This window comes from Oncorhynchus nerka, linkage group LG4, assembly GCF_034236695.1.
Source record: "Oncorhynchus nerka isolate Pitt River linkage group LG4, Oner_Uvic_2.0, whole genome shotgun sequence".
In the NCBI taxonomy this organism is placed as follows: Eukaryota; Metazoa; Chordata; class Actinopteri; order Salmoniformes; family Salmonidae; genus Oncorhynchus; species Oncorhynchus nerka.
Window position 1 is genome coordinate 69,838,751 of NC_088399.1, and position 69,962 is coordinate 69,908,712.

A 69,962-nucleotide genomic window follows, 5' to 3' on the forward strand; every position below is an offset into this window, starting at 1 on the left:
AATAAGACACAACACAACTAGGAAGGAGGTCCTAATGTTTGGTATACTCAGTGTATATGTATAATCCCAATAAGACACAACACAACTAGGAAGGAGGTCCTAATGTTTGGTATACTCAGTGTATATGTATAATCCCAATAAGACACAACACAACTAGGAAGGAGGTCCTAATGTTTGGTATAGTCAGTGTATATGTATAATCCCAATAAGACACAACTAGGAAGGAGGTCCTAATGTTTGGTATACTCAGTGTATATGTTTAATCCCAATAAGACACAACTAGGAAGGAGGTCCTAATGTTTGGTATACTCAGTGTATATGTATAATCCCAATAAAACACAACTAGGAAGGAGGTCCTAATGTTTGGTATACTCAGTGTATATGTATAATCCCAATAAGACACAACACAACTAGGAAGGAGGTCCTATTGTTTGGTATACTCAGTGTATATGTATAATCCCAATAAAACACAACTAGGAAGGAGGTCCTAATGTTTGGTATACTCAGTGTATATGTATAATCCCAATAAGACACAACTAGGAAGGAGGTCCTAATGTTTGGTATACTCAGTGTATATGTATAATCCCAATAAAACACAACACAACTAGGAAGGAGGTCCTAATGTTTGGTATACTCAGTGTATATGTATAACCCCAATAAGACACAACACAACTAGGAAGGAGGTCCTATTGTTTGGTATAGTCAGTGTATATGTATAATCCCAATAAGACACAACTAGGAAGGAGGTCCTAATGTTTGGTATACTCAGTGTATATGTATAATCCCAATAAGACACAACACAACTAGGAAGGAGGTCCTATTGTTTGGTATACTCAGTGTATATGTATAATCCCAATAAGACACAACTAGGAAGGAGGTCCTAATGTTTGGTATACTCAGTGTATATGTATAATCCCAATAAGACACAACTAGGAAGGAGGTCCTAATGTTTGGTATACTCAGTGTATATGTATAACCCCAATAAGACACAACACAACTAGGAAGGAGGTCCTATTGTTTGGTATACTCAGTGTATATGTATAATCCCAATAAGACACAACACAACTAGGAAGGAGGTCCTAATGTTTGGTATACTCAGTGTATATGTATAATCCCAATAAGACACAACACAACTAGGAAGGAGGTCCTAATGTTTGGTATACTCAGTGTATATGTATAATCCCAATAAGACACAACTAGGAAGGAGGTCCTAATGTTTGGTATACTCAGTGTATATGTATAATCCCAATAAGACACAACACAACTAGGAAGGAGGTCCTAATGTTTGGTATACTCAGTGTATATCTATAATCCCAATAAGACACAACTAGGAAGGAGGTCCTAATGTTTGGTATACTCAGTGTATATGTATAATCCCAATAAGACACAACACAACTAGGAAGGAGGTCCTAATGTTTGGTATACTCAGTGTACATGTATAATCCCAATAAGACACAACTAGGAAGGAGGTCCTAATGTTTGGTATACTCAGTGTATATGTATAATCCCAATAAGACACAACACAACTAGGAAGGAGGTCCTAATGTTTGGTATACTCAGTGTATATCTATAATCCCAATAAGACACAACTAGGAAGGAGGTCCTAATGTTTGGTATACTCAGTGTATATGTATAATCCCAATAAGACACAACACAACTAGGAAGGAGGTCCTAATGTTTGGTATACTCAGTGTATATGTATAATCCCAATAAGACACAACTAGGAAAGAGGTCCTAATGTTTGGTATACTCAGTGTATATGTATAATCCCAATAAGACACAACACAACTAGGAAGGAGGTCCTAATGTTTGGTATACTCAGTGTATATGTATAATCCCAATAAGACACAACACAACTAGGAAGGAGGTCCTAATGTTTGGTATACTCAGTGTATATGTATAATCCCAATAAGACACAACTAGGAAGGAGGTCCTAATGTTTGGTATACTCAGTGTATATGTATAACCCCAATAAGACACAACACAACTAGGAAGGAGGTCCTATTGTTTGGTATAGTCAGTGTATATGTATAATCCCAATAAGACACAACTAGGAAGGAGGTCCTAATGTTTGGTATACTCAGTGTATATGTATAATCCCAATAAGACACAACACAACTAGGAAGGAGGTCCTATTGTTTGGTATACTCAGTGTATATGTATAATCCCAATAAGACACAACTAGGAAGGAGGTCCTAATGTTTGGTATACTCAGTGTATATGTATAATCCCAATAAAACACAACTAGGAAGGAGGTCCTAATGTTTGGTATACTCAGTGTATATGTATAACCCCAATAAGACACAACACAACTAGGAAGGAGGTCCTATTGTTTGGTATACTCAGTGTATATGTATAATCCCAATAAAACACAACTAGGAAGGAGGTCCTAATGTTTGGTATACTCAGTGTATATGTATAATCCCAATAAAACACAACACAACTAGGAAGGAGGTCCTAATGTTTGGTATACTCAGTGTATATGTATAATCCCAATAAGACACAACACAACTAGGAAGGAGGTCCTAATGTTTGGTATACTCAGTGTATATGTATAATCCCAATAAGACACAACTAGGAAGGAGGTCCTAATGTTTGGTATACTCAGTGTATATGTATAATCCCAATAAGACACAACACAACTAGGAAGGAGGTCCTAATGTTTGGTATACTCAGTGTATATGTATAATCCCAATAAGACACAACACAACTAGGAAGGAGGTCCTAATGTTTGGTATACTCAGTGTATATGTATAATCCCAATAAGACACAACACAACTAGGAAGGAGGTCCTAATGTTTGGTATAGTCAGTGTATATGTATAATCCCAATAAGACACAACTAGGAAGGAGGTCCTAATGTTTGGTATACTCAGTGTATATGTTTAATCCCAATAAGACACAACTAGGAAGGAGGTCCTAATGTTTGGTATACTCAGTGTATATGTATAATCCCAATAAAACACAACTAGGAAGGAGGTCCTAATGTTTGGTATACTCAGTGTATATGTATAATCCCAATAAGACACAACACAACTAGGAAGGAGGTCCTATTGTTTGGTATACTCAGTGTATATGTATAATCCCAATAAAACACAACTAGGAAGGAGGTCCTAATGTTTGGTATACTCAGTGTATATGTATAATCCCAATAAGACACAACTAGGAAGGAGGTCCTAATGTTTGGTATACTCAGTGTATATGTATAATCCCAATAAAACACAACACAACTAGGAAGGAGGTCCTAATGTTTGGTATACTCAGTGTATATGTATAACCCCAATAAGACACAACACAACTAGGAAGGAGGTCCTATTGTTTGGTATAGTCAGTGTATATGTATAATCCCAATAAGACACAACTAGGAAGGAGGTCCTAATGTTTGGTATACTCAGTGTATATGTATAATCCCAATAAGACACAACACAACTAGGAAGGAGGTCCTATTGTTTGGTATACTCAGTGTATATGTATAATCCCAATAAGACACAACTAGGAAGGAGGTCCTAATGTTTGGTATACTCAGTGTATATGTATAATCCCAATAAGACACAACTAGGAAGGAGGTCCTAATGTTTGGTATACTCAGTGTATATGTATAACCCCAATAAGACACAACACAACTAGGAAGGAGGTCCTATTGTTTGGTATACTCAGTGTATATGTATAATCCCAATAAGACACAACACAACTAGGAAGGAGGTCCTAATGTTTGGTATACTCAGTGTATATGTATAATCCCAATAAGACACAACACAACTAGGAAGGAGGTCCTAATGTTTGGTATACTCAGTGTATATGTATAATCCCAATAAGACACAACTAGGAAGGAGGTCCTAATGTTTGGTATACTCAGTGTATATGTATAATCCCAATAAGACACAACACAACTAGGAAGGAGGTCCTAATGTTTGGTATACTCAGTGTATATCTATAATCCCAATAAGACACAACTAGGAAGGAGGTCCTAATGTTTGGTATACTCAGTGTATATGTATAATCCCAATAAGACACAACACAACTAGGAAGGAGGTCCTAATGTTTGGTATACTCAGTGTACATGTATAATCCCAATAAGACACAACTAGGAAGGAGGTCCTAATGTTTGGTATACTCAGTGTATATGTATAATCCCAATAAGACACAACACAACTAGGAAGGAGGTCCTAATGTTTGGTATACTCAGTGTATATCTATAATCCCAATAAGACACAACTAGGAAGGAGGTCCTAATGTTTGGTATACTCAGTGTATATGTATAATCCCAATAAGACACAACACAACTAGGAAGGAGGTCCTAATGTTTGGTATACTCAGTGTATATGTATAATCCCAATAAGACACAACTAGGAAAGAGGTCCTAATGTTTGGTATACTCAGTGTATATGTATAATCCCAATAAGACACAACACAACTAGGAAGGAGGTCCTAATGTTTGGTATACTCAGTGTATATGTATAATCCCAATAAGACACAACACAACTAGGAAGGAGGTCCTAATGTTTGGTATACTCAGTGTATATGTATAATCCCAATAAGACACAACTAGGAAGGAGGTCCTAATGTTTGGTATACTCAGTGTATATGTATAACCCCAATAAGACACAACACAACTAGGAAGGAGGTCCTATTGTTTGGTATAGTCAGTGTATATGTATAATCCCAATAAGACACAACTAGGAAGGAGGTCCTAATGTTTGGTATACTCAGTGTATATGTATAATCCCAATAAGACACAACACAACTAGGAAGGAGGTCCTATTGTTTGGTATACTCAGTGTATATGTATAATCCCAATAAGACACAACTAGGAAGGAGGTCCTAATGTTTGGTATACTCAGTGTATATGTATAATCCCAATAAAACACAACTAGGAAGGAGGTCCTAATGTTTGGTATACTCAGTGTATATGTATAACCCCAATAAGACACAACACAACTAGGAAGGAGGTCCTATTGTTTGGTATACTCAGTGTATATGTATAATCCCAATAAAACACAACTAGGAAGGAGGTCCTAATGTTTGGTATACTCAGTGTATATGTATAATCCCAATAAAACACAACACAACTAGGAAGGAGGTCCTAATGTTTGGTATACTCAGTGTATATGTATAATCCCAATAAGACACAACACAACTAGGAAGGAGGTCCTAATGTTTGGTATACTCAGTGTATATGTATAATCCCAATAAGACACAACTAGGAAGGAGGTCCTAATGTTTGGTATACTCAGTGTATATGTATAATCCCAATAAGACACAACACAACTAGGAAGGAGGTCCTAATGTTTGGTATACTCAGTGTATATGTATAATCCCAATAAGACACAACACAACTAGGAAGGAGGTCCTAATGTTTGGTATACTCAGTGTATATGTATAATCCCAATAAGACACAACACAACTAGGAAGGAGGTCCTAATGTTTGGTATAGTCAGTGTATATGTATAATCCCAATAAGACACAACTAGGAAGGAGGTCCTAATGTTTGGTATACTCAGTGTATATGTTTAATCCCAATAAGACACAACTAGGAAGGAGGTCCTAATGTTTGGTATACTCAGTGTATATGTATAATCCCAATAAAACACAACTAGGAAGGAGGTCCTAATGTTTGGTATACTCAGTGTATATGTATAATCCCAATAAGACACAACACAACTAGGAAGGAGGTCCTATTGTTTGGTATACTCAGTGTATATGTATAATCCCAATAAAACACAACTAGGAAGGAGGTCCTAATGTTTGGTATACTCAGTGTATATGTATAATCCCAATAAGACACAACTAGGAAGGAGGTCCTAATGTTTGGTATACTCAGTGTATATGTATAATCCCAATAAAACACAACACAACTAGGAAGGAGGTCCTAATGTTTGGTATACTCAGTGTATATGTATAACCCCAATAAGACACAACACAACTAGGAAGGAGGTCCTATTGTTTGGTATAGTCAGTGTATATGTATAATCCCAATAAGACACAACTAGGAAGGAGGTCCTAATGTTTGGTATACTCAGTGTATATGTATAATCCCAATAAGACACAACACAACTAGGAAGGAGGTCCTATTGTTTGGTATACTCAGTGTATATGTATAATCCCAATAAGACACAACTAGGAAGGAGGTCCTAATGTTTGGTATACTCAGTGTATATGTATAATCCCAATAAGACACAACTAGGAAGGAGGTCCTAATGTTTGGTATACTCAGTGTATATGTATAACCCCAATAAGACACAACACAACTAGGAAGGAGGTCCTATTGTTTGGTATACTCAGTGTATATGTATAATCCCAATAAGACACAACACAACTAGGAAGGAGGTCCTAATGTTTGGTATACTCAGTGTATATGTATAATCCCAATAAGACACAACACAACTAGGAAGGAGGTCCTAATGTTTGGTATACTCAGTGTATATGTATAATCCCAATAAGACACAACTAGGAAGGAGGTCCTAATGTTTGGTATACTCAGTGTATATGTATAATCCCAATAAGACACAACACAACTAGGAAGGAGGTCCTAATGTTTGGTATACTCAGTGTATATCTATAATCCCAATAAGACACAACTAGGAAGGAGGTCCTAATGTTTGGTATACTCAGTGTATATGTATAATCCCAATAAGACACAACACAACTAGGAAGGAGGTCCTAATGTTTGGTATACTCAGTGTACATGTATAATCCCAATAAGACACAACTAGGAAGGAGGTCCTAATGTTTGGTATACTCAGTGTATATGTATAATCCCAATAAGACACAACACAACTAGGAAGGAGGTCCTAATGTTTGGTATACTCAGTGTATATCTATAATCCCAATAAGACACAACTAGGAAGGAGGTCCTAATGTTTGGTATACTCAGTGTATATGTATAATCCCAATAAGACACAACACAACTAGGAAGGAGGTCCTAATGTTTGGTATACTCAGTGTACATGTATAATCCCAATAAGACACAACTAGGAAGGAGGTCCTAATGTTTGGTATACCTCTCCTATTCTCGCTATACACCAAGTCACTTGGCTCTGTCATAACCTCACATGGTCTCTCCTATCATTGCTATGCAGACGACACACAATTAATCTTCTCCTTTCCCCCTTCTGACGACCAGGTGGCGAATCGCATCTCTGCATGTCTGGCAGACATATCAGTGTGGATGACGGATCATCACCTCAAGCTGAACCTCGGCAAGACGGAGCTGCTCTTCCTCCCGGGGAAGGACTGCCCGTTCCATGATCTCGCCATCACGGTTGACAACTCCATTGTATCCTCGTCCCAGAGCGCTAAGAACCTTGGCGTGATCCTGGACAACACCCTGTCGTTCTCAAATAACATCAAGGCGGTGGCCCGTTCCTGTAGGTTCATGCTCTACAACATCCGCAGAGTACGACCCTGCCTCACACAGGAAGCGGCGCAGGTCCTAATCCAGGCACTTGTCATCTCCCGTCTGGATTACTGCAACTCGCTGTTGGCTGGGCTCCCTGCCTGTGCCATTAAACCCCTACAACTCATCCAGAACGCCGCAGCCCGTCTGGTGTTCAACCTTCCCAAGTTCTCTCACGTCACCCCGCTCCTCCGCTCTCTCCACTGGCTTCCAGTTGAAGCTCGCATCCGCTACAAGACCATGGTGCTTGCCCACGGAGCTGTGAGGGGAACGGCACCTCACTACCTCCAGGCTCTGATCAGGCCCTACACCCAAACAAGGGCACTGCGTTCATCCACCTCTGGCCTGCTCGCCTCCCTACCACTGAGGAAGTACAGTTCCCGCTCAGCCCAGTCAAAACTGTTCGCTGCTCTGGCCCCCCAATGGTGGAACAAACTCCCTCACGACGCCAGGACAGCGGAGTCAATCACCACCTTCCGGAGACACCTGAAACCCCACCTCTTTAAGGAATACCTAGGATAGGATAAAGTAATCCTTCTCCCCCTCCCCCCTTAAAAGACCTAGATGCACTATTGTAAAGTGGCTGTTCCACTGGATGTCATAAGGTGAAAGCACCAATTTGTAAGTCGCTCTGGATAAGAGCGTCTGCTAAATGACTTAAATGTAAATGTAATGTAAATGTGTATATGTATAATCCCAATAAGACACAACACAACTAGGAAGGAGGTCCTATTGTTTGGTATAATCAGTGTATATGTATAATCCCAATAAGACACAACTAGGAAGGAGGTCCTATTGTTTGGTATACTCAGTGTATATGTATAATCCCAATAAAACACAACTAGGAAGGAGGTCCTAATGTTTGGTATACTCAGTGTATATGTATAATCCCAATAAGACACAACTAGGAATGACGAAGTGATGATGATGATATACTATACTATCTATAATACTCACAGGTTTGACAAATTCCTCTAGCTTGAATTTTTTCCCGAATAATTTCTTCCCTGAGAGAGCCCAGGAGGAAAGGCTGTTGTTGTTGTTGTTGTTGTTGTTTTCACTTTCCGTGCTATGTCCAGCACTGGGCTGAAAGCAGGGGTTGGGATAACACTACAGTAAAAGGCAGGGCACGTAGCTAGGTTTTAGTTGCTTGCTGACTGGCTATAAGAACATTAGGAGGATTAGGGTCAGCGGGCAACAGGGTCATCTGTAATGATCCCAAATCCGGCTCAGGGACACCTGGAGAGAACCATGAAGGTAGTGGTTTTATACAGAGTCAGGGTGATGGTACTAGACAGCAGCTTGCAATCCAGCCTGGGGACTGGTACTGGTTTGATCGTTGATAACAGTTAGTCAACATGTAGCAGATCAGGGTAGTGTGCCAATGGCTCCTCATGCAGGGTAGTTTATCAAGTACAGTTTTCACTCTTTAATGATCTATTGATTAAAGCCTATTGATTAGAACAAGACATGAGATCTTATGGCATTTTGTTCAAATCAAATGCATTTAGGAGTGAATCATAATGAATGGGGGATGTTAGTGTGGTGTTATCACCACTAGATGTTGCCAGAGGCTACTGAAGTCTATCGGAATTGTGGATCTCTCTGTGTGATTTATCTCACTGTTCCACTGGATAGAAGTGTAGTAGTGATTCCAGAGGTATGGGTTTGGAGAACTTCAGAGGAAACTCGGGACGTGTACCTGATGTAGTCTGTCATTATATAAAATATGCTAGCGCTGGATTCAATCTGTATCGATATAGTGCACTAAAAATGTGAAAGTCATTTCTCATTGAGCCGACATATGCAGAGCTTACCGTGAATGCAGTCTCTGCTAACACGGGAACATTGCCTTTACGTATCAATCACGCTGTAACGCAGAACTTCAGTGCAACGGATTGAATGGAGAATGAATTTCTATATAAACTGATAGAGGAAGATGAGTTTTCTCTCTGACAGCAGGCTACAGTGTATTGTATGTGTGCCACTATGCATGGGAGTATGGGAGTAATATAGGTGAGAATAGTGAAAGTGTCTGTGATCCTTGTTGTAATCGGTAGCCTTTTGCATATGGCATGCAGTTACCTACTCACACTCCTGTGTAAATCTATTTGGACAGGTTAGATTAGACGTGAGACTCTAGTGTGCTGCCTGCAGGAGTTCCTGTATCTCTACATCAGTCTCAAACAACAGCAAGTTTGTACATTATTTACCTGCAGTTCACCTAAATGTCACTTTTATTCATTGTCAACAAGGGGGTGGAGATCTTTGCAGGGGCGTGGTCCTGGGTGGGCGTAGACCCACCCAATCAGATTGGGCAAAAAATACACTTATGCTCTACTTGTCAGTGTTCCATACGGGGCAGGATTTGTCTTTTTACCTATGCACAGCACTTGACTTGGGCAGGAGCTCACAAGAACTGAGCACCGGCACCTAAAATGTTCTTCTGGTTGAGTTCCTGCACCTCTTACAGAATATTTGCTAAACAGTATTGAGCAGTTCCTGCATCTAAATATAAAAGGTACCGGCACCTCTGTCAGTCCAAGTCAAGCCCTGGCCTGAACATGCATACACCATCAGATAGAATTCATGTTAAGCAGTAGGGAGGGGGTGGGGAAACTAAAGGGATATACACTCAGCATACCAAACATTAGGAACACTTTCCTAATAAAAACAGGTTGTGGCACGTGTCACTTCGCTCTGATACCATGTGCAGTAAACCGTAGCTATCGCTGTGTAGACTAGACTACACTTTGTAGGCTACTCACCATTTGCTAACTAATGAGCGGTGAGTTAAGTGGACTCACTAGCCAACTTGGCTAGCAAAAACATGTAAAATGGCCAAATCATTTTTTCAAGAGACACTGTATAGAGGATGCTGGAGCATTTGCCAAGTTATTTGATATCAGTGAATTCGCCATGAAGGACCTCCAGTCCTTCAATCACTGATTGCATTGATCTAATCGGGGGCCTTAATAAAGACAGTTTCAGTACATTCAGATTCAATGAACAACACTACATTTTTATTCAGCACTTTTAGAAATCATGAAACGCGCTTCTCCACTTGACCATCAGTCCAGTGAAATTAATAAAGCTATTTCAATTTATGCTCCGACGTACCTCACAAGTAATAGACTACAACAACTGACCTCTGACCAGTCTTATCATATACACTATCGGTCAAAAGTTTTAGAACACCTGCTCAATCAAGGGTTTTCTTTATTTTTACTCTTTTCTACATTGCAGAATAATAGTGAATACATCAAAACTATGAAATAACACATATTGAATCATGTAGTAACCAAAAAAGTGTTAAACAAATCAAAATATATTTTAGATTTGAGATTCTTCAAATAGCCACCCTTTGCCTTGACAGCATTGCACACTCTTGGCATTCTCTCAACCAGCTTCACCTGGAATGCTTTTCTAACAGTCTTGAAGGAGTTCCCACATATGCTGAGCACTTGTTGGCTGCTTTTCCTTCACTCTGCGGACCGACTCATCACAAACCATCTCAATTTGGTTGAGGTCAGGGGATTGTGGAGGTCAGGTCACCTGATGCAGCACTCTATCACTCTTCTTCTCAGTAAAATAGCCCTTACACAGCCTGGAGGTGTGTTTTGGGTCATTGTCCTGTTGAAAAACAAATTATAGTCCCACTAATCTCAAATTTGGACTCGAGACCAAAGGACAGATTTCCACAGGTCTAATGTCCATTGCTCGTGCTTCTTGGCCAAAGCAAGTCTCTTCTTATTGGTGTCCTTTAGTAGTGGTTTCTTTGCAGCAATTCGATCATGAAGGCCTGATTCACACAGTCTCCTCTGAACAGCTGATGTTGAAATGTGTTTGTTACCTGAATTCTGAAGCGTTTATTTGGGCTGACATTTCTAAGGCTGGTAACTCTAATGAACTTATCCTCTGCAGCAGAGGTAACTCTGGGTCTTCCATTACGGTGGCGGTCCTCATGAGAGCCAGTTTCACCATAATGTCTTTAAATTTTCTGAATTGACTGACCTTCATGTCTTAAAGTAATGATGGACTATCGTTTCTCTTTGCTTATTTGAGCTGTTCTTGCCATAATATGGACTTGGTCCTTTAACAAATAGGGCTATCTTCTGGATACCTTGTCACAACATAACTTATTGGCTCGAATGCATTAAGAAGGAAAGACATTTCACAAATTAACTTTTAACAAGGCACACCTGTTAATTGAAATGCATTCCAGGTGACTACCTCATGAAGCTGGTTGAGAGAATGCCAAGAGTGTGCATCAAGACAAAGGGAAAGGGGATACCTAGTCAGTTGTACAACTGGATGCCTTCAACTGAAATGTGTCTTCCGCATTTATCCCAACCCCTCTGAATCAGAGAGGTGTGGGGGTGGCTGCCTTAATCGACATCCACGGCTTCGGCACCAGAGGAACAGTGGAAGGGTGGCTTTTTGAAGAATCTCAAATGTAAAATATATTTAGATTTGTTTAACTCTTTTTTTGATTACTACATGATTCCATATGTGTTATTTCATAGTTTTGATGTCTTCACTATTCTACAATGTAGAAAATAGTAAAAAAAAAAATAAGAAAAACCCTTGAACAAGTAAATGTTCTAAAACTTTTGACCGGTAGAATAGCCTAGCTTGAGAGTTTTGGAAATATATCTTTGCCCTGTGCTTCTCCACCCATTTGCTATAGTTAGGCCCTATAGACTATTGTTCATTGCACTCGGTTTGCATTTTGACTCATACAGTGATCTCGACCAAGAAAAGGTTGGTGACCACTGTTCTAGTCTTTATAGGCTACAGCTGCCAATTGTGATTAATACTGTTATCTCAGAGCATTATGTTCTAGTCTCATAATCTAGACATTATAGGCCTATGGGGTATTATGTGTAGGTCTATGTGAGTTGCATGTTTAATGCAAAAGTCATGAATTTACATACTGTCGGCCTACATGACTATTTGGTCTGTATTGCAAGGTCACACGTTAGTTGTGTGTGTGATCAATTACAGTAGGGTATAGAGTAGGCTTTTATGGTAATTTTATGAGTGCCCAAATGTTGTTCCACCAAGAGTTTTGCTGGCCCTGCCATCATTGTATGTCTGCCTACACCACAGAGTTTTGCTGGCCCTGCCATCATTGTATGTCTGCCTACGCCACAGAGTTTTGCTGGCCCTGCCATCATTGTATGTCTGCCTACACCACAGAGTTTTGCTGGCCCTGCCATCATTGTATGTCTGCCTACGCCACAGATTTTTGCTGGCCCTGCCATCATTGTATGTCTGCCTACACCACGGAGTTTTGCTGGCCCTGCCATCATTGTATGTCTGCCTACGCCACAGAGTTTTGCTGGCCCTGCCATCATTGTATGTCTGCCTACACCACAGTTTTGCTGGCCCTGCCATCATTGTATGTCTGCCTACGCCACAGATTTTTGCTGGCCCTGCCATCATTGTATGTCTGCCTACACCACAGAGTTTTGCTGGCCCTGCCATCATTGTATGTCTGCCTACACCACAGAGTTTTGCTGGCCCTGCCATCATTGTATGTCTGCCTACGCCACAGAGTTTTGCTGGCCCTGCCATCATTGTATGTTTGCCTACACCACATAGTTTTGCTGGCCCTGCCATCATTGTATGTCTGCCTACGACAGAGTTTTGCTGGCCCTGCCATCATTGTATGTCTGCCTACACCACAGAGTTTTGCTGGCCCTGCCATCATTGTATGTCTGCCTACGACACAGAGTTTTGCTGGCCCTGCCATCATTGTATGTCTGCCTACGCCACAGATTTTTGTTTTCATGAATTCTCACATTTCGGTGGTTTTCTGCCAGCTGGTTTTCTTTGAGGCAGTTTTGCTCCCAAACCTTGTCATTCACGCCCCACACACATCTTCCACCTCCCTGTTAGTCATTCATGTATTCACTAACTTCCCAAATAATCCTACATAAATGAACATTTGTCTCTGTTGCACCATCAGCACCTGCTTGCTGGTATATAAAAACCCCTCCTCCATTCAGAGGAAACGTGGCTCTGCTAAGATGATCATTTGAGCTGTGGTGAAATTACAGGCTTGATGGTGAACAGAGAGCATCACCACCGCCACCGCCCCACCAGGCTTTGACACTCCAACGCCCCTCCACCCAGGCTGTTCTTATTGTCCTCCTCCATCCATAACGTCCATGGCTCTGGCAGTGTAATTATCATGGTGTGGGATGAGGAGGAAGACACAATAAGAACAGGGGGCTGGATAAATAGGACTGCAGTGATCATCACGCTCTGCACTGCAGAGATCCCACCTGCTGAAAAAGGGCATGGGAACAACCAGTGGTAGAACACAGGCCTCTTCTTGAGCTCTGCTCATTTTTCTGTTTGTCAGCGTCCTCTTTCCGGCACCCCCTCCTGCATCTCAATGCCTAGACTTTGGCTTAGTGGGCTAATGTGCTCTTCTAGTGTATGGGAGACCTGGGTTTGAACCCCTTCTGTAAAAACCACACACAGAGAGCACAGTAAAACATTCATACGCATCTTCCCCAGACATTGACAGCTATTTCCAGATATAGACCTATAGTGCAATTTACAGCCTATATGTGTATGTCCCCGTCATTACACACACCTTGACTGAGGCAGGATGAGTTCTCAGTCTGTCTCTGTGGGTCATTTACATTTCACACCACGCTTCCGGAGCTTTGCTGCTGATTTCTTTCTGTGTAATAAGGTGACTTTCTCAGTACTTTTCCACCCATCTCCTCTGCACCCAGGCATTGTATTAGACAGGTATCGGCCTCCTGTGGCATTTCAGCACAACAGTTAATCTCTTTAGTGTTTGGTGTGAATTACAATAAATTCGATAGTTGTCTTGCGCTTTAATTACGAGCACACAGAGGTTTATTCCAGTTCCTCTTTATAATCACAGAAAGGATAGAGAGGAATGGAGGCTTAAGTCAGTGAGTAAGATCCCCAGTCACGTTTTATCCAGTCGAAATCAGATTCCTCTAGGTCATTCTGAATCTTATTTGGCTCAAAGTGTCTTGTATTTTGATCAGTGTAGACGTCTGGGGTCCATCTCTCCGGGCTAGAGATGTTCTAACTCTCTTCACAGCTCCATTAGCCAACACTAAAATTATGTTTTAAGCCCCACTACCTATCTGGAAGCCTTAAATAAATATGAGCTTCAGTTTGTTTTTGACCTTCAAATGAGATATCGATTCTATCTCTGCTGGAGGGTGATTTAAAAAAAATATAAATGCACAAGATGAATTCATTAATAACTTCTTCTTGGAGTAAAATGTAATTGCCCCAACAGGCAAGGTTGTGAACTCAAGTATTTTTACTAACATGTCTTGTTAAGGAATTAATTTGGAAATGTATGAGTTTGTAGACTGGTTCCTGTATAGTCTTGATACAGTGTAGTCTGTTATGTGGTGAATAGTAAATACTGTACCTTGGCTATGTCAGTGGGATGTGGCAACAGTGTTGGTGGTTGACATACTGTATACAGCAGTGTTGCAGTAGTGGTATGGTGGAGTTACAGTAGTGGTGGGTTTAGAGTCTTGTTGTGGTGGGTTTAGAGTCTTGTTGGGGTGGGGTTAGAGTAGTGTTGTGGTGGGGTTAGAGTAGTGTTGTGTTGTGGTTAGAGTCGTGTTGTGTTGGGGTTAGAGTAGTGTTGGGGTGGGGTGGGGTTAGAGTAGTGTTGTGGTGGGGTTAGAGTAGTGTTGGGGTGGGGTTAGAGTCATGTTGTGTTGGGGTTAGAGTAGTGTTGTGGTGGGGTTAGAGTAGTGTGTGGTGGGGTTAGAGTAGTGTTGTGGTGGGGTTAGGGTAGTGTTGTGGTGGGGTTAGAGTAGTGTTGTGTTGGGGTTATAGTAGTGTTGTGTTGGGGTTAGAGTCGTGTTGTGTTGGTGTTAGAGTAGTGGTGGGGCGGGGTGGGGTTAGAGTAGTATTGTGGTGGGGTTAGAGTAGTGTTGTGTTGGGGTTAGAGTAGTGTTGTGTTGGGGTTAGAGTCGTGTTGTGTTGGGGTTAGAGTAGTGTTGGCGTGGGGTTAGAGTAGTGTTGTGTTGTGTTGTTGTTGGAGTAGTGGTGGGGTGGGGTTAGAGTAGTGGTGTGGTGGGTTGGGGTTAGAGTAGTGATGGGGTGGGGTTAGAGCGGCATTGGGGTGGGGTGGGGTTAGAGTGGCTGTGTGGTGGGGTTAGAGTAGTGGTGTGGTGGGGTTAGAGTAGTGGTGGGGTGGGGTTAGAGTGGCTGTGTGGTAGGGTTAGAGTAGTGGTGGGGTGGGGTTAGAGTAGTGGTGGGGTGGGGTTAGAGCGGCAATGGGATGGGGTTAGAGTAGTGGTGGGGTGGGGTTAGAGTAGTGGTGGGGTTAGAGTAGTGGTGTGGTGGGGTTAGAGTGGTGGTGGGGTTAGAGCGGCATTGGGGTGGGGTTAGAGTAGTGGTGTGGTGGGGTTAGAGCGGCATTGGGGTGGGGTTAGAGTAGTGGTGTGGTGGGGTTAGAGTGGTGGTGGGGTTAGAGCGGCATTGGGGTGGGGTTAGAGTAGTGGTGTGGTGGGGTTAGAGTAGTGGTGGGGTTAGAGTAGTGGTGTGGTGGGGTTAGAGTGGTGGTGGGGTTAGAGCGGCATTGGGGTGGGGTTAGAGTAGTGGTGTGGTGGGGTTAGAGCGGCATTGGGGTGGGGTTAGAGTAGTGGTGTGGTGGGGTTAGAGTGGTGGTGGGGTTAGAGCGGCATTGGGGTGGGGTTAGAGTAGTGGTGTGGTGGGGTTAGAGCGGCATTGGGGTGGGGTTAGAGTAGTGGTGTGGTGGGGTTAGAGTGGTGGTGGGGTTAGAGCGGCATTGGGGTGGGGTTAGAGTAGTGGTGTGGTGGGGTTAGAGTAGTGGTGGGGTTAGAGTAGTGGTGTGGTGGGGTTAGAGTGGTGGTGGGGTTAGAGCGGCATTGGGGTGGGGTTAGAGTAGTGGTGTGGTGGGGTTAGAGCGGCATTGGGGTGGGGTTAGAGTAGTGGTGTGGTGGGGTTAGAGTGGTGGTGGGGTTAGAGCGGCATTGGGGTGGGGTTAGAGTAGTGGTGTGGTGGGGTTAGAGTAGTGGTGGGGTGGGGTTAGAGTTGTGTTGGGGTTAGAGCGGCATTGGGGTGGGGTTAGGGGGTTAATAGGATTAGAGAAAGAGAATCCCTACTGCGATTCTCTGCCTCTAACCCTTGGACAGGGGCTGAGTCACTGGCTTACTGGTGCTCTTTCATGCCGTCCCTAGGAGGGGTGCGTCACTTGAGTGGGTTGAGTTACTGACGTGATCTTCCTGTCTGGGTTGCCCCCCTCCTTGGGTTATGCCGTGGCGGAGATCTATGTGGGGTATACTCGGCCTTGTCTCAGGATGGTAAGTTGGTGGTTGAAGATATCCCTCTAGTGGTGTGGGGGCTGTGCTTTGGCAAAGTGGGTGGGGTTATATCCTGCCTGTTTGGCCCTGTCTGGGGGTATCATCGGATGGGGCCACAGTGTCTCCTGAACCCTCCAGGCTCAGCCTCCAGTAGTTATGCTGCAGTAATTTATGTGTCTGGGGGCTAGGGTCAGTCTGTTATATCTGGAGTACTTCTCCTGTCTTATCCGGTGTCCTGTGTGAATTTAAGTATGCTCTCTCTAATTCTCTCTTTCGGAGAGACTGGTGGGGTGGGGTTAGAGCGGCGTTGGGGTGGGTTTAGAGTGGTTGTGGGGTGGGGTTAGAGTGGTGGTGGGGTGGGATTAGAGTAGTGGTGTGGTGGGTATAGCTAACATTTACATTAGTGTTACAGTAGTAGTGTTGGAATAGATTTACAGTAGTGTATGACCAGACAGACCAGAGTCAAAGGGTTTGGGGCTTGTGAGAAGGAGGCTCATAGTTTTTATTCAAGTGGTGTCATTGCTTCACCCAGGTCACCTGACCAGGAAGTCACCACACCAAATCATGCACACACAAAAATGAAAACATGAACATAAATGGTTGTTTACTCTCTCAACAAGTTGCTCTTTCCCATTTATTGAAAAGAGAAAGCCCATATCGCTGCATGTATTGACATCAGGAGTGAAAATAGTTTTCCAAAACTGTGAAACAAAAATGTTAATTGGGTCAATTTGGTCATTTGTTGAACCAAATTGATATAACATTGTCCTTTGGAGATGGTATGCATTTAACATTTTCATCATTTTCAAATAAACATGGTACATGGCATTTGTTCGTCAGACCTAAAAAACATAATTATATTATATTGCAAAGGAAGGATCTTTTTTTTTATTAAAAGAAATTAGAGATATTAAGAAAAAGTAACATGGATTCATACAAATAACCCAACAGCCTTCTAGAGTTTATTATGACACAGATAGTTAGTTAGTTGTGCAATATGTGTGTCTTTGTCCCAGTGATAGGAGAACTTGGCACTGTGGACATCTGGACAGATAGAGATCTGGCCAGCACATGGAGATATCGGACACATTAAACCCCAGGCATCAGGAGGATATACAGAATCCAGAACGATCGACCAATAACCATCTCAATCCAGACCAGCCAAGTCATACAGGTACTATTTATGTGTCTGGCTACACAGCTTGGAGGTAAACATATCATTTCAAAAGAGCGGGGATAACTCAACAACTAATATAAAGGCTGGCACCAACAATCAATTAGTTTCGTACAATGTATTTGATATCGTTCTTAACAAACATTTATCTGTTGACTCACTCAGCATTAATCCATGCATGTTAATATGGCACATTTCATGGCAGTAACAATGATTGTTTTACTCTCTGGTAAATCATTGTACATCATTACCATGTTGGCATCACCTCACTATGGCATGATCAGTCATTCAAATGCTGGTATGCACTTTATACAAATACAATTATAGAGATGTATTGAATATATGCAATACTGACTCATAATTGCTAAAAATGGCTTTAACATGGACTCTCAACCCTTAATATCCATGTGCATGTCCACCAGCTACACCAAGAAAAGACTAATGTGGTATCTTCGCAAAAATTTAAAATAATGAATTTTCCAGCTATTCCAAATAATTTTCCTCAATAATTGGACAAACCTACGGCAGTTCTGCCAAAATAAATTATTTGGACATTGTACATCAGCTGGATTGTGTCTGTGTGGTTTGCCGAAAAAAACAAAACAATTTTTGCTTTGGTTATTCTATTTGTATGAAGCTACATGAATCCTTAGAGATGGATACATATTTTATAAGGAAAAAGGTTGGATTTATTTCTCAGATGTAAAATGTGCCTACAGGTATAGAAACATTGAAATAGCGTTTCTTAAAGGCACATATTCTAAAATGTGTACAAATAGTAACGCATCGGAGCTGTGGAAAGGCCGTTTTATTCCAAAGGATGAGAACGTACAATATATGAAATAAAGTACTGTATATTTACATGTGTATTCCTGGGGTCATCTGAACATTCTAGAACCTTGGATGTTAATGTTACAATAGTTTTCTTTATTCTCATTCAAGACAGACACAAGCTATGTTTCCATTAACCTGTCCAGGGATTTTTTTGTCGATATTTAGAAAGTTCGCATAGAAAATACCGTTTGTGCGACAGTTGTCTGCTCGGGTGCGTTTTCATTGAACTATCTTGTCGATAAAAACAGAAGGACGTAATGACGTCACATCAACAAACAAACAAAAACTACTTTTTTCGCATAACCCTAGTGTCGAATAAAAATGTAGTGGTTGAATTGTTTCCATTACCCTTTTAATCAATTTGCTTGTTAATACATTGACGACAGCCTGTATTCCCTCCCACCAATCTCTTTCATGTCTCAGGTAGCCTGTGAAAGCCAGCATGGATAGAATGCAGGAATTGACTAATACTTGCCATATTGTAATATTTCTCATGTGCCAACATATCGACCAAGGTCCTTGCCATGGTGAAACTCCTGTAGATCTGATATAATTGGATGGTGAAACTTGCCAGAAAAGCAAGGCGAAGCAATTCAGGCATTCTTGAAAGTCAGGACAGTCCTTTTCCTGAAAAGAAACCATTTTTTTATAGTTGAAAAAATACATTTAGCAAGCAGTTAGCATTTAGAATGAAATGTGAAGTAAAGCTTTATAGTTAACCTACGTGATGACAAAATTATTTGGCAGTTATCATTTATTCGTAAATCACCATTTCCGTCATCATTTGTCACAATGAAGAAAGTTTAGACAAAATAAAAATCCACCCCTGTAGAATGGATACAATTTTTGTCGATCTTTAGACAATTTCTCCAATATTTGCCGTTTCCATTACACGTCACAAATATTTGTTTTTCAACATTGCTTTTGATTACTAATAAACCTGGGTCAATGGAAATCTAATGGTATCCATGGCATTTATCACTTATCAATGTGGGTGACTTAAATGGCACATGTTGTTCTAAATGAATCAATGCCCAGTATTGCATTGTTCCTTCAGAAATCCATCTGGTCCCTTTTCACCCATTGATTGCCATTTGGCTGTCATTGAATTTAAATGACAGCCAGTGATAACATCACTGTATACATCTCAAATGCCTGTCATTGTGTTCGTAGGCTATAGGCGTGTATATATTCTCAGTGGCACAGTTGAAGTTTGGATTTACACCTGTCATCAACATTAATATCCTTACAGAATAGCAGTGGTTCCATGGCCTGCTCCTCTATGGCTTGATACAGTGTGTGTGTGTGTGTGTGTGTGTGTGTGCGTGTGCGCGTGTGTGTGTGTGTGTGCGTGCACACTGAACCCACGCTTCTCTATAGTACAGGAAGTTTCCCTTAGTAAGATGATGCATCTCAATATCCTTTTCCTGGAAAATGAGTACTATTTTTTTTAAATGAATTAATATGTATTGTTTTGTTTGGCAGGTGCATTCGCATTTATGGGATTTATTCTGTGATTTGATTCGGGGAGCAGAACCTGAAGAGGCTATCCATTCAAAACCTGAGACCAAAGGTTATTGTACAATTTTTCTGAATGAAAAAATGATGGAAAAGCGAATAAACTGTTCAGCCTACACTATACATCATTACTTTTAAGTGGCTAAATAAATAAAGTATATTTTAAATAATTATTATGATTATTTGCTATCAAAATTCATTCCAATTGCAAGGCTATTATTTTTCCCCATTCATCTATATGCATACCAGTTTCACAAAGTACATGCACATAGCAACTTTTTCGAACTGGAAAGCCTTCAAATCCGTGCTTATTCCTTTTCACATCCTCATATTTTACACTGACATTTTCTTGAATTATATAAAAAAGAAAAAATCTGAAATCCAGAAAGAAAACATCTACAGACACAAACCATAATAATACAAATCTGCTGTTTAAAAGAATGAACAAAAGAAATCAAATAATTATGGCACACTCATTTGATGACATCTAATGCACATGCTAAGATTGGCAACAATATGTTGGCATGATGTTCTGTGAACAAATCATTTACATTTTTTCCCTAGAATTGCTTATAGAAAATAATACCTGATGTCATTTCAAATTGTATCATCTCTGTCTGCAATGATGCAATGGAGAAAAAGCACTTAACTGCAATCATTTTAAGTTAAGGTGAAACAGGCATGCTCACATAATAAAAATACATATCCCCCTTATAATGCTAAGTGTGCATCATTTGGTACATTGTTACCAAGGTGCTATATTATCTTTGAGAGCCGGCAATAAGAAAATGTATAACAAGGTCTGTTGGTTCTGGTTAGTATTTCTCTGATGGGACAGTAAGTATCCATGCTTCATGCTTTGAATCTCTCACAAGAAATGAATGTAATAATTCATGTCCAACAAGTTTGCCATTTCTTTCCAACGCTCCTTCCTCTTCAATCAATCCCTGTGAATCGCTTCAATATATTATATCCTTAGACCAACCAAAAGAAACAAAACAAAAGTGCTAAAATGAGATTTGGTTTGGAGCAGCATTGCAGATGCATTGTACTTGTATATAAAAAAGGAAAGCTAGGAGTTGTCTGTGTAGATGAGCCAACCCAGTCTGATGATCTGTTCCAATTCAACGTTTTAGCATTTAGGCTAGAACATTGAAATCCAACATGTAGTTCAAAACATTATGTTGCGCTTGGCTCAGATAGATTTCCTTCTCTTCATGAGTCGGTGATTGTCTGTGAAGCTGTGGAGGCCTGGGGAGACTGAGCTAATGGGCGAGGGGAAGAAGCTGTTCTTTAGGGTGCTGGGAGAGATCTCCTCGATGCGGTACGACACCGAGTGAAAGTACTGGTGGGGGTTCAACTGGGAACTAAAGGAGTTCTGGTGGGAGAAGGCACAGCCCATCCCTCCGCCCCCTATCCCTCCTCCCATCCCTCCCCCACAGCTACCAAACTCATGCGAGTGGTAGTTCATGCAGGAGCATACAGAAGGCAGGTCGGTGACCTCGGCGCAGTACTGGCCCTGCGTTTCCCTGCGCCTCCTCCTGGCACCTCCTCCTCTCCCCAGTGTCTCCTCCTGGATATGGATGATCATGCTGTTTCTGTTCCCCGCCAGCGAGGCCCTCTCCTCGGCATCCCGCCTCTCGTCTTCACTGTTCATGGTCAGGAACCTCAGCACCACCAGGTTGAGGAAGGCTCCTATGACAGTCAGGCCCACCAGGATGTACATAAAGCTGAAGGCCACGTACAGGGGCCTCCGCTGCAGGGCCCGGTTCTTCTGCAGAGCCACAAAGTCCCCGAAGCCGATGGTAGTCAGTGTGATGAAGCAGTAGTAGTAGCTCTGGAAAAAGCTCCAGTCCTCGTAGTGGGAGAAGGCGGCCGCCCCGATGCACAGCGTCCCGATGCAGGAGAAGAACCCCACTGTCACCATGTTCTCCATGGAAACGTCTGTGATGCGCATGCCACAACACTTCTTGATGCGCTTCAGGAGGGACTTGACAAAGGTGTTCATCCTCTCGCCCAGGCTCTGGAACATGACCAGGGTCAGGGGTATCCCCAGGACGGCATAGAACATGCAGAAGGCCTTCCCCGCGTCTGTGCCGGGAGCTGCATGGCCATAACCTGCAGGGAGACAACAGACCACAGTCACCAGGATGTAACATCAATGGTACAGCACCATGGCCATAACCTGCAGGGGAGAGAAGACAGAGACATTGATCAGGACATAACATCTATGGTGCAGCAGCATGGTCCTAACTTGAAAGAGAGACAACAAACCAGAAACTGGGACCAGTATTTTACAGCGATGGCTCGATAACTGCCAGGGTTGGGGTCAAATCACTTTTCAATTCAGTACATTCAGAAGGTCAAATAGCCCAATCATTTCCTCAAATGATTGAATTGAAAATAGAACTCAGCCCCACCAAGCCACTTTCCATAAACTTAACTTCCCAGTTTGGCTTCTGGCTTTGTTTACAAATTTGACCCAGTGAAAAATCCCCAAAGCGTCCTGCTGTCCCTCTGCCAACATGGCTATTGAATAAGAGCTAACCCCCACAGATAGGGCCAATTTTGAATAAGAGGGCAGCACAGAAATGGGTCCAGTCATTCATCTGAGTCCGCCCAGACATTATAAGGTTGTCCAATTTAGTGCAACTTTCTATTCCTGTCCTGTGAGCTGCAGGGGAGTGTGGGAAACGTAGGAGTTATTGGATGAGGAAGGAGTTGTACATGAGCCAATAATGCTTTTAGGATAAGTAGACTTTATGTTTAGGCCTGTAGGTTCTTACACACACACACACGCACGCACACACACACACACACACACACACACACGCACACACGCACACACGCACACACGCACATAAATCCAAGGGTGCTGTTCTAAATGCAACCTGTGGTGATAACTAAAGAGGAAATAATAGTGTTTTGTTGACCCTCCAGATATGGAATATGATTAGATACAGTACAGTATATGAATGGTTTTGAGTATGAAAGGCCATGCTGGAACTATGTTACATTTGTGTAATATATGTCTGCTGTATCTGGCTCAGATACTGTCTCTAGGCCTAACTCACTGTAACCAAATAACACCCACCATTTTTATACATACAGAAACAAATGTTTTGACAAAGATGCATTACTCTCCTATTTTTCACAGACCCATTGTAACCTGAACTAGTCCATTGACCTTTGTGTTTCTGGACTATTGATTTCATACATTCCCTGATGGGTGTCCACCCACTCAAGCACATGAGGAATTATTATTTTTATAGACCCAGGACTTGATCTATCTGATTTGCAGCAAGCAGAGAATGGTGCATATAAAGTGTGCTCCCGTGACCCTATATGCTTTACCCGTGGAATTCAAGTGTTAAACTTCTTGATGAAAATCAAAGATGGACCATGGGTCAATAGTTGATCTGACTGCATTTTATAAACTCCCGCAGCTTCTCTGGACTAGATTGGGTATTGGGTAAACTTATTTAGCAAACAAATGGAAGGATAAACTGGTTCGAATATCTATGGTACCTAACATACAGTACCAGTCAAAAGTTTGGACACACCTACTCATTCAAGGGTTTTTCTTTATTTTGACTATTTTCTACATTGTGGAATAATAGTGAAGACATCAAAACTATAAAATAACACATATGGAATCATGTAGCAAGCAAAAAAGTGTTGAACAAATCCAAATATATTAGAGATTCTTCAACGTAGCCACCCTTTGCCAGCTTTGTATACTCTTGGCATTCTCTCAACCAGTTTCATGCTGGCTCAATTAACAGGTGTGCCTTGTTCATTTGTGGATTTTCTGTCCTTCTTAATGTGTTTGAGCCAATCAGTTGTGTTGTGACAAGGTAGGGGTGGTATACAGAAGATAGCCCTATTTGGTAAAAGACCAAGTCCATATTATGGCAAGGACAGCTCAAATAAGCAAAGAGAAACAACGGAATGGAACATTTCAAGAACTCTGAAAGTTTCTTCAAGTGCAGTCGCAAAAACCATCAAGCGCTATGGTGAAACTGGCTCTCATGAGGACCGCAACAGGAAAGGAAGACCCAGAGTTACCTCTACTGCAGAGGATAAATTCATTAGAGTTACCAGCCTCAGAAATTGCAATAGTAACAGACACATCACAACATCAACTGTTTAGAGGAGACTGTGTGAATCAGGCCTTCATGGTCAAATTTCTGCAAAGAAATCACTACTAAAGGACACCATTTTTTTATTTTTTATTTCACCTTTATTTAACCAGGTAGGCTAGTTGAGAACAAGTTCTCATTTGCAACTGCGACCTGGCCAAGATAAAGCATAGCAGTGTGAACAGACAACACAGAGTTACACATGGAGTAAACAATTAACAAGTCAATAACACAGTAGAAAAAAAAGGGGAGTCTATATACATTGTGTGCAAAAGGCATGAGAAGGTAGGCGAATAATTACAATTTTGCAGATTAACACTGGAGTGATAAACGATCAGATGGTCATGTACAGGTAGAGATATTGGTGTGCAAAAGAGCAGAAAAGTAAATAAATAAAAACAGTATGGGGATGAGGTAGGTGAAAATGGGTGGGCTATTTACCAATAGACTATGTACAGCTGCAGCGATCGGTTAGCTGCTCAGATAGCAGATGTTTGAAGTTGGTGAGGGAGATAAAAGTCTCCAACTCCAGCGATTTTTGCAATTCGTTCCAGTCACAGGCAGCAGAGAACTGGATAATAAGAAGAAGAGATTTGCTTGGGCCAAGAAAAACAAGTAATGGACATTAGACCGGTGGAAATCTGTCATTTTGGTCTGATGAGTCCAAATTTGACATTTTTGGTTCCAACTGGTGTGTCTTTGTGAGACGCAGAGTAGGTGAACAGATGATCTCTGCATGTGTGGTTCCCACCGTGAAGCATGGAGGAGGAGGTATGATGGTGTCGGAGTGATTTGCTGGTGACATTGTCAGTGATATATTTAGAACTCAAGGCACACTTAACCAGCATGGCTACCACAGCATTCTGCAGCAATACGCCATCCCATCTGGTTTTGCATAGTGGGACTATGATTTGTTTTTCAACAGGACAATGACCCAACACACCTCCAGGCTGTGTAAGAGCTATTTGACCAAGAAGGAGAGTGATGGAATGCTGCATCAGATGACCCGGCCTCCACAATCACCCAACCTCAACCCGATGGTTTGGGATGAGTTGGACTGCAGAGTGAAGGAAAAGCAGTAAATAAGTGCTCAGCATATGCGGGAACTCCTTCAAGACTGTTGGGAAAGCATTCAAGGTGACTACCTCAGAAGGCTGGTTGAGAGAATGCCAAGAGTGTGCAAAGCTGTCATCAAGGCAAAGGGTGGCTACTTTTAATTAAGAATATAAAATATATTTTGATTTGTTTAACACTTTGTTGGTTACTACATGATTCCATATGTGTTATTTCATAGTTTTGATGTCTTCACTATTATTCTGCAATGTAGAAAATAGTAAAATTAAGAAAAACCCTTGAATGAGTAGGTGTGTCCATACTTTTGACTGGTACCGTAGATATACACACCCCTTTGCTATGATACTTCATATTGAGCTCAGGTGCATCCAATTTCCTTTGATCATCCTTGAGATTTCACTACAACTTGATTGGAGTCCACCTGTGGCCAATTCAATTGTTTGGACATGATCTAGAAAGAAACACACCTGTCTATACTGTATACGGTCCCACCGTTGACAGTGCATGTCAGAGCAGAAACTATACCATGAGGTCCAATGAACTGTCTGTAGATCTCCAAGAAATTGTGATGAGGCATATATTTGGGGAAGGGCCTAAAACAACTTATAGAGTGTTGAACATTTCCAAAAGCACAGGGGTCTCCATCATTGGGAAATTGACAAAATATGGAACTACCCAGACTCTGCCTAAAGCTGGCCGTCCGACCAAACTGTTTGACCAGTGTCATGACGTTGGCCTGGGGGTAGGTTTGTGACAGTCATAAATACCTCTTCCCCCATTTTTCCTCTCTCTACCCTACTGATGTGAAATTTGAAAACCCCTTGGTTAACATAGAGATTCTGGGAACATCAGAAGGTGGGGGGAAATTAACTATATTCTGGTAATCCGACCAATGGAACATATGCGGTGGTACTTAATGAATATGATGTCAGTTCGGTTGTCATCTGAGACATTCTCATCAATGATAGGATGACAAACTCTACAGTGGGAAGTCTACACATCAGAGTTATTGGATTCACATGGATTTGTTGTTAAATTTAAATGTTTGAATATAAAATTATTGGTGAAGAGATTAAATGTAATTTTAGCTTCCAAATGAGAGATTTGTTCATAAGGTTAGGGCTTTGCTCAATCAGTGGCCCGCCCCTGTGAAGAGACATGGGTTATAAAACTTTTCAGACACACCCTTCTCGCTCCACTATATAAAGTCTTGACGAAAATGTAACCTCCTGTTCCAAGTACGTGAGGTCTGCAGCCTCTGCGTTAAAAGGACTAACATGTCAACTACAGAACTAAGCCAACCTCAGCGTGAGCTTTGGTTGCGAATGGTATGAACTTTGAACTCTTATTCACTACAGAAGTGATACCTCCTAGCCGTTGAGCTAGCAACAGCAGCTGCAAACGCGGGCTAAGAAAGAACAGACAGAGTATTCTGTCTACCACAAAACGACGTTACTACAAAGTATCCAATTTACCACCAGAGACCTTCTTCAAAGGACTCGGTTGGGCAACATGGCCTTCCATCTACCACCAACCTACTGAAGCGCAGCTCAGAGTAAATATTTATTGCATTTTCCTTTTCCAAGTGGGTGGTAATTTAGAATGCATAAGATACTGTATTTACGATAGCACAGCTTCTCCCATTTGTTCCTGTCTTCCCGCTCTTTCACTCAAACCCAGACCCTTTTCTTTTGTGTAACCAGCTGTCATATCTGTTCCGCCCGCCAGGGACGTTTTCCTTTATGACATAATTTGTAATCAAGGTATAATTCATTCTGTGTATATGTAATTCTGTGTGATTAGTTAGGTATTTAGTAAATAAATAATTAAACCCAATTTTGTATTGCTGATTCAACTTGTTAGCCAGGGTTCGTGAAGATAACCAAGAATTTACAACTTTCAGATGAGACTGAATTAAAGAGACGATTAAATATTGACTGCTATTGATATAAAATATTACTAGGTCTTTAAGAGTTTATTTGGAAGATAACAGCTCTATAAATATTATTTCATGGTGCCCCGACTCTAGTTAATTACATTGACATGATTAGCTCAATCAGGTAATATTAATTACGGAGAAAGTATTTTATAGAATAGCATGTCATATCACTTAATCCAGCATAATCAAAGACACAACACCAGGTAAGAAGAACCTTGGTCAAGGAGGTGACCAAGAACCCAATGACCACTCTGACAGAACTACAGAGTTCCTTGGCTAAGATGGGTGAACCTGCCAGAAGGACTACAATCTCTACAGCACTTCAACAATCCAACAATTTATGGGAGAGTGGCCAGACAGAAGCCACTCCTGAGAAAAAGTCACGTGATATCATGCCTTGAGTTTGCAAAAAGGCACATGAAAGACTAAGAGCATAAGGCAAAAGATGGTGTGGTCTGATGAGACAAAAATGTAACTCTTTGGCCTGAATGCAAAGCGCTATGTCAGCAACAGGGACTGGGAGACTAGTCAGGATAGAGGGAACAATGAATTGAGCCAAATGGCAATTTTCCCTGATGAGAACCTGCTTCAGAGTGCAAATGACCTTAGACTGGGCATGCAAAGATTTACATTCAAATAGGACAATGACCCCAAGCATACAACCAAAGCAATGCTGAAATGGCTTCCGAACAAGATTGTGCAAGCCCAGCCAAAGCCCAGACTTGAATCCCATTGAAAATCTGTGGAAAGACTTGAATATTGCTGTTCACCACAGCTCCCCATCTAATTTAACAGAGCTTGAGAAAATCTGCAAGGAAGAATGGGAGAAAATCCCCAAATCCAGATGTGAAAAGTTGATACAGACGTACCCAGGTTGACTCAAAGCTGTAATCGCCGCCAAAGGTGCTTCTACAAAGTATTGACTCGGGTGTGAATACTTGTGTAAATTAGATATTTCTGTATAAAAGTTACAATTCATTTGCAAAAAAATTCTAAAAACACATTTTCACTTTGTCATTATGGGGTATTGTGTGTAGAAATATTAGATATTTAATCCGTTTTGAATTAGTAAACAACAATGTGGAATAAGTCAAGGGGTATGAATACTTTCTGAAGGCACTGTATTTATGATTATGTGTATCGTTCTGCGAGGTGAAAAGTTTAGCACTATGAATGTATCCAGAAATGTTAGGCTGACTAATAGTGCAACGGCAGCTATGACTGTGCCCTCATTCATATCTTTATTTATTCATGTTTCTGCCCCAGTCCTCTCAGTGATATAGTAGCCCTGCGGTATTCATAAAATGAATGAACTGCATTATTAACCCAGAGCCTGGTCTATTGACTACATGTTCTGTCTGAACAAATGAAACACAGTTATTCTGTCAGACTGATTCTCATTTTCCTCCTCAAAGTTTCTTAAAAAGTTTCTACTTCGTGTTGGTTGGTAGTGTGTTATAGTACCTCTCCCTCTTTTTTAGTTTTTGCCCGTTATCTCTCTCTTTCTGTCTCTTGCTCTCTCTCCCACTGCATTTACATATTTAATGGTGGTGTACAGCTTGACAATGTTTCTCCAAGCAGCCACCAGAGTTGGATAGCTGACTTGAGTCTGATGACAGAAAGGTGCAAATCAAAATCTCACAGTCAGTAGGAATTCGTCTTGTTCCGTTTTGCACCAAATCAATGAACCTCCACAGCTCTTTCTATTTCTCAGACAAGGAGATGTCTGACAGTGTTGTCTGTGTGTGAGCGGAGGGAGAAGTTGAACATCTGCCAACTAGCATTTAGATCAGTTACAGTGTATGGGGGTGTTTTGTTTATGGTGTCTTTATGCTGATAGTAGAATTGTGATACAGTATGCATTAAAATACATTTAGGGCCCCAATGACAACACTGATGTTGTTTTCTCAAAACGACCATATTATTCAGTTTGACAGCATTTACTTTACACCTCTGTTACTTACAGTAGCTAGCTGTAATATAAGATGTTACTAGAGATGTCCTGTATACACTCCATCACCTTGCTGTGCTGCTCCCCTTGCCAGTGCTTATTCATCACCTTTAGTGATGTTATTATCCCTTTCATCATCTCTGTGTTCTGGTTTTTAATCAGGTTGGGAGAGAGAACCTCTAAGTGATTCAACTGTAAATAGATTTCATGAGACCAAACTGAGAGCCAAAACAAACACAAGTTGTTTGGAATTACCACAGGGACATTAGATGTTTGGAATTACCGCAGGGACATTAGGTGTTTGGAATTACCGCAGGGACACTAGATGTTCGGAATTACCACAGGGACATTAGGTGTTTGGAATTACCACAGGGACATTAGGTGTTTGGAATTACCGCAGGGACACTAGATGTTCGGAATTACCACAGGGACATTAGGTGTTTGGAATTACCACAGGGACACTAGATGTTTGGAATTACCACAGGGACACTAGATATTTGGAATTACCACAGGGACACTAGATGTTTGGAATTACCACAGGGACACTAGATGTTCGGAATTACCACAGGGACACTAGATGTTTGGAATTACCACAGGGACACTAGATGTTTGGAATTACCACAGGGACACTAGATGTTTGGAATTACCACAGGGACACTAGATGTTTGGAATTACCACAGGGACACTAGATGTTTGGAATTACCACAGGGACACTAGATGTTTGGAATTACCACAGGGACACTAGATGTTTGGAATTACCACAGGGACACTAGATGTTCTAGATGTTCGGAATTACCACAGGGACACTAGATGTTTGGAATTACCACAGGGACACTAGACGTTTGGCATTGCCACTGGAAAACTAGACGTTTGGAATTACCACAGGGACACTAGACGTTTGGCATTGCCACAGGGACACAAGATGTTTGGCATTGCCACTGGAAAACTAGACGTTTGGCATTGCCACAGGGACACTAGATGTTTGTGAGGATGTTCGTAACAAATTTGCTTCATAACATTTCATTGCAAAGTCAAAGACAGTAGCTAGCTAGATATCTTTATTCATAGCCTATTTGTAGTGTTTGTTTTTAAGACAATCATCTCTGGATGGGTTCTTACAGCTATTACATCGTGTACACCTTCTAGCAGCAGCAACCAGCTGTCTTCGTTCCCTCTTGCACATTAAACAGCCTAATTAATATTGATTTTAATGTCTGGAATTATTCCTGGGGAGTAATCAGGTGGTAATTAATTACATTGGCAGACAGAAATGACAATGAATGAATGGACAAATCATATTTGATTTGTGGCGCTAGTTCAAGAGTGTGTTGAAACTAGCTCAACACCGTCTGTAGCCTATTGTGTAATGGCTGATTTATGCTTGATCCGGCAATGCTGTCCGGAGGCTCCGTATAGAGGTGGAGCCTCCGGAGGCCCCGTATAGAGGTGGAGCCTCTGGAGGCCCCATATAGAGGTGGAGCCTCCGGAGGCTCCGTATAGAGATGGAGCCTCCGGAGGCCCCGTATAGAGGTGGACCCTCCGGAGGCCCCGTATAGAGGTGGAGCCTCCGGAGGCTCCGTATAGAGATGGAGCCTCCGGAGGCCCCGTATAGAGGTGGAGCCTCCGGAGGCTCCGTATAGAGATGGAGTTTCCAGAGGCTCCGTATAGAGGTGGAGCCTCCGGAGGCCCCATATAGAGGTGGAGCCTCCGGAGGCTCCGTATAGAGGTGGAGCCTCCGGAGGCTCCGTATAGAGATGAAGTTTCCAGAGGCTCCGTATAGAGGTGGAGCCTCCGGAGGCTCCGTATAGAGGTGGAGCCTCCGGAGGCTCCGTATAGAGGTGGAGCCTCCAGAGGCTCCGTATAGAAGTGGACATTTTTCCCAAATTTTGAAACAATGCGGAGGGCTTCTTTTATACAGAATATACCTCTGCATTGACAATATTGGTTGATGGTAGGTGAGGGAGGGAGGTCCTGTATAAACACAAACTCATTTCCTTGTCAACTTCTGCTCAGCTGCTCTGCTCCGCGAAGCAGTGTGTGCTTTGCCCTTTCGGAAACAAGGCGCGCAGCCCACTGAGTACCTCTATCTCCCTCACTCAAATCCACACAGAGGATCTGGCATCAAACCACACGTCCTCTGTACTCAGTCTCACAATGAGAGAAGGGATGAGGGCCTAGACACATTGGTAAGCTGACAGCATGCACTTCTCTAACGTACAGTGTGAATCTTTAACTAAGACGTTAAGAAACCCACTGACCCCAGAACTGCTGTTACCAATGCCCTTGAACAGATTCAACCATCATTGGGGAGAGGTTGGACACGTCGTTTTTCTGCATTTCTCTCAAGTCCTACTGCTGACTAGATGAACCAATAGGACCACTTTATTCTCCTTTCCTCTGTCCCTGCATTTGTTTATATAATCAAGTTTAATCACAATGTGCAACCATGCTGTTATGTTTTCCTATTGCAGCTATAAATATAGCTCACAGTAAAATATTATTTCATTTTGCAGGATTGTCCAGAGCAGAGGGATTGTTGTCTTAGTAATGACTTGATTTATAAGGTATATAGTAGGTCTGTCCTCTCTGAGCTGGCCTGCTAAAGTGACTGTTCGATGTTGGACACTTGGTTTTGTGTTGCAGTGTTAGACTGGTGATTGGATACTGCGTTCTATATTGGAGCAAGATTAGATACTATCTGGACTCTGTCATTTGTTTGTCCTGTTATGAGTATTCTAGCTGTTGTCAAAGAGAACAGACATTTATTCTGCTGAGCAAAGACCTGTGTGTGTGGGTGGGTGCCTGCGTACGTGGGTGTTTGTGTGTGTTGATAGATGTGTAACAGTGATGCACTTGACAATAAAATACCTGAATAATCCCCCGTGCCTTTACAATTAGCAACTGAATGTGACACTCACAAGACTTCTGTAGAAATCAATGCACACTGTGTTGGTCAACTCAAAGCTTTTGATACCTCTTTAATAATCGCAGTATTATCCAACTTGAACATCATGAAACTAATCCTGTATCTTCTCAACTTTCCTCGTGTATTTTCAAGACTAGTTAATAGAGAATAAAATGGCCAGTATTGCAACACAATGCCATACTCCCAACCCATCTCATACTGAGGTCTTGGTGAACCTGCTGTCTCTGTAATTCCTAACCATAACAAATGTATGGTAATGTAGCACAAATGACTGTAAGTTGCTTTGAATAAAAGCGTCTGCTAAATGGCAGATATTATCGAGGCCCCTCGTTGGTGTTACGGAGAAGTGTTAGTTACTTGAGTAGTTGTTCAAACAAATCTCTATTAGCTCATCTGTTCTGGGAGGTTAATTCACCTCACATTATTCCAGTGGCCCGGAGACATTAATTGCCTGTGAGCCATGGAATTATAAAGAAGGTCAGGACAGGGGAGTTAGACCGCAGGATAGGAGGCGGAGCAACAGTCAGACTTGTGCACCTCCCTCTGATGACCTGTCACCAGCTGCCAACCTGACACGAGATAACTAACTGTGAGCTAACTAACTGTGAGCTAACTAACTGTGAGCTAGCTAACTGTGAGCTAACTAACTGTGAGCTAACTAACTGTGAGCTAGCTAACTGTGAGCTAACTAACTGTGAGCTAACTAACTGTGAGCTAGCTAACTGTGAGCTAACTAACTGTGAGCTAACTGTCAGCGGTCCAAAACAGCACCTGCAGAGAAGACCTTCAAACACTCCTTCCATGACTCTGGCCAACTCAATGTTAACATAACGGCCCAGAATGAAGTATCCTTAAATGTATGTATTTACTGTAGGTACACATTCATTTCTGTGTGTTTGCAGTTCTGGAGAACATGAGAGAGAGTTTGAGAGGAAAGCCAATGGACATTACCTGAAAATAGTATCAATAGCCCTTCATTGGAATCACAGATGCTTGATATGGAAAGTTGAGTGATGAAGCCTATGCTTGAAAGTATTTGTTTCATAGATGCATCTAGTTTCTCTGATTAAAGTACAAGAAACAGTCATCTAAGCTTACAGGAAACTTCCCACGGACACAAGTCTATTTTTATAATTTTGCTAATGCTGAAGCTTCCAACACAGTCTCATACACAGACACCAGTACGCAGACACACACACACACACACACACACACACACACACACACACACACACACACACACACACACACACACACACACACACACACACACACCAGGCTGTTAAGATATAGACTATCTGCTGTTCAAACATCAAATTTGATCATATCTGTGTCATTTACGTTATCAGATCACCTTGTTGTCTTCACCCACTCACCTGCTCTACCTTTCTCTGCCATCTCCTGTGAGGCACACACACACACACACACACACACATACACACACACACACACACACACACACACACACACACACACACACACACACACACACACACACACACACACACACACACACACACACACACACACTCACACACACACACACACACACCAGGCTGTTAAGATATAGACTATCTGCTGCTCAAACATCAAATTTGATCATATCTGTGTCATTTACGTTATCAGATCACCTTGTTGTCTTCACCCACTCACCTGCTCTACCTACTCTGCCATCTCCTGTGAGGCACACACACACACACACATACACACATACACACACACACACACACACACACATACACACACACACACACACACACACACACACACACACACACACACACACACACACACACATACACACACACACACACACACACATACACACACACACACTGACTCACATATCCTCTAACAACAACAAGGGATAGGATGTTTTACTGATTTCCACCATCTGAACACATGCTGGGGGCAGCAGGTTTTAAAGTGTTTTGTCTGAGGCCTGATTAGTTTGTCTTTCTCTTGCTGGGTGTCTGGCGCTCTTAGACTGATGCTAGAAGGCCCACCCTGAGTTACTAAAGAAACACACACACACACACAGGTATACGTTGGGGTTGCAAAATTCAAGGAATTTTCAATACATTTCCTGGTTTTCCATAAATCCTGGTTGGAGAATTGCGAATTTCCTACTTATTCCCTCATGATTCCAGGAATCCTAGACCAAAGTGGAGCTACTGCCATATTGCTTATACATCAACTGCCTCTAAAAGGCGCTGCATGGTCAATCCGACGTCTGCATTTACGGTGATACGGCCTCTGCAGAAGTCAGGGCATTCATCATTTTGGTGCTTCGCAGAGCAGCGTAGAGCTGTTGTATAGGAAGTTGTCAAGGAAGTGAGTTTATGTTTATACAGGAACTCCCGCCCTCACCTACCGTCAACCAATCATGTCAATGAAAAGCTATACGGAGCCCACCGCATTGTTAAATAATTGGAGAGGTGCACGGCGATGCAGTACAGAGCTCAATTTGGCCTCCGGAAGCTCCGCAATTGTGTCACACAATCCATACGCCGCCTTCTACCACATTTTTGGATCAAGCATAAATTGCCTATAATCCTTTTCAAGGTGAGTGGACAGAACTGTTAAAATGCCTCAAAATTACACGAAGCTATCAAATAAACTGATACCGGAGGTATTTATGGAAACAGCTCCACAGACAATTAGAATGTTCAGCAATAACAGAATTGGGTTTGGTATTGATGCTCACCAACCAGTGTGGTTGAATATTGATGTGGATGTCAATCACTGTAAAGGTCAGTAATTTGTGCTAAAGTCACGGAGGCTTATAAATTATTAGTAGACAATCTCAACCCAGAATAACATTAAGGATTTTTTTGTATTATTCTGAGGTGAATTAGGTTTTGGATTTCAGAATTCGATGTGAAGCATTTCATTTCAGAGTTCAGTGAGCATACTCTCTCTCTGCCTCTGTCTATCACATTCTCACTCACTCACTCACTCACTCACTCACTCACTCACTCACTCACTCACTCACTCACTCACTCACTCACTCACTCACTCACACACACACCCACCCCTACACACACTCACTCATTCACACAGTGCCTGCCTCCCTATCCCCCCTACACACTCGTTCTAAAACTTGAAGGCAGGCAGTACAGAGACTTTAAAACCGGTGTAATGTGTGCTCTCCGTCTGGTCTTGGTCAGTACCCACGCTGCAGCATTCTGTATGTTTTGCAGTTGACCAATGGCTTTCTTGGGTAGACCAGACAGGAGAGCCTTACAGTATTCAAGCCTGCTTGTAATACAATCATGGATGAGTCTCTCTGTATAAGCGAGAGAGAGGAACAGTGAATTTGGTGAAGTTGTTATTTTTCAATTGAAGCTGGAACGTATAAAATAGTATATTTTACATACAGAAGCTTTTTATAGTGGATATCTTTGCTCACACTACACACACATGGTCTAATTCTACCTACTGGTTACATGTCTCAACATGCCCATTACCTCACACTTCTGGCTGTTGTGACACTGTTCACATAGGGCTATTTATAGTTCAGCTTTTTACACGGTGACAATGCCATTCCCTGCTGTGACCTGCAGGGGGAGCTGTGAGCACAGCGTTGATCAACTCCGGGGTATATTTGACTTTCCAAGCTGTGAAAAACCACTGTACTGCAGCCCTCGTGTGTGTGTGTGTGTGTGTGTGTGTGTGTGTGTGTGTGTGTGTGTGTGTGTGTGTGTGTGTGTGTGTGTGTGCTCTATTACTACTGTGGCTCTATTTGTTTTTCCAGCCCCTAGGGACACACTGTTTAGTATCACAGACACAAGACACCATTTGTAGAGCACAGCATGCTCTAAACTGCCAGAGCAGTTCTGGTAGAGCTGATTTCACTGTGCCCTGCCCACCACCATGTCTCTGGGGAGGGCATCTATTGTGTTTGTGGTACGCCAGTCTGCTTTTACAAGGCCAACTACAGTACCAAACTACTGCTTCTTAATGAACAGAATGATAAGCTAATTAGGTGGGTGCTTCCATTTTCCCTTGGAAGTATCATTTTTGCATATCTCACTCCCTGAGAGTGGGGTCAGAGCCAGGGATCAGCCATTATTGACAGTGACTCTGGAGCAATTAGAGTTAAGGGCCTTGCCCAAGGGCACATCGGCAGATTTCCCACCTAGTTTGCTTGGGGATTTGAACCTTTCAGTTACTGGCCCAATGCACCTAACCAATAGGCTACCTTCCGTCCAAGAGATAGGACATGGATAGGATAAGTCAATTATTCCTTCCACTGAGTGTGTAAAACAAAGAACATAAGGCCCCCCCCATACCTCGTTCAAAGGCATACAGTATACATCTTTTGCCTTGCCCATTCACCTCATGAATGGCACACATACACAATCCATGTCTCAATTGTCTCAAGGCTTAAAAAATCCTTCTTTAACCCGTCTCCTCCCCTTCATCTACACTGATTTGAAGTGGATTTTTTTTTTTTTTTTTACCTTTATTTTACTAGGCAAGTCAGTTAAGAACAAATTCTTATCTTCAATGACAGCCTAGGAACAGTGGGTTAACTGCCTGTTCAGGGGCAGAATGACAGATTTGTACCTTGTCAGCTCGGGGATTTGAACTTGCAACCTTCCGGTTATTAGTCCAACGCTCTAACCACTAGGCTACCCTGCCGCCCCAGGGTTACATCGTTAAGGGATTATAGCTTTCACCTGATCAGTCTGTCATGGAAAGTTCCTGATGCTTTGCACACTCAGTGTAGATACACCTTATAGGAGGCAATGAAGAGCACATTCCGTCCCTGAAAAGTAGTGGCAACATCAACACATGTTGAGTACACACCACGGACCTGACACACCACATAAACACCTTAGAAGAGGAAGATTTGTAATATTCTAGGTCAGAGAAATTTCTGTGGAAACATGTTTGGTCAGTAACTATATGATGAAAATGAATATCCAATCCAACCAGTGACTTTGGTGCAACAACCCCAAAACCACTTCTAAATCTTCATACTGTGTTGTGATTGGGCTTTTTTTAAAGCTTATTATTCATTTGATATCTATTTTCTAAAAGTAATATATATGAGCAGGACAATAACCTACAACACAAGGCCAAATCTACACTGGAGTTGCTTTGTGTACCTGAGTGGCCTGGTTACAGTTTTACAGTCGCAGTGCTTGAAAAACTAGGGCAAGACTTGAACATTGCTGTCTAGCCATGATCCCCAACATCTTGACAGAGTTTGAAGAATTTTGTAAGGAATAATGGGTAAATATCACACATTCCATGTGTACAAATCTCTTGTAGACCCACCCAAGAAGACTCACAACAGTAATTGATGGCAACGGTGATTCTAACATATATTGACTCAGAGAGTTGAATACTTCTGCAAGGACTATATTTTAGTTATTACATTTTTATTCATATTATTATATATTTTTTTTCCACTTTGACAGAGTATTTTGTGTAGATTGTTGACAAAATATTTGTATCCTATTTTGTAACCATAAAATGTGAGGAAATCTGAATAATTTTGCAAGGCACTGTATATCAAACCTTATACGTTTTAAGGCAATATGCAATATTTAAAGTGCATAAATCAATATTTAAAATATAACTGCTTCATTTTTATGCATTATTAATATTGGTACCCCTTTACCACCAGTAAGCACCAGAGTTTAAGGATTCCTGCATATTTTAATGTATTTTTTATGAGTACAGTTGAATAAGAACAAGTCTATGTATTTAATGGCATTTGATATGTTCATTTGTTAACGTTGTTTCAAGGCTAGGATTGTTAGGGAATAAGGTTAATCCATTAAATACAAAACTCTCAAAATGGCTACTTGCTGATGTGGTTCCTACTTGTTGTTCATATATCTCAGTACTGGTCCAGACACTTTCATTTGGATTGAGTATTTCTGCCAGGAGATAAGGGAACAGAAGTGCCCTAACACAAGTTAAAGGGTACACTTGTTTGTCCCAACACCTGCAGAGTTCAAGTGTTTAATCACAGTTTCTAACCATAGGGAACACAAGACAACAGAGGTTAATTGGATGGAAAGAAGTCCTGCAATGTTACATGTAAAAAGTACAAGTAACTCCCCACACAGCTACTCTAAATACATCTTGATTTCAGGAGAAAACGGCTGCACAGGCAGTAGCCATTTTGCTACACTTTCTTCACAATCTCCATTTCACAGACAGTGAGATAGCGAACTATATCTGCTGTAAACTCAGCACAAAGAGTGAGACAGAGGAGGAGCTCTCGTTTGGTAATAGATGTCCGATGCAAGCTGCTCTTTGAAAATTGGGGTGATACTTGAATGAATAGAACATGAAACATTAGTTTGATGAAACGCGCAACATGCTGTGTAGCACACTGCAAGTTTCAAGAACATCCTCACCGTGTGAACATTAGACTGAAGGCTCTTAGGACCAGGGGCCTTATCCACAAAGTGTTTCAGACTAGAAAATTGGTGGTAAGTGCTGAGAATAGAGACATTTTACTCCTACTCTTATGGGTAAAAATAAAAGCTATGCATGAAGCCTTTTTTAGTCATAGGAGTCCCACCTAGTCGACAGATATTGAGGACACCTCATGAGTTGCGTTACCAGCAGATGTCTTGATAATAGAAAACGTAGTCAGTGGTTCCTGTTCTACCGGCAATTGCTTTGGAGTTGTTGAAAGAATGTTTTGATATTTCAACCCATAAATAAGCTAGACCGACATACTTTTGAAAATGATTTCACATGAGCCCTATTTCACATGATATGCCTACATACTGTACTTATAACCACATAAGCTAATAAATAATCACATTTTTCAACTAATCCCTTCGGAGCGCAATAACACCTTAAAAAATGTGCCTAAAGTAAAGGCATCTAGGGCCTATGTTAACTTTGATTGTGTTCGGTGACAATGATTGACCATTCAAACATGTTATGCAACATTATCGGCAAGTGATTTGATGCCAACTGTGCCAAAGGCATTTAGAGTTGTTTTAAATGGTAGTGTTGAGTGTGTTGATTTAACGGTAATATTATAAGAAATGGCGCTTTTGGAATAAATACATAAATAAAAAGACATGATATATGTTATGCACAGCAACATATTAGCAAAGACTTAAGAGTAGGCAAAGTGATCGTGTAGGTCGAATTCTATCAAACGTTTTACCATAGCAACATTTGACAGTCACATTCACCGTGGTTCTCTGAAACGTGCACAGCTGGTGATGCCTCATAGCAATTGGTTATTCTCAATCATTTACAACAATGTCAAAGAGCATTACTATTTTTCCTTTGCAGTACCTCAAACTGTACTGATTACCAGTTTAGAAACTGTTATGAGTTGATTTTACTCATGGCTCAGACTTTGTCTTGGCAGTGTCATATCATCATAAAACCTACTCTGAGCTGGGAGTTTTTGTTGTTGTCGCAACAGGTTTTAACAGGATTCCTAGCACCTTTTCTGAGTCGCTTTGTGGATACGAGTCCAGGAGTCTCTGGGAAAATTCTAGTCCTCAAAGTAATCAATAACGTCTTAAAAAACTGACCAAACAATCGCTGTCAAGACCACACGCAGACACACAGACCTCGCCCCACCAAAAGATCACGATCAAGACCACAACCTCATGGGCAGAACCACATACACACACACATACACACACATCACACACAGAGCACCACCAAACAACAATCGCTGTCAAGACCACACTACCCCATTGACAGAAGTCCTCACCAAACAAGCCTTGTCAACAGTGGTTGGAGATGACAGCCACTGAGACACACACTCCCTTCCACGTACGCACACACACAGTACACACACACACCAACACCCCAAACAATCCCTGTCAATGTTATGGTCCGGCTCATGTGGCTGTAGAAGATGTCAGCTAAGGAGGGAGGGAGGGACAGAGTGCAGCTGGGAAATGCCTTTGGCTACCGAGAGCTGTCAATCACGCTGGCAGCAGACAGAAAAGTCAGTGTGTCCACTGTCATCATTCTCCACACTAGATGATGTCATCACGCTGGCAGACAGATGAGATACAGAGGTGGAAATGGCACCCTACTCCTCATTATACTTTCAACCAAGGCCCAGAGGGAATAGGGTGTGTTATATAATATAATGTTAGGAATAGGGTGTGTTATATAATAGGGTGTGTTACACAATATAATGTCAGGAATAGGGTGTGTTACACAACATAATGTTAGGAATAGGGTGTGTTATATAATAGGGTGTGTTACACAATATAATGTTAGGAATAGGGTGTTACACAATATAATGTTAGGAATAGGGTGTGTTACACAATATAATGCTATAGGAATAGGGTGTGTTACACAATATAATGTTAGGAATAGGGTGTGTTACACAATATAATGTTAGGAATAGGGTGTGTTACACAACATAATGCTAGGAATAGTGTGTGTTACACAACATAATGTTAGGAATAGGGTGTGTTACACAATATAATGTTAGGAATAGGGTGTGTTACACAATATAATGCTAGGAATAGGGTGTGTTACACAACATAATGCTAGGAATAGGGTGTTTTACACAATATAATGTTAGGAATAGGGTGTGTTACACAATATAATGCTAGGAATAGGGTGTGTTACACAACATAATGTTAGGAATAGGGTGTTTTACACAATATAATGTCAGGAATAGGGTGTGTTACACAATATAAGGTTAGGAATAGGGTGTGTTATATAATAGGGTGTGTTACACAATATAATGTTAGTAATAGGGTGTTTTACACAATATAATGTCAGGAATAGGGTGTGTTACACAATATAATGTTAGGAATAGGGTGTGTTATATAATAGGGTGTGTTACACAATATAATGTTAGGAATAGGGTGTGTTACACAATATAATGCTATAGGAATAGGGTGTGTTACACAATATAATGTTAGGAATAGGGTGTGTTACACAATATAATGTTAGGAATAGGGTGTGTTACACAACATAATGCTAGGAATAGTGTGTGTTACACAATATAATGTTAGGAATAGGGTGTTTTACACAATATAAGGTTAGGAATAGGGTGTTTTACACAATATAATGTTAGGAATAGGGTGTGTTACACAACATAATGCTAGGAATAGTGTGTGTTACACAACATAATGCTAGGAATAGGGTGTTTTACACAATATAATGTTAGGAATAGGGTGTGTTACACAATATAATGCTAGGAATAGGGTGTGTTACACAACATAATGCTAGGAATAGGGTGTGTTACACAACATAATGTTAGGAATAGGGTGTGTTACACAATATAATGTCAGGAATAGGGTATGTTACACAATATAATGTTAGGAATAGGGTGTTACACAATATAATGTTAGGAATAGGGTGTTACACAATATAATGTTAGGAATAGGGTGTGTTACACAACATAATGTTAGGAATAGGGTGTGTTACACAATATAATGCTAGGAATAGAGTGTGTTATACAATATAATGTTAGGAATAGGGTGTGTTACACAACATAATGCTAGGAATAGGGTGTGTTACACAACATAATGCTAGGAATAGGATGTGTTACACAACATAATGCTAGGAATAGGGTGTGTTACACAACATAATGCTAGGAATAGGATGTGTTACACAATATAATGCTAGGAATAGGGTGTGTTACACAACATAATGCTAGGAATAGGGTGTGTTACACAACATAATGCTAGGAATAGGATGTGTTACACAATATAATGCTAGGAATAGGGTGTGTTACACAACATAATGCTAGGAATAGGATGTGTTACACAATATAATGTTAGGAATAGGGTGTGTTACACAATATAATGCTAGGAATAGGGTGTGTTACACAACATAATGTTAGGAATAGGGTGTGTTACACAATATAATGTCAGGAATAGGGTATGTTACACAATATAATGTTAGGAATAGGGTGTTACACAATATAATGTTAGGAATAGGGTGTTACACAATATAATGTTAGGAATAGGGTGTGTTACACAACATAATGTTAGGAATAGGGTGTGTTACACAATATAATGCTAGGAATAGGGTGTGTTATACAATATAATGTTAGGAATAGGGTGTGTTACACAATATAATGCTAGGAATAGGGTGTGTTACACAATATAATGTTAGGAATAGGGTGTGTTACACAATATAATGTTAGGAATAGGGTGTGTTACACAACATAATGCTAGGAATAGGGTGTGTTACACAACATAATGCTAGGAATAGGATGTGTTACACAACATAATGCTAGGAATAGGGTGTGTTACACAACATAATGCTAGGAATAGGATGTGTTACACAATATAATGCTAGGAATAGGGTGTGTTACACAACATAATGCTAGGAATAGGGTACCATTTCAGACGCAGTCAGAGAATCAGCTGGTGTGGTGTCGCTCCATCAGTCATACCTATGATACATCACCTCTCTGCTGTATAAATGAATAGCATAAGGCATGTAGAGACATATGGCCAGGGTAAACACATGACATGCTATTTGACATGATGCCTGACAGGGATGAGGCTTAGAGCTGGGAGTCCTGCTGGTCTTATTAAGGAATCTGTAAACGTTTACACTCTGCATGATGCCTTCACACATACCTCCCTACACACACACACACACACACACACACACACACACACACACACACACACACAGACACACTTTATAATATCCAACAAACACAGCTTTAAATTATTCATATACACTCTTGATTGGAAATCCACCCACAGCTACTACTGTCACCACATTCCGTGAATGAGATGTGAATGTATATATTTTGCGTTAGGAGACACAGAGACCAGGGCTTTTTATAAGAGGACTTCTTTACAATACTGAGGTCTACTCCACATAGCCACACTCTTAGAAAAAAAGGTGCTATCTAGAACCTAAAAAGGGTTCTTTGGCTGTCCCCATAGGAGAACTCTTTGAAGAACCCTTTTTGGTTCCAGGTAGAACCCTTTTTCCATCCAAAGAACCCTTTTGGAACCCTTTTTTTCTAAGAGTGTAGTTGAGTGACAGTGAATCAGGCTGTGCTGAACTGCACCTCATTGACAGTGCTTAACCCCTGCAGCGACTGTACACAGAACATGATTGGTGCTCAGACTTCAATAGGTCCAGTAGTTGTTATGGTAGGAAGGCGTGGGCAGTGTTTGTATTGGAGAATCTAACTAGTCGTGACACACAACAGCAGCACATCGCTTCAAAGAGCTTATTCCTGGCTCCCATAAAAGCTATTGTTCTGAGAGCAATGAGAATATCAGTGCACCTGTCCTACACTCAGGCGTACGCTCGCTCGCACACACACACACACACACACACACACACACACAAACACACACAAACACAAACACACACAAGGCAAAGGGAGTTTTTTCATCTCACACCGTCACCAGATCTTCAAAGATGTCGATCTTTATACACCGTTTTCACATGTAGCTGTATTCCAGTAAGATAGAAACAACTTTTTGAAATTTGATTCGGCATCGCCATTTTGTTGCTATGGATTTCAGTGAATTAAATGTAAAATGTCTGTTACACTAATACATTTTGTACCGTGCCTTTTAAAGAAGAGAGTGCTTTGTGACTAACGGTCTGTGTCTGTCATGTTTCACCAGTTACCCCATTACTTATGAAAATAATTCAAATGCATGATTTAATCAAAGGACAGAAATCACTACAGAGAAAGGCTCTACAACTGTTTTCCCACCACAGGATCCATATTGGCCCTGGTGGAAGTAGTGCAGTAGCTAGAGAATAGAGTGTAATTTGGGACGAAGCCTGTAATGACATGTTACATCACAGCCTCCGTAGTAACCTGTGCTTGATCCATCACTGTACTGTCTCTGTCTCTATACATAACACTCAGCGAGTCAGACCCCAACATTGAGTTTCTACAAGACATGGGATTTTTCAAATCCCCGTCTCTTGCACACCACAAGACTGTGTGTAGAACTAAAGCTTATTTTGTTTAGCTAAGGCAAGGCCTTAGGTTTCAGGTAAACTACACTGAACAAAAATATAAACACAACATGTAAAGTGTTGGTCCCATGTTTCATGAGCTGAAATGAAAGATCCCAGAAATACATCTGCCTGAGATGTGTGGAATATCAAGAAGCTGATTAAACAGCATGATCATTCCACAGGTGCACTTTGTGCTGGGGGCAATAAAAGGCCACTCTAAAATATGCAGTTTTGTCACACAACACAATACCACAGATGTCTCAGGTTTTGAAGGAGTGTGCAATTGGCATGCTGACTGCAGGAATGTCTACCAGAGCTGTTGCCAGATAATTGAATGTTCATTACTCTACCATGAGTGACCTCCAACGTCGTTTTAGAGAATTTGCCAGCCCGTCCAGCCAGCCAGCCTCACAACCGTAGACCACTTGTATGGTGTTGTGTGTTCGAGCAGTTTGCGGATGTCAATGTTGTGAACAGTGTGCCCCATGGTGGTGGTGGGGTTATGGTAAGGGCAAGCATAAGCTACGCACAACAAAAACGATGGTATTTTATCAATGGCAATTTAAATGTGATGAGATCCATTGTCGTGCCTTTCATCCGCTGTCGTCACCACATGTTTCAGCATGATAATGCATGTTGTAAGGATTTGTACACCCATCCTGGAAGCTGAAAATGTCCCAGTTCTTCCATGGCCTGCATACTCACCAGACATGTACCCCATTGTGCATGTTAAGGATGCTCTGGATCGAGATGTACGACAGTGTGTTCCAGTTCCCACCAATATCCAGCAAATTCTCACAGCCATTGAAGAGGAGTGGGACAACATTGCACAGGCCACAATCAACAGCCTGATCAACTCTATGTGAAGGAGATGTGTATAGCATGTGTATAGCACTGCATGAGGCAAATGGTGGTCATACCAGATTCTGACTGGTTTTCTGATCTACGCCACTACATATTTTTCATGTACAGTCATCCCAGTCATGTGAAATCCATAGATTGGGGCCTATTGGATTTATTTAAATTGACTGATTTCCTTATACGAAATATAACTCTGTAAAATCTTCAAAATAGTTTTCATGTTGTGTTTATATTTTTGTTCAGTATAGTTACGTGAGTGTGGTTCACCATCTGAACCACATCCATTAACAAAGGCCCCTTTATCTTTCTTTACACACTGGTGCACAGAGTCAAGAAACGTCTCCACTTTCCGAGCAATTAGTCAGAGAAATGAGAGGAACCAACCCCCGGGCCAATCTGGACACAGTGGAAACGTGAGTTAGAACTGCAAACAGAACAGAATTACCACCACGACATGTCATGCAGTGTCTCCACGGCAACAGCCACGTCGCTACAGATGTTCTCGCATGTGCTCATCTCCCCTCCTAAATCAGGACGATCACACGCTACTTATAGATTACAAGCAGTTGGAAGTGTTGGTGGCCATGGTGATGAGGATTATATTTGAAAATCAACTATAGTCAAATTCAGGAAATAATTCTACAGTTGTGCTTTCTTTTTAAACACAACAAGCACAGCCAAAATGTTTACTGGAGTCTGTAGTTGTCCTCTCTTGAATGACTTCTCAAAATCATTACAACAGTGTCCAGACTTGTGGATATCGACTTTCTTTGTTCACATATGCTGTGCACGCACACACAGTTACAAAAACACCAACAAATCTAGTTATCAACTCATTATAATGAAGTACCTGATTCCACAGCCTTTTTTTTGTTTACTTAACTCTACGGTCAAAGTGTTACCGGAACGTAACATTTTTAGTTGGTTCCAACTTGAGAAAACATAGGAAACAATTCTGTCCACTTAAAATCATGTATTTTCTCTTACTGTCTTACTGTATGTTCATTCAACCCCAAATGTTTATTTTTGCCATCTTAACTTTAAAAAAGGCTGTGTACTGTATCTAGTTACACAAACAGATTGTAACGTACAATGTTTTCAATTTACATATTTGACACACATTGTGCATGTTCATTTATACAGTAATTATTATTCAACATGTCCTCACCTGGGGTTTGAACTCACAATCTCTTGTTTCATGACATTCGTAACTTCCTGCTACAACACCATGTCTGTATCAATTATCAGTTCATCTGACTATTCTCTCATCATTGATTTGATTTACTTATTTAATCAATTTGAGGTTTTTCTGTATAGTTGTCTAGTGTTGGTGGGGCATATTTCTTTGTTTTAATGTTACTCCTTAATCATTATGATGAATAAAATAGTTTTTCTTGGGTGTACTTTTAACATAGCAGAGGTTTACTTTGAAGTGCAAAGTGTAGCAATACCATTGAAATCAGTTATTGACACAGACACAGTTGTGTAGCAGGAAGATTGAAATGCTGTGAACCAAGAGGTTGTGAGTTCAAATCCCAGGAGATGACATGTTGAATACTAATTCATGTATAAATGAACGTGAACAATGTAATCATGTATGTTGAATACGTTGTATGTTAAAAGCACTGTGTTTGAAACTAGATCCACAGCCTCCTTTTTGGTAAAACGCCAAAATAATCATTTCTATTTGAATTGAGCAAACAATTTTTCTAAAGTTGACTTAATTTTTTTTTTGTTTCCTCATGTTGGAGCTAAGTTTGGGCCGACTAAAAATGTTACGTTCAGGTAACACTTTGACCGAAAAGGCTGTGGAATCAGGTACTTAATAATATTTTTACAGTGCACACACACACACAAACACGCACACGCACGCACACACACACACACACACACACACACACACACACACACACACACACACACATTCACACGCACACGCACACACACACACACAGGCACCCTGAGAGGTTCCAAAAGAAAAGTTCATTCTGCCCTTCTGATGTCTGTCTATCCAGCTAGCACTAACAACTACAGCCAATATTATCAGCCTATGGATACAGCATCATCAGCCTTGAGTACATAACGTGTACCGTTTGTAATGTGTACCCCATAACGTATACCCCTCACATGGCAAGCCGTTAGTGTCAAGTCAAGTGACTCATCCTCCTGCGGAATGTTTTGATGCTGTGGCCTGTATCCATATAAACTCTTTAGTCAAATGTATATGGAATGTGTCTCTTACAGTGTAATTATAATGTAATGACTACAATATCATTTCCATAACTATCCAGCTCATGTAGATAGGCTATTGCAAGATTTTGATTCATTGGATAATATTTTAAACATGTTCGTATTATTCAAACATAACTGGCTCCTAACCCCTTCTCCATCTGTTGAAACCAGAAACGCATGAGCCATGGGCTGAGTATGAGCCAGGACAGGTAAACTCATTATAAGGCAAGCCATCAATACACTCTACAGCCATGCATAGCCATGGGCTGACCCACTTATAAAACACTGTGTACAATACTATATCTATAGGTTATACATGCACTCTCCATGTAGTGGCCCTGGTCCTTTATCATATTCCATTTTTTTTTCAAGAAAAGGAAATTGTGTTTATACTGTTAACCTCTCTGTTATCATGAGAGGCACCGTGCTCGTCTTATCATTCACTTCCCTATGGGATGTCTCGGTCTGCACTGAGACACTGGATCCAGCCCATGAGGGGGTCCAATCAGGTCGACGGATGGATCCAGTAAAATATATATATATCAATATATTTTAAATGACTAAAACCAAAATGGAAACTGTGTAGAAATGATAATGGACCTACATTTATACACTTCATAAAAACCATGGACAGAGGACTATCTTTCGCAAATTTGGGCGGCGAGGAAATATATATTTTAAATCAGTGTGGCCCTCCGGACCTCGTTAAAGACGGAATGCGGCCCTCGCAGCAAAACATTTTTACACCCCTGATCGAGGGTTTACTAAATGTTATTTGTTTCAGCTTTACTCCAAATGCATTACAGCATTAGTGTCACCATTATCTATGCATTATCATTATCATCACCTAGGCCATATGTGATGTCTGTCTGTCTGTCTGCCTGCCTGCCTGTCTGTCTGTCTGCCTGCCTGCCTGACTGCCTGTCTGTCTGTCTGTGTGTGAGTACGTGCTTGTAGGTGTTTGTAGGCTATGTTACCTTCATTTTCCACGCCTCCACATTTGGAATGCAGCCCAGGAATATTTTCTATTTCTCCTGGATTGTACGACAACATACTTTGTGAAAGGCTCATGGGTTATGACATAATCTGTAATGAATCAGCAAGTGGAGCTGCTTTCTCTAGCCTCTGTACAGCAGGCTGTGTTGCGTGTCTCTGAACAGGTTTCACTGGACCTGGAAGGTGATGTAACAGATGGCTACAATGTTTTTATGGAAAATCAAATAGTTAGTCAAAACTGCTACGTTGTGGCTTACATCCATATAAACTCTTTCTTTGTGGAACGTATCTCGTACAGTATAATTACAGTGTAATAACACTTGTATATCATTTGAGTTTCCATACCTATCTAGCTAAAACCACGTGTTTAAGAACACATAACTAAACAATCTTCTGTAACACTTTTTAAATGTGCCAATGTGTTTAGAGTTTCAATGAAAACGTGTCACAATGTTTAGATTGTAAAGACCAGAACATGTTTATACGCTGTAAAACTTTTTAAACACATTTATTCAACGCTAAAAACTGGGGGTGTTGTTTTCACAGGGTGTAAAGTTGTTTCCATATTTCCAAGCCTTTCAAGTGAATGTGAGCGAGACCCACCCGCGACCGTGTCTGTTAGTGAAATAGACATCCCTGAAGCCTTCACAAAGTGACTGCCTAAGTGAACGTGTTTCAATTCAAACCCTTTATAACCACATACTGTATGACACGTTTCACAAGGCCTTTAGTTACGGCCTAGTTATCCTCAACAATGTGGTCTGAAAATCCCGGCTCATGGGCCACATCAGACGTGCCAGTCACAATAGGTTGGTTTGTGAAGTGATTTGAGGGAGGACACCCAACGATTCAAATATTTGATCAACCACAAGCTGCACTGAGTGACTGCTATGGTGAAGGACTTAACAAACAAGGCTACCTCAACCATCTAAACTGGAACAACCATCTCAGTAAACAGGTGCAATAAATCCAACCCCTTACAGATTGGATTAGTTTAGAACAATATAAGTTTTTGTCTCTGTGTAGTTTAAGATCAATGAATCAGTGTGCATGAGGAAACGGATATTAAAAGAAACTTTTTCTAAAAGTCTACGTGCGAAAAATCATGCTCGGATATATGATGAGGCCTTTCCCATATATTTTCACTCTGAGAGAGTCAACGGAATTTAAGTCAACATAGCCGAGTAACAACAACACCAGGATTTCTTGAATCAAATGTCCTGTTCAGTTGTGCTGAAAGGTAGGTAAGGGGACAGACATTCCTAACATTCATCTGAATTAAAGGCAGGGAAAGTCACATCAATTTCTAATGACTAAATGTATTCCACGATGGGAAAGTAAACCCTAGTGTTTAAAATCTGAACACTAAGGAGATTTAGGTGTTCTCCTGGTTGGAAACTGACTGTCATGTTTAGTCTTGCATTCTAAACGCCTGTGTTTATGATGAGAATACTTACTGGCAAATCTAAATAGCTAATGGTTAAGTTTTAAACACTGACATTTAGGTTCTAAACGTGTCCCATGTTTCACATGTCCACATCACTAAGGAATTATCATGGTCCACACACACCAACGCAGTCGTGAAGAGGGCACGATAATGCCTCTTCCCCCTCAGGAGGCTGAAAAGATTTGGCAGCTGCATTGAGAGCACTGGCTGCATCACCGCTTGGGATGGCAACTGCTCGGCATCCGACATGCAAGGTGCTACACAGGTTTGTGCGTACGGCCCAGTACATCACTAGGACCGAGCTCCCTGCCATCCAGGACCTCTATACCAGGCACCTCAATTACCTCGTACCCCTGCACATCGACTCGGTACTGGTACCCCATGTTATCGTTACTCATTGTGTATTTACAATGCATTCTGAAAGAATTCAGACCCCTTCCCTTTTGCATATTTTGTTACGTTACAGCCTTATTCTAAAATGGATCCAAAAAAAATCCCCATCAATCTACACACATTAACCCATAATGATTAAGCGAAAACAGGTTTTTAAAATTAAACAAATTCCTTAAAAATAAAAAATGAAAATATCTTATTTACAGAAGTACTCTTTGCTATGAGACTCGAAATAAAGCTCACGTGCATCCTGTTTCCATTGATCATCCTTGATGTTTCTATAACTTGACTGGAGTCCACCTGTGGTAAATTAAATTGATTGGACATGATTTGGAAAGGCACACACCTGTCTATATAAGGCCCCACAGATGACAGCGCATGTCAGAGCAAAACAAAGCTATGAGGTCCAAGGAATTGTCCGTAGAGCTCCAAGACAGGAGGATTGTGTTGAGGCAAAAAATGTCTGCAGCATTGAAGGTCCCCAAGAACACAGTGGCCATCATTCTTCAATGGAAGAAGTTTGGAAGCACCAAGACTCTTCCTATAGTTGGCCGCCCGGCCAAACTAAGCAATCGGGGGATACGGGTCTTGGTCAGGGAGGTGACCAAGAACCCGATGGTCACTCCGACAGAGCTCCAGAATTCCACTGTGGAGAAGGATAACCATCTATGCAGCACTCCACCAATCAGACCTTTATGACAGAGTGGCCAGGCGGAATCCACTCCTCAGTAAAAGGCACATGACGGGCCTCCCAAGTGGCGCAGCGGACTAAGGCACAGCATCGCAGTGCTGGAGGCATTACTACAGACCAGGGTTCATTCCCGGGCTGTGCCACAAGTCCAATAGGACAGCGCACAATTGGCTCAGCATCGTCTGGTTTAGGGTAGGGTTTGGCTGGAGGGGCTTAACTTTGCTCATCGCGCCCTAGCAACTCCTTCTGGCGGGCCAGGTGCCTGCAGGCTGACCCCAGTCGGCAGTTGAACGGTGTTTCCTCCGACACATAGGTGCGGCTGGCTTCCAGGTTAAGGAACACGTTCAGGTGGGTCATGTTTTGGAGGACACATGACTCCACCTTTGCCTCTCCCGAGCCCATTGGGGAGTTGCGGCAATGAGACAAGATCGAAATTAAATGAATAAGGCACACGGCACGCTTGGAGTTTGCCAAAAGGCACCTAAAGCGCTCTCTCTCTCTGGTCTGATGTAACGAAGAATGAACTCTTTGGCCTGAATGCCAAGCGTCACATCTGGAGGAAACCTGGCACCATCCCTACGGTGAAGCATGGTGGTGGCAGCATCATGCTGTGGGGATGTTTTTCAGCGGCAGGGACTGGGAGACTAGTCAGGATCGAGGGAAAGATTAACAGAGCAAAGTACAGAGTGATCCTTGATGAAGATCCTTGATGAAGTAAAGAGAGCCTGCTCCAGAGAGCTCAGGACCTCAGACTGAGGTGAAGGTTCACCGTCCAACAGGACAGCGACCCTAAGCACACAGCCAAGACAACGAAGGAGTGGCTTCGGGACAAGTCTCTGAATGTCCTTGAGTGCCATCAAACACATGCAAATAAGATAACATTCCACCTATTCCACTCCAGCCATTACCAGGAGCCTGTCCTCACCAATTAAGGTGCCACCAATTTCCTGTGGCTTACATTCAACAACGGAAATATGGCCAAACTCTAAAGGGATCGTTTCACATTCAAATAGATCTAACCAGCTCATTCTACATGTAGATACAACTCTAAAGCCCATTCATTTGAATGTTCTTTAGCTGCTGTAACTTATAAAATACAATGGAAGGGTACTACCTGAATCTACACTCTCCAGTAGCCAGTTAATATGTTTTGCCAGGCTTATCTGAAGACGTGCTTAGTGCATTAGTTTATTTTGCACCGTTAAGTGCCCGTGTTGAATAATATCATACGTAGATGGTGTCCATAACGTAGATGGTGTCCCCACGCACCTCTATGATTCAGAGGGGTTGGGTTACATGCAGAAGACACATTTCGGTTCAATGCATTCCGTTGCTCAACTGACTAGGTATCCCTTTTCCCTAACGTAGGCTTAAAGCCCACCTGCTCTGATCTTTGATAAAGTTTAATCAAATATTGTTTGGGGGGAAATGAATTATTGATATTGATTTCTGTCTGATGAAAACCTCTTCTCTCCAAAACAGAAACTTTTCAGGAATTTGAAAAAAATGACCATATTTTCCCATTAACGAAAATACAATTATGAAACTTCAGACGCAATTTAGAAAATATTTTCTTGGTCCTAGAATCATTAAATGATCAGTATACATTGAGGGGAGTTACTGCTTTAAATAAATGTAAACAAATGAAATAAATGAAAATAGGCTAAAATGTAGGCCTACACTCAGTGTAGAAACAATGCTATCTAATCTACTGCCTGTCTTTTCTCGGCCCTCTACAAAGACCATTATGAGTTTGCCTTGTTTTATAGAAATGCTGATTCACCTTAAAATCCATTGTTTGGGGGATGAGAGCTGCTTAAAGAGATGTCCATATTGTGAGAAAAAAGATCAAAGGAGGCTAAACCTTTCACTTTAAGGTTGGCAATACCACTTCAATCAATTAACTAGCATGTTCATTATAGGCCCTAAGGTAAATATAGGCCATGCAAATCTGTACATAAAAGGCACCAGACTACTCTGAATATGTTTTGTTTTATTTATTTATTTCACCTTTGTTTAACCAGGTAGGCTAGTTGAAAACAAGTTCTCATTTACAACTGCGACCTGGCCAAGATAAAGCAAAGCCATACGTCACAAACAACAACACAGAGTTACACATGGAATAAACAAACATACAGTGAAAAATACAATATAGATATATTGTACACAGTGTGTGCAATTTAGGTAGGATAAGGGAGGTAAGGCGATAAATAGGCCATAGTGGCGAAATAATTACAATATGGCAATTAAACACTGGAGTGATAGATGTGCAGGAGATGAATGTGCAAGTAGAGATATTGGGGTGCAAAGGAGCAAAATAACATAAATAAAAATAATTAACAATATGGGGATGAGGTAGTTGGATAGGCTATTTACAGATGGGCTATGTACAGGTGCAGTGATCTGTGAACTGTTCTGACAGCTGGTGCTTAAAGTTAGTGAGGGAGATATGAGTCTCCAGCTTCAGTGATTTTTGCAGTTCGTTCCAGTCATTGGCAGCAGAGAACTGGAAGGAAAGGCGGCCAAAGGGGTAATTGGCTTTGGGGGTGACCAGTGAAATATACCTGCTGGAGCGCGTGCCACGGGTGGGTGCTGCTATGGTGACCAGTGAGCTGAGATAAGGCGGGGATTTACCTAGCAAAGACTTATAGATGACCTGGAGCCAGTGGGTTTGGCGGCGAACATGAAGCGAGGGCCAGCCAACGAGAGCATACAGGTCACAGTGATGGGTAGTAAATGGGGCTTTGGTGGCAAAACGGATGGCACTGTAATAGACTGCATCCAGTTTGTTGAGTAGAGTGTTGGAAGCTATTTTATAGATGACATCGCCGAAGTCAAGGATCGGTAGGATGGTCAGTTTTACGAGGGTATGTTTGGCAGCATGAGTGAAGGATGCTTTGTTGCGAAATAGCCGATTCTAGATTTAATATTGGATTGGAGATGCTTAATGTGAGTCTGGAAGTAGGGTTTACAGTCTAACCAGACACCTAGGTATTGGTAGTTGTCCACGTATTCTAAGTCGGAGCCGCCCAGAGTAGTGATGCTGGACGGGCGAGCAGGTGCGGGCAGTGATCGGTTGAAGAGCATGCATTTAGTGTTACTTGCGTTTAAGAGCAGTTGAAGGCCACGGAAGGGGAGTTGTATGGCATTGAAGCTCATCTGGATGTTAGTTAACACAGTGTCTAAAAAAGGGCCAGATGTATACAGAATGGTGTCGTCTGCGTAGAAGTGGATCAGAGAATCACCAGCAGCAAGAGCGACATCATTGATGTATACAGAGAAGAGAGTCAGCCCGATAATTGAACCCTGCGGCACCCCCATAGAGACTGCCAGAGGTCCGGACAACAGGCCCTCCGATTTGACACACTGAACTCTATCAGAGAAGTAGTTGGTAAACCAGGCGAGGCAGTCATTTGAGAAACCAAGGCTGTCGAGTCTGCCAATAAGAATATGGTGATTGACAGAGTCGAAAGCCTTGGCCAGGTCGATGAAAACAGCTGCACAGTAATGTCTCTTATCGATGCCGGTTATGATGGCGTTTAGGACCTTGAGCATGACCAGCTCGGAAACCAGATTGCATAGCGGAGAAGGTACGGTTGGATTCGAAATGGTCGGTAATCTGTTTGTTAACTTGGCTTTCGAAGACTTTAGAAAGACAGGGTAGGATAGATATACAGTATATCACAAAAGTGAGTACACCCCTCACATTTTTGTAAATATTTGAGTATATCTTTTCATGTGACAACACTGAAGAAATGACACTTTGCTACAATGTAAGTGTACAGCTTGTATAACAGTGTAAATTGGCTGTCCCCTCAAAATAACTCAACACACGGCCATTAATGGCTAAACCGCTGGCAACAAAAGTGAGTACACCCCTAAGTGAAAATGTCCAAATTGGGCCCAATTAGCCATTTTCCCTCCCCGGTGTCATGTGACTCGTTAGTGTTACAAGGTCTCAGGTGTGAATGGGGAGCAGGTGTGTTAAATTTAGTGTCATCGCTCTCACACTCCCTCATACTGACCGGTCACTGGAAGTTCAATATGGCACCTCATGGCAAAGAACTCCCTGAGGATCTGAAAAAAAGAATTGTTGTCTCTACATAAAGATGGCCTGGGCTATAAGAAGATTGCCAAGACCCTGAAACTGAGCTGCAGCACGGTGACCAAGACCATACAGTGGTTTAACTGGACAGGTTCCACTCAGAACAGCCCTCGCCATGGTCGACCAAAGAAGTTGAGTGCACGTGCTCAGCGTCATATCTAGAGGTTGTCTTCAGGAAATAGACTTATGAGTGCTGCCAGCATTGCTGCAGAGGTTGAAGGGGTGGGGGGTCAGCCTGTCAGTGCTCAGACCATACGCCGTACACTGCATCAAATTGGTCAGCATGGCTGTCGTCCCAGAAGGAAGCCTCTTCTAAAGATGATGCACAAGAAAGCTCGCAAGCAGTTTTCTGAAGACAAGCAGACTAAGGACATGGATTACTGGAACCATGTCCTGTGGTCTGATGAGACCAAGATAAACTTATTTGGTTCAGATGGTGTCAAGCGTGTGTGGTGGCAACCAGGTGAGGAGTACAAAGACAAGTGTGTCTTGCCTACAGTCAAGCATGGTGGCGGGAGTGTCATGGTCTGGGGCTGCATAAGTGCTGCCGGCACTGGGGAGCTACAGTTCATTGAGGGAACCATGAATGCCAACATGTACTGTGACATACTGAAGCAGAGCATGATCCCCTCCCTTCGGACACTGGGCCGCAGGGCAGTATTCCAACATGATAACGGCCCCAAACACACCTCCAAGACGACTACTGCCTTGCTAAAGAAGCTGAGGGTAAAGGTGATGGACTGGCCAAGCATGTCTCCAGACCTAAACCCTATTGAGCATCTGTGGGGCATCCTCAAACGGAAGGTGGAGGAGTGCAAGGTCTCTAACATCCACCAGCTCTGTGATGTCGTCATGGAGGTGTGGAAGAGGACTCCAGTGGCAACCTGTGAAGCTCTGGTGAACTCCATGCCCAAGAGTGTTAAGGCAGTGCTGGAAAATGATGGTGGCCACACAAAATATTTACATTTTGGGCCCAATTTGGACATTTTCACTTAGGGGTGTACTCACTTTTGTTGCCAGCGGTTTAGACATTAATGGCTGTGTGTTGAGTTATTTTGAGGGGACAGCAAATTGATACTGTATACAAGCTGTACACTCACTACTTTACATTGTAGCAAAGTGTCATTTCTTCAGTGTTGTCACATGAAAAGATATACTCAAATATTTACAAAAATGTGAGGGGTGTACTCACTTTTGTGATATACTGTAGGTCTGTATCAGTTTGGGTCTAGAGTGTCTCCCCCTTTGAAGAGGGGGATGACCGCGGCAGCTTTCCAATCTTTGGGAATCTCAGACGTTACAAAAGAGAGGTTGAACAGGCTAGTAATAGGGGTTGCAACAATTTCGGCAGATAATTTTAGAAAGAGAGGGTCCAGATTGTCTAGCCCAAATTATTTGTAGGGGTTCAGATTTTGCAGCTCTTTCAGAACATCAGCTATCTGGATTTGGGTGAAGGAGAAATGGTGGGGGCTTTGTCGGGTTGCTGTGGAGGGTGCCGGGCAGTTGACCGGGGTAGTGCAGAACGCTAATGCGTTCAATGCTAATGCAGAACGCCACATGATGTTTTTGTGCTGGTCAAGGGCAGACAGGTCTGGAGTGAACCAAGGACTATATCTATTCCTAGTTCTATTTGTTTTAATGGGGCATGCTTATTTAAGATGGTGAGGAAGGCACTTTTAAAGAATAGCCAGGCATCATCTTCTGACGGGATGAGGTCAATGTCATTCCAGGATACCCCGGCCAGGTCGATTAGAAAGGCCTGCTCGCAGAAGTGTTTTAAGGAGCGTTTGACAGTGATGAGGGGTGGTCGTTTGGTCGTAGACCCATTACGGATGCAGGCAATGAGGCAGTGATCGCTGAGATCTTGATTGAAAACAGCAGAGGTGTATTTGGAGGGCGAGTTAGTTAGGATGACATCTATGAGGGTGCCCGTGTTTACGGATTTGGAGTTGTACCTGGTAGGTTCATTGATAAATTGAGAGAGATTGAGGGCATCAAGCTTAGATTGTAGGATGGCCGGGGTGTTAAGCATGTCCCAGTTTAGGTTACCTAGTAGCACGAGCTCAGAAGATAGATGGGGGGCAATCAATTCATATGTGGTATTGAGGGAACAGCTGGGGGCAGAGGGAGGTCTATAGCAAGCGGCAACAGTGAGAGACTTGTTTCTGGAAAGGTGAATTTTTAGAAGTAGAAGATCGAATTGTTTGGGTACAGACTTGGATAGTAATACAGAACTCTGCAGGCTATCTTTGCAGTAGATTGCAACACCACTTTGGCAGTTCTATCTTGGTGGAAAATGTTATAGTTAGCGATGGAGATTTCAGGGTTTTTGGTGGTTTTCCTAAGCCAGGATTCAGACACGGCTAAGACATCCGGGTTGACAGAGTGTGCTAAAGCAGTGAGTAAAACAAACTTAGGGAGTAGACTTCTAATGTTAACATGCATGAAACCAAGGCTTTTACAGTTACAGAAGTCATCAAATGAGAGCACCTGGGGAGTGGGAGTGGAGCTAGGCACTGCAGGACTCGGATTAACCTCTACATCACCAGAGGAACAGAGGAGAAGTAGGGTAAGGGTAGGGCTAAATGCTATACGAACTGACCGTCTAGCACATTCGGAACAGACAGTAAAAGGAGCAGGTTTCTGGGCACGATAGCATAGATTCAAGGCATAGTGTACAGACAAAGGTAAGGTAGGATGTGAGTACATTGGAGGTAAACCTAGGCATTGAGTAATGATGAGAGTCTCTAAAGACGTTTAAACCAGGTGATGTCATTGCATATGTAGGAGGTGGAACAACATGGTTGGTTAAGGCATATTGAGCAGGGCTAGAGGCTCTACAGTGAAATAAGACAGTAATCAATAACCAGGACAGTAATGGACGAGGTATATTGATATTAGAGAGAGGCATACGTAACCAATTGAACATATGGGTCCAGTGAGTGGTTGGGCTGACTGGGGGCACGGAGATTCAGACAGTTAGCAGGCCGATGCTAACAAGCTAACAGTTAGTAGGCCGGGGCTAAACAAGCTAGCAGTTAGCAGACCGGGTTGGCAAGCAAGCAGTTAGCAGGGGCTAGCAGTTAGCAGACCGGGGCAGGCAAGTTGGCAGTTAGTAGACCGGGTCTGGCAAGCAAGCAGTTAGCAGGGGCTAGCAGTTAGCAGACCGGGCACGCAAGCTAGCAGTTAGTAGACCGTGGCTAGCAAGTTAGCCTTTGGGGGACGTCGCGATCCTGATGAAAATGTTCGGAGTTTGAGGTAGGAATCCGGGGATATGGAGAGAAATAGGTCCATTATGCTCTGGTTTGAGTCACGTTGTTCGAACTGGCGAGAGCTTTCCTAGCTAAATGTTAGCTGATGACCGCTAGCAATGGTTTGCTAACTGATAGCTGGTAGGTAGCCTAGCTGGCTAGCTTCAGTTGAGGGATTCCAGATCCGAAGTAAATTGGAATACTTTCGAAAAAAAGCAGATCCACGCCACATTGGGTTAGGCGGGTTGCAGGAGAGTATTTAGAAGTTGAGGTTTAGGAAAATATTTTTAAAAGATATGCGAAGAAAAAGATATATATACAAGGGACAGGACAAAGACGTCTGACTGCTATATCCTAGAGCATATACTTCTGTTATCTTCTATCAAATTGGTATTGTGAAATCAGGCTAAAATTCGTTGGAGGAAAAGGAAGGACCTGATCATTTGGCTGAGAAAAGGTTATCTGCGTTTTATTCAGGCAGCTCGTGCATGGCCAGCTGCAGATCCTCCCTCGTGACGTGGCTGTAGGCAGCGCAGCCTGCAGGAGCTCCAGGATGTGTCCTTTCAGCAGCTCAGCTCACGTTCAAGATGCAGCAACAGCTGACAGAATGAACTTCCGATAAAGTTACGTTCACACAATAATGCGATTGTTGTGGATAGTCTGGTTAATATAATAGTTAGTTTAATACGTGTACATGCTTTGCAAGAAGAAGGACTTTCATTCCCTAATAATGTGTTTACATGGACACATCTGAAATCAGGCTGATGGGAAATGCAGTAAATCGCCAATCAAAATAAACATTCTACCACAGTGACCATTATTTTTGTGAAGACTATTTGATTCTGAGTTCGGACATGTAAAGTTTGTATGTGAAAATGATTCACTTGCACATGCGTAGAAAGATTGCTCAGAAAACCAGGTATGTTATCGGTGTATGCTTACACCGATTATTAAGATAAGCAGAGTAAGGTGTCAACATGACTAATGCCATACTCGGCCTTCTGCCACAATCAGTTTAATATCGATTTTGTTTTAGTGTGAATGTAAACGTATTGATGCCTCCACGTTTTTTGTGTTAACGCTTAATCAATCACAACATTTTGCAACCTATCACTTGCATGATCTGTCATTAAATCATGACGGAAATGTAAAGGACTCAAACCTGTTTTCTACAGGGGTAATGCAGAGGCAGCAACAGTCGTGCAGTTGAAATTATTATACATGTAGGCCTGTCATTATTTGGTTTCCAAAAATGTGTTCTAACCTATATCAGTGGCGTGGTAGGCTGATGGTGCAATGAGGGAATGATTGCATACAGTAACCTATAGGTCTATTTTTGTAGGCTACTTATCTTTTCTGATAAATTGATTAGCTGCTGAAATGTATAACGGAAGTGGTCCGTTTATCTATGCAGACGCATTATTTTGATGCTACTAATGGTAGTAAATATGTTTTTATTATCTATAAAGTTGATGTGCAGAAACATTGTCATTTTACTGGTATTGCATCATCATTCTGTTTCGCCTGTTAACGTACCAGAGTTATTTAGCTAAAACGACATTTGACCTACTTTTCTAAAACAATTTATGTTGGATAATGAACAGGTTTTAAGGATTAATAGAGGGTAGTGGCTATAGACTACATGTTGCTGGACTAAGTTTAGTGAAACACTTGTCTGCACAATGCTGTGTTCACTTTAATTCATTGTGCTATGTAGTGGTTATAAGTTATGTAACTATTTAAAATGGAGGCTTTTCACCACCCAACAACCACGACCCTGACTGTGATTAGCCTATCGACTGTATATCACCGCATAACTGGCATTATCTTGACACAGGGGTTGTGCGTAATGCTGTTACGCAATTAAACCTCCATGGAGTGTAGACTGCAGACTCACCTATGGTGGTGATGACTGTGATGGCAAAGTAAAAAGATCCAGCAAATTTCCACTGAACCCCAGCCCTGTGGGGCTCGGCCTCCATAATGATGGTCTCCAGTTTGCGGTAGTCGTCCTCGCTAATGTTATATTTCCCTTGGAGACGCTTCTCCTCTGCCTCCAGCTGTTCTTTCTCCCGCATCTCGAAATCTGACTCCAGGGCATCGAACACCGCGGCCCCGACCAGCAGGTACGTGAACGTGCAGATGATCAGGGACAAGGTCCGCACGTTCTGCCGCTTCATGACCACCAGGATCCGGCGAGTGAGGGGCTCATGTCCCCTCGTATCCCCCGGGAAGGCTGCGCAGCAATCGGGAAAGCGTTGGCAGCGGCTGGAAGAGGAGGGACAGACTGGCGCGTGTTGGTGACGGTGGGTGCGCTGGACGGAGGAGCAGTAGTGGAGATTGCTAAGAGTGTGATCCCTGTAACAGGTCCCCAGATCCTGCTCCGGGTTCGCAGAGAGACACAGGAGACTGCTCGATCTCCGGGACCACGAGCCCTGCAGCCTAGAAACTCTGCGCAAAACCTGCCCAAACCAAGTCCTCCCGGCGCGTAGTGCCATCAACAAGCAGTTGCTAGATTCCTCTGTTTGTCTTCTTATCGAAGTCAACGTTTTTATAACGAATTCAATTAAACACATATGCCAAATGAATGTTCGATTATTTTCGTTGTGAATCTGTAAATGTTTGATGCAGTATTTTCAGGTTGTGTATCATGCATTCCTGGAAGATTTAAAGAGAAGTGAACCGATCCACGAGAGGTTAGATGAGGGTGAAGCATCTTTTCGCATCTGCTCCCAGTAAGTTTCAATAAGCAGCAACCAGTTCATTTCGGCGCCTCATCCTCAAGTGGCAGGCTATTTTTAACAACGAACCATCCCCCCCACATTCGCACATAATTAATTGACTGTGTGGAATCCAGAAATACAGCTCAGAAATAGAAGACATCGCCCGAAGTTATTTCCATTTGATTCACAAGGTGCTGTGTTGAGTCGTCGACCAGACAGAGGGATAAATGAGGAGAGCGACACAACTGAGGATCCGGGGAGGAAAAAAAGGCTACTCACTCAATTGATTCGCGCTGTGGGGATGTGAACCCAGGCAATGATCAACACATTTAACCAAACAGAGATGTAACACTGTGCGCAGCATAATTCGTGTCCATTGCGCATTTATATACTACAGATTCCTTTCGTTATATCGGATCATATCGCTTTATTGTAAAGATACAACTATCCCAAAACCGTGACTCGAAGAACCACCTCGTGATCAATAAATCAACATTGACAACAGGTTCAGTTTCAAATGTTCCTTTCCTACAATAGTGACGCGGTGTTCTGCCTCAGGACCAAAAGTGCATTGTCACTGTGTAGCCTACTTTAGCAACCAGGAGCAGGCAAACCCAAAATATCGGTATAGCCTAACTGATAAATGACAGAATTGGAAATTTCGCAAAATCAAAATAATTAATGATCCTGGTGCATGTCTCCCATTAGGCGCGCGGTGACTACCGGCTCAACTGCGAGCATCCACTTGCCCTCGAGGCTTGAGCTGATTTCTCCGCGGGCTTCCAATCAACTGGAGTTGAATTAGAAAAAAACATCGGTTTTTCCTCGTTAGTAGAAGTTACTTGAGGCCATGAATTAACGCAACTTTCAGAGGATAGAGAGACAGAGATGATGATGCCGAACACTGCGTGTCCTCACAGGCTACTGATGCTAAGTGTGTGGATTCTCTCAGCATCAAAGTTATCTCCTGTGAGAAGTGTGGCAGGCTAGACCATTTAAGAGACTGTTGCGATCTGATTATCCATCGGTTCTATTTTAGTACACTCTATTTTAAGACATTCCAATTGTTGAACAGGTTTACTTCAATCAGTCTTCTCTGTTAATATCCCTCCCCACTTGTCACCCCATCCCTCTCCTCACCACAACTCCGGCAGCGACCACTACCACTCATTATCAATACGAGTTTACTTTCAAATACATGACTGCCTCACATATGATTGCTCTGCCAGCAGGGTTAGCCCAAATCTAATGAAACGCTAAATCATTGTATGTGCCGGTAGCCAGTAGCCGCTGTCCATGGTGCTAGTTTACAGTCCGGGTTCGCATGCATGTGCACTGGAAGGACGAGGAAGCACCGTGCTGCAGCTGAAGATGCATCCATCTATGAAGATGGGTGTTCACAGACACCGTGTCAATTCCTCCGGTTCTTTTTCTGTCATTAGATATGCTCTAAGTCTGTATTTCCGTGATTGTGTAATTAACAACTCAAATTTTGTAACAACATTTAGCAAAATTCAGAATTTCAGTTTAAATTAATTACAGTGAAGGAAAATATAAATGCAACATGTAACAACTTCAAAGACTTTATTGAGTTACAGTTCATATTTGGAAATCAGTCAATTGAAAAAAAAAATTACGCCCTAATCTATGGATTTCACATGACTGGGAATACAGATATTCATCTATTGGTCACAGACATCTTAATGAAAAAAAGATGGGGTGAATCAGAAAAGCAGTCAGTGTCTGGTGTGACCACCATTTGCCTCATGCAGCGCTACACATCTCCTTTGCATAGAGTTAATTGATCAGGCTGATGATTGTGTCCTGTGGAATGTTGTCACACTCTTCCATGGCTGTGCGAAGTTGCTGGATATTGGAGGGAACTGGAACATGCTGTTGTACACCTCGATCCAGAGCATCCCAAACATGCTCAATGAGTACAGATCCTTGCGACATGGGGCCGTGTATTATCGCGCTGAAACATGAGGTCATGTTGGCCGATGAATGGCACGGCAATGGGCCTCAGGATCTCGTCACATTATCTCAAATTTACATGAAATGCAATTGTGCTCGTTGTCCGTAGTTTATGCCAGCCCATACCATAATCCCACCACCACCATGGGGCACTCTCTTCACAATGTTGACATCAGCAAAATGCTCACCCACACAATGCCATACATGCTGTCTGCCATCTGCCCGGTACAGTTGAAACCAGGATTAATCCGCGAAGAGCACACCAGTGTGCCAGTGGCCATCGAAGGTGAGCATTTGCCCACTGAAGTCGGTTACGACGCCAAACTGCAGTCAGGTCAAGACCCTGGTGAGGATGACGAGCACGCAGATAAGCTTCCCTGAGGCGGTTTTTGACAGTTTGAGCAGAAATTCTTTGGTTGTTCAAACCCAGTTTCATCAGCTGTCTGAGTGGCTGGTGTCAGACAATCCTGCAGGTGAAGAAGCCAGATGTGGAAGTCCTGGGCTGGTGTGGTTATGCATGGTCTGCGGTTGTGATGCTGGTTTGATGTACTGTCAAATTCTGTAAAACAACGTTGGAGGCGGATTATGGTAGAGAAATTAACATTACATTATCTGGCAACAGCTCCGGTGAACATTTATGCAGTCAGCATGCCAATTGCAAACTCCTTCAACACTTGAGACATCTGTGGCATTGTGTTGTGTGACAAAACTGCACATTTTAGAGTGGCCTTTTATTGTCCCCAGCGCAAGGTGCACCTGCGGAATGATCATGCTGTTTAATCAGCTCTTGATATGCCACACCTGTCAGGTGAATGGATTTTCTTGGCAAATGAGAAATTCTCTAACAGGGATGTAAACAAATTTGTGCCAAGATTTGAAAGAAATAAGCTTTTTGTGCGTATGGAACATCTCTGGGATCTTTTATTTCAGCTGATAAAACATATGACCAACACTTTACTTACATGTTGCATTGATATTTTTGTTTAGCGTCTCTTTTAACATGGTGAACTGATAATTCCAAGGGGTAGATAGACCTATCAACCCATCCCTCTCACATGCCCCTCTTTATCCAACAAAAAACAAAACCTTAAGATTTCCACAGTTTGAAATCCAATTATCAAAATGAATGATCTACAGGATTTACATAAGATCACAGTTTTCACATTCTCAGGATCAATCTTTTGTCAGAAATTAAAAACAGCTATTCTCTGGTCTGATGTCAGTTTCATTTGTATGGAAGACAGGCCTCAGAGTGCACCCAATCCACTCACTGTAATCAAGGCAATGTAGTGCCAATCCTTCAATACACTCTGACACAATAATTGTGTCTTTTATCTTTTGAGAGAAGTGTGAACTTAAAATCCCCTTGAACTTCATGATAGCATACTTAAATACACTCAACTGTCAGTTCTCTGCCTTCCAAGGGGCCATAGGGAAAACTCATCCCAAAGGAAGGCTCACATGATCTAATGTTAACCATGGCTAATCAGAAAACAAAAACCTTTGGTCCTTTCTGTGAAAGGTCGTACTGGATATTAGTCTATGCCAGATGCCCAGCCCTCCCCCTAGAGAGATACTGAGTGTGCAGGGGTTTGATCTAGTCCAACTCCCATCTGATTCAGAAAATCAAGGTCCTGACAAGCAGCAGGGGCAGCAGGTAACCTAGTGGTTAAAGCGTTGGACTAGTAACCGAAAGGTTGCAAAATCGAATCCCCGAGCTGACAAGGTAAAAATCTATTAAAGTAGGATTGGAGCAAAAACCTACAGGAGGGCTATACTATAGATCCCCAGGAATAGGATTACTGGCTACCCCCTAGTACATTTTTACCATCATTTGAGAGTTACTGGGATGAAAATGATCAATGAGTCCCTCCAAGTTTATTAAGTGAAGTGCCCTTCACATTTTAATTAGCCCAGAGTGCTTTCTGTTGTAAGTTACTGATGGGTAGCACAGCTATCTGCCCTAAACCTCTCCCTCATAGTCAACAAAATAAATGAAGGATCATTGACTACCGGAGACAACAGAGAGAGCACGCCCCCATCCACATTGATGGGGCTACAGAGGAGATGGTCAAACGCTTCAAGTTCCTTGTCGTGCACATCACTAACGACCTGAAATGGTCCCTTCACACAGACATTGTGGTGAAGAAGGAGCAATAGCACCTATTAAACCTCAGTAGGTTGAATAAATTCCGCTTGGCCCTTAAGACCCTCACAAACTTCTACCGGTGCACCATTAAGAGCATCCCAATCCATCATCAGGGGAAAAATATCAGTGTCACAGGAAGGTCAAGAAGAGGATCAAGGACCTCAGTCATCTGAGCCAAGGCCTGTCCAACCCGTTACCATCTAGAAAGCAGAGACAGTACATGTGCATCAAAGCTCGAATCCTAGCCGGCCTCTGCCGAGTACCCTGACCTGAACCTTAGTCAATGTTACTAACCAGCTACCACCAGATACTCTATCATGCACGTAGACTGAACACTGGTCATTTTAATAACATTTACATACTGTTTTAACCAATTTATATGCACAGTGCATTCAGAAAGTATTCAGACACCTTGACTTTTTCCACATTTCATGTTACAGCCTTATTCTAAAATGTATTCAAAAAATGTTCCTCATCTAGCTACACACAATACCCCATCAAGACTAAGCAAAAACATAACATTTGCATAAGTATTCAGACACTTTACTCAGTACTTTGTCGAAGAACCTTTGGCAGCGATTACAGCCTCGAGTCTTCTTGGGTATGATGCTACAAGTTTGGCACACCTGTATTTGGGGAGTTTTTCCCATTCTTCTCTGCAAATTTTCTCAAGTTCTGTCAGGATGGATGGGGAGCATCACTGCACAGCTATTTCCAGGTCTCTGCAGAGATGTTCGATCGGGTTCAAGGCCGGGCTCTGACTGGGCCACTCTAGGTCATTCAGAGACTTGTCCTGAAGCCACTCATGCGTTGTCTTGGCTGTGTGCTAAGGGTCATTGTCCTGTTGGAAGGTGAACCTTTGCCCCAGTCTGAGGTCCTGAGAGCTCTGGAGCAGGTTTTCATCAAGGATCTCTCTATACTTTGCTCCGTTCATCTTTCCCTTGATTCTGACTAGTCTCCCAGTCCCTGACACTGAAAAACATCCCCACAGCATGATGCGGCTACCAGTATGCTTCACCGTAGGGATGGTGCCAGGTTTCCTCCAGACATGAGGCTTGGCATTCAGGCCAAAGAGTTCAATCTTGGTTTCATCAAGAGTTTGCCTTTTGGCAAACTCAAAGCGGGCTTTCATGTGCCTTTTACTGGGGAGTGGATTCTGTCTGGCCACTCTAACATAAAGGCCTGATTGGTGGAGTGCTGCAGAGATGGTTGTCCTTCTGGAAGATTATCCCATCTCCACAGAGGAACTTTAGAGCTCTGTCAGAGTAACCATCAGGCTCTTGGTCACCTCCCTGACTAAGGCCCTTCTCCCCCGATTGCTCAGTTTGGCCGGGCGACCAACTCTAGGAAGAGTCTTGGTGCTTCCAAACTTCTTCCATTTAAGAATGATGGAGGCCACTGTGTTCTTGGGGACCTTCAATGCTGCAGAAATCTTTTGGTGCCCTTCCCCAGATCTGTGCCTCAACACAATCCTGTCTTGGAGAGTTACGGACAATTCCATCATCCTCATGGCTTGGTTTTTGCTCTGACATGCACTGTCAACTGTGAGACCTTATATAAACAGGTGAGCTTTACACCACTCTAGCCGACGCTTAGCATTGCACATGGTGATCTTAGGCTTGTGTGTGGCTGCTCGGCCATGGAAACCCATTTCATGGAGCTCCAAACGAACAGTTATTGTGCTGATGTTGCTTCCAGGGGTAATTTGGAACTCGTTAGTGAGTGTAGCAACCAAGGACAGATTTTTACATGCTTCGGGAGTCAGCACTCATCCTTATATAGACAAGTGTGTGCCTTTCGAAAACATATCCCATTAATTGAATTTACCACAGGTGGACTCCAATCAAGTTGTAGAAATATCTCAAGGATGATCAATGAAATGGGATGCACCTGAGATCAATTTCGAGTCTCAAAAGGTCCGAATACTTATGTAAACAATGTATTTTTATATATTTTTTTATACATTTACAAAAATGTATAAAACCCTGTTTTTGCTTTGTCATTATGTGGTATTGTGTGTAGATTGTTGCAGATGTTTTTTTGATCCATTTTAGAATAAGCCTGTAATTTAGCAACATGTGGAATAAGTCAAGGGGTCTGAATACTTTCCAAAGGCACTGTATATGTATATATAGTGCCTTCAGAACGTATTCATACCCCTGGACTTATTACACATTTTGTTGTGTATATATATATATTGCTAGGTATTACTGCGATGTTGGAAATAAAACACAAGCATTTCGCTGCACCTGCGATAACATTTGCAAATCTGTGCACCGACCAATAAACCTTGATTTTATTTTGATTGACCACATCCCATTTCAACACTAACCCTAACCTTAACCCTAGCCTCAACCAAACCTAACCCTAACCTTAACCATAGTCTCAACCAAACCTAACCCTAACCTTAACCCTAGTCTCAACCAAACCTAACCCTAACCTTAACCCTAGCCTCAACCATACCTAACCCTAACCTTAACCCTAGTCTCAACCAAACCTAACCCTAACCTTAACACTAGTCTCAACCAAACCTAACCCTAACCTTAACCCTGGTCTCAACTAAACGTAAACCTAACCCGAACCTTAAACCTAGCCTCAACCAAACCTAACCCTAACCTTAACCCTAGTCTCAACCACAATCCTAACCCTAAACTTAACTCTAGTCTCAACCATAATCCTAGCCCTAGTCTCAACCAAACCTAACCCTAACCTTAACTCTAGTCTCAACCATAATCCTAGCCCTAGCCTCAACCAAACCTAACCCTAACCTTAACCCTAGTCTCAACTAAACCTAACCCTAACCTTAACCCTAGCCTCAACCAAACCTAACCCTAACCTCAACTCTAGTCTCAAACAAACCTAACCCTAACCTTAACTCTAGTCTCAACCACAATCCTAGCCCTAGTCTCAACCAAACCTAACCCTAACCTTAACTCTAGTCTCAACCAAACCTAACCCTAACCTTAACTCTAGTCTCAACCACAATCCTAGCCCTAGTCTCAACCAAACCTAACCCTAACCTTAACTCGAGTCTCAACCAAACCTAACCCTAACCTTAACTCTAGTCTCAACCACAATCCTAGCCCTAGTCTCAACCAAACCTAACCCTAACCTTAACTCTAGTCTGAACCGTAAACCTAGCCCTAGTCTCAACCAAACCTAACCCTAACCATAACTCTAGTATCAACCATAATCCCAGCCCTAGTCTCAACCAAACCTAACCCTAACCTTAACTCTAGTCTCAACCATAATCCTAGCCCTAGTCTCAACCAAACCTAACCCTAACCTTAACTCTAGTCTCAACCATAATCCTAGCCCTAGTCTCAACCAAACCTAACCCTAACCTTAACTCTAGTCTCAACCACAATCCTAGCACTAGTTTCAACCAAACCTAACCCTAACCTTAACTCTAGTCTCAACCATAATCCTAGCCCTAGTCTCAACCAAACCTAACCCTAACCTTAACTCTAGTCTCAACGATAATCCTAGCCCTAGTCTCAACCAAACCTAACCCTAACCTTAACTCTAGTCTCAACCAAACCTAACCCTAAATTTAACTCTAATCTCAACCACAATCCTAGCCCTAGTCTCAACCAAACCTAACCCTAACCTTAACTTGAGTCTCAACCAAACCTAACCCTAACCTTAACTCTAGTCTCAACCACAATCCTAGTCCTAGTCTCAACCAAACCTAACCCTAACCTTAACTCTAGTCTCAACCGTAAACCTAGCCCTAGTCTCAACCAAACCTAACCCTAACCATAACTCTAGTATCAACCATAATCCCAGCCCTAGTCTCAACCAAACATAACCCTAACCTTAACTCTAGTCTCAACCAAACCTAACCCTAAACTTAACTCTAATCTCAACCATAATCCTAGCCCTAGTCTCAACTAAACCTAACCCTAACCTTAACCCTAGCCTCAACCAAACCTAACCCTAGCTTCATGTCCACATCCCTGTTCAAACCTAACCCTTGTCTCAACCAAACCTAGCCCTAACCTTAACCCTAGCCTCAACCAAACCTAACCCTAACCTCAACTCTAGTCTCAACCAAACCTAACCCTAACCTTAACTCTAGTCTCAACCACAATCCTAGCCCTAGTCTCAACCAAACCTAACCCTAACCTTAACTCTAGTCTCAACCACAATCCTAGCCCTAGTCTCAACCAAACCTAACCCTAACCTTAACTCTAGTCTCAACCAAACCTAACCCTAACCTTAACTCTAGTCTCAACCACAATCCTAGCCCTAGTCTCAACCAAACCTAACCCTAACCTTAACTCGAGTCTCAACCAAACCTAACCCTAACCTTAACTCTAGTCTCAACCACAATCCTAGCCCTAGTCTCAACCAAACCTAACCCTAACCTTAACTCTAGTCTCAACCGTAAACCTAGCCCTAGTCTCAACCAAACCTAACCCTAACCATAACTCTAGTATCAACCATAATCCCAGCCCTAGTCTCAACCAAACATAACCCTAACCTTAACTCTAGTCTCAACCATAATCCTAGCCCTAGTCTCAACCAAACCTAACCCTAACCTTAACTCTAGTCTCAACCATAATCCTAGCCCTAGTCTCAACCAAACCTAACCCTAACCTTAACTCTAGTCTCAACCACAATCCTAGCCCTAGTCTCAACCAAACCTAACCCTAACCTTAACTCTAGTCTCAACCATAATCCTAGCCCTAGTCTCAACCAAACCTAACCCTAACCTTAACTCTAGTCTCAACGATAATCCTAGCCCTAGTTTCAACCAAACCTAACCCTAACCTTAACTCTAGTCTCAACCATAATCCTAGCCCTAGTCTCAACCAAACCTAACCCTAACCTTAACTCTAGTCTCAACGATAATCCTAGCCCTAGTCTCAACCAAACCTAACCCTAACCTTAACTCTAGTCT

General features: G+C 42.1%; 3 protein-coding genes across 3 annotated transcripts in view; 1 reads left to right on the plus strand and 2 right to left on the minus strand.

Moving 5' to 3' along the window:
• The window catches only part of LOC115129031 (uncharacterized), a 14,133-nt gene extending 5,633 nt beyond the window's left edge, over window positions 1–8,500 (minus strand). The window contains exon 1 of the mRNA XM_065017081.1: window positions 8,353–8,500. The gene's annotated coding sequence lies outside the window, so the exon portion shown is untranslated. The remainder of the gene's footprint in view (window positions 1–8,352) is intronic.
• Window positions 8,501–21,438: 12,938 nt separating this feature from the next.
• Window positions 21,439–60,729, minus strand: LOC115128526 (potassium channel subfamily K member 9-like). Its single transcript, XM_029658429.2, has 2 exons — window positions 60,108–60,729; window positions 21,439–22,389 (listed from the first exon to the last, which is right to left on the minus strand). Exons 1-2 carry the CDS (start codon window positions 60,706–60,708, stop codon window positions 21,467–21,469), a joined length of 1,524 nt encoding a protein of 507 aa, XP_029514289.2. The 5' UTR covers window positions 60,709–60,729; the 3' UTR covers window positions 21,439–21,466.
• Window positions 60,730–63,102: 2,373 nt separating this feature from the next.
• The window catches only part of LOC135571532 (uncharacterized), a gene marked incomplete at its 3' end in the record, with an annotated part of 10,084 nt that continues 3,224 nt past the window's right edge, over window positions 63,103–69,962 (plus strand). Inside the window, exon 1 of the mRNA XM_065018134.1 lies at window positions 63,103–63,193. Coding sequence (XP_064874206.1) covers window positions 63,103–63,193 — 91 coding nt within the window. The remainder of the gene's footprint in view (window positions 63,194–69,962) is intronic.

Excerpts from the sequence above, each read along its gene's own strand:
- LOC115128526 (XM_029658429.2), bottom strand. The coding sequence starts at position 60,708 with ATGGCACTACGCGCCGGGAGGACTTGGTTTGGGCAGGTTTTGCGCAGA. Across the intron at positions 22,390-60,107 it reads CACAGTCATCACCACCATAG|GTTATGGCCATGCAGCTCCC; the intron begins GTGAGTCTGCAG and ends GTCTCCCTGCAG.